Source organism: Mytilus edulis, chromosome 6 (assembly GCF_963676685.1).
Source record: "Mytilus edulis chromosome 6, xbMytEdul2.2, whole genome shotgun sequence".
Lineage (NCBI taxonomy): Eukaryota > Metazoa > Mollusca > Bivalvia > Mytilida > Mytilidae > Mytilus > Mytilus edulis.
This window is the reverse complement of record NC_092349.1, coordinates 5,383,156-5,449,842: the sequence shown is the minus strand read 5'-3', so window position 1 is coordinate 5,449,842 and position 66,687 is coordinate 5,383,156. Positions and strand designations below refer to the sequence as shown.

The 66,687-nt window shown below is 33.1% G+C and overlaps 5 protein-coding genes across 5 annotated transcripts; 2 read left to right on the top strand and 3 right to left on the bottom strand.

Annotated features, from left to right (window-relative positions):
• Positions 1 to 9,164: 9,164 nt before the first annotated feature.
• LOC139529021 (epidermal growth factor receptor substrate 15-like 1) lies at positions 9,165 to 9,905 on the bottom strand. The gene has a single exon (XM_071325256.1). The coding sequence runs from the start codon at positions 9,903 to 9,905 to the stop codon at positions 9,165 to 9,167; it is 741 nt and encodes a 246-aa protein (XP_071181357.1).
• A 3,618-nt stretch (positions 9,906 to 13,523) lies between these two features.
• LOC139529020 (protein ANKUB1-like) lies at positions 13,524 to 15,966 on the top strand. The gene is given in 7 exon segments (XM_071325255.1): positions 13,524 to 13,902; positions 13,905 to 14,129; positions 14,132 to 14,164; positions 14,167 to 14,520; positions 15,185 to 15,256; positions 15,259 to 15,467; positions 15,469 to 15,966. Coding segments are annotated over 7 exon segments (1,752 nt in total). The 5' UTR covers positions 13,524 to 13,541.
• A 4,302-nt stretch (positions 15,967 to 20,268) lies between these two features.
• On the bottom strand, positions 20,269 to 26,215 carry LOC139525960 (fucolectin-like). Its single transcript, XM_071321153.1, has 3 exons — positions 26,004 to 26,215; positions 22,018 to 22,239; positions 20,269 to 20,510 (listed from the first exon to the last, which is right to left on the bottom strand). Exons 1-3 carry the CDS (start codon positions 26,203 to 26,205, stop codon positions 20,296 to 20,298), a joined length of 639 nt encoding a protein of 212 aa, XP_071177254.1. The 5' UTR covers positions 26,206 to 26,215; the 3' UTR covers positions 20,269 to 20,295.
• Positions 26,216 to 34,022: 7,807 nt separating this feature from the next.
• LOC139526999 (heat shock 70 kDa protein 12B-like) lies at positions 34,023 to 44,960 on the bottom strand. Its single transcript, XM_071322204.1, has 8 exons — positions 44,816 to 44,960; positions 43,128 to 43,232; positions 41,664 to 41,747; positions 41,100 to 41,153; positions 37,195 to 37,463; positions 36,653 to 36,871; positions 35,995 to 36,124; positions 34,023 to 35,367 (listed from the first exon to the last, which is right to left on the bottom strand). Exons 2-8 carry the CDS (start codon positions 43,219 to 43,221, stop codon positions 34,310 to 34,312), a joined length of 1,908 nt encoding a protein of 635 aa, XP_071178305.1. The 5' UTR covers positions 43,222 to 43,232; positions 44,816 to 44,960; the 3' UTR covers positions 34,023 to 34,309.
• Positions 44,961 to 52,983: 8,023 nt separating this feature from the next.
• On the top strand, positions 52,984 to 53,373 carry LOC139529019 (uncharacterized). The gene has a single exon (XM_071325254.1). It carries the CDS (start codon positions 52,984 to 52,986, stop codon positions 53,371 to 53,373), a length of 390 nt encoding a protein of 129 aa, XP_071181355.1.
• Positions 53,374 to 66,687: the final 13,314 nt, after the last annotated feature.

The following is a 66,687-nucleotide window of genomic DNA, read 5'->3' as shown; positions in this document are numbered from 1 at the left end:
CATTCTTTACCCTTCGGGCCAGGTGAGCTTTTCTCATCACTTTGCGTCCGTCGTCCGTCGTCCGTCGTCCGTCGTCCGTCGTCCGTCGTCTGTCGTCGTCGTCTCCGTCGTTAGCTTTTACAAAAATCTTCTCCTCTGAAACTACTGCGTAAAATTTAACCCAACTTTGCTACAATCATCATTGGGGTATCTAGTTTAAAAAATGTATGGCATGACCCGGCCAACCAACCAAGATGGCCGCCATGGCTAAAAATAGAATATAGAGGTAAAATGTAGATTTTGGCTTATAACTCTGAAACCAAAGCATTTAGAGCAAATCTGATACGTGCCCTGAAATTTTCAGAGGAATCTGACAATCGGTTGTTGGATTGCTGCCCCTGAATTGTCAATTTTAAGGAAATTATACCGTTTTTGGCTATTATCTTGAATATTATTATAGATAGAGATCGACTTCAAACAGCAATAATGTTCAGCAAATGAGATCTACAAATAAGTTAATATGACTAAAATGGTCAGTTGACCCCTTAAGGAGTTATTGCACTTTATAGTCATTTTTTACCAATTTTTCCTAATTTTTTGCTCACCTGGCCCACAGGGCAAGTGAGCTTTTCTCATTACTTTTCGTCCGGCGTCCGTCGTCGTCGTCCGTCGTCGTAAGCTTTTACAAAATTCTTCTCCTCTGAAACTACCGAGCCAAATTAAACCAAACTTAGCCACGATCATCATTGGGGTATCTAGTTTAAAAAATGTGTGGTGTGACCCGGCCAACCTACCAAGATGGCCGCCATGGCTAAAGATAGAACATAGGGGTAAAATGTAGTTTTTGGCTTATAACTCTGAAACCAAAGCATTTAAAGCAAATCTGACACGAGGTAAAATTGTGTATCAGGTCAAGATCTATCTGCCCTGAAATTATCAGACGAATCGGGCAACCCGTTGTTGGGTTGCTCCCCTGGAATTGGCAATTTTAAGGAAATTATACCGTTTTTGGGCTATTATCTTGAATATTATTATAGATAGAGATAAACTGTAAACATCAATAATGTTCAGCAAAGTAAGATTTACAAATAAGTCAACATGACCGATATGGTCAGTTGACCCCTTTAGGAGTTATTGCCCGTTTTAGTCAATTTTTAACCATTTTTCATAAATCTTAGCAATCTATTACAAAAATCTTCTCCTCTGAAACTACTGGGACAAATTAATCTAAACTTGGCCACAATCATCTTAAGGGTATCTTGTTTAAAAAATGTGTGGCGTGACCCGGCCAACCCACCAACATGGCCACCATGGCTAAAAATATAACATAGGGGTGAAATTTAGATTTTGGCTTATATCTCTGATTGCTGCATCTGAATTGGAAATTTTTAAGGACATTTTGCTGTTTTTGGTTATTTTCTTGAATATGATTGTAGATAAAGATAAACTGCAAACAGCAATAATGTTCAGCAAAGTAAGATCCACAAATAAGTCAACATGACCAAAAAGGTCAGTTGACCCCTTAAGGAGTTATTGCCCTTTATAGTCAATTTTCAATAATTTTGTAAATTTTTGTAAAATTTAACAAAATATTTTCTTTTGTAACTAATGGGCCAAGTTCATTATAAATTGAGATAATTGTAAGAAGCAAGAATGTTCAGTAAATTCAGATCTACAAATACATCACCATTACCAAAACACAATTTTGTCATGAATCCATCTGTGTCCTTTGTTTAATATGCACATAAACCAAGGTGAGCGACACAGGCTCTTAAGAACCTCTAGTTTACTTTTTTTGATTCGAGCGTCACTAATAAGACATTTGTAGACGAAATTCGCGTTTGCGGTACATAAATGTAAGCTTTTTTTCTATGAATAGTTTATTTTAAAGGATTAACCTTCTCATGACTTAGCATAAAATTATGTCCACCGTTGCAGAAATCAAATATATGTATTTTTTTATATATATAGTCGTTATTGGGTATATTAATTTGATAAATATTTTCTGTTTTTCACTAGATACTTTTTGTTTTGTTTTAAGGTATCATGCACCATGCTTGCAACTTGTCCTGATGATGCATGACATATTTGTCACTGGACGTTAACCAATTCACACATGATTGTTAAATCTTATCAGACTATATTATATATACTATATAAATGATTCGTAATAATAACTGACCCGTCACTTTTATTTTTTTCAGATTATTAATAATCAATCCACTTCATACTTTGATTAATCCACTTCCTACTAATTCTATAATCCGTTAATCAGGTACTACTGAATGTAAATATAACAACGTAAACATAGGGAGCTCATAAACAAACGGGTTCAAGCATATTACATCTCGTGTGTTCATTTCATGTCATTCAAATTAATATTTCATAAGTGTAAACAGTTGGAAAGCAGGTCACGATTTGACCCCAAGTTTATCAGCAACAATAGAGTCACGTGACCGTGAAAATTCAGTAAAAAAACGAATGAGACAAACCTCATTTTTACTCACTAAATACTATTGTCGTAATAAAAACTGATTGACCTAACTAATCTTGAGTATCCATAGTTTATTCTCGTCAAAGCTCACACATCAAATCAAAGTCCTTTATTCTTTATTTTATCTGCAAACTTGGAGTTTGGGTGAAAATTGTCAAGTCTCCTGAACGAAAAATCTAAATATTTACGAGGAAACTAAAAATGATGGGCTGAATTTAAATTTAATAAATCATCTCATTAAGACAAACACTCGATATGAATATCTCGGCAAAATAATGTTGGATACGCAAACGTCAAATTGATTTCAAACCGAAGCGGTGGTTTTTATGCCGATTTGTGCAAGTGGTTATCTCCCCTTAATATCACCAGTCAAAAGTAAAAACCCAGCAAAATGCAAAAAAATTAAAAAAGGAGTTTACTTTACAAAAAATAGAAAGAAAATAAACGAAACTCGATTTATAACTATGTTATTATAATATAAAGAAGAGATACTTCCCCCTATTTTTCAGAGAAGGACTAAATGTGAATATTAAAAGACAAAATATTACTGCAGTAATGTGGATAATGACACCTACCTACATGTAAAATTAAAAACCTAGCTATATTGAAAGAAATTAGATCTGGTGGATGAAATATACTACATGTAATTTTTATATGTGGGATCATTCCTAGCAGAAATTTTTTAAACACTTCTGATTATATTTAATGCAATAAAACATAGTTTATACAATTTCAATAATCTTTCTGAAAATTGATATAATTATTAAATAAATAGTACTGATCATATATATATTTTATATTCTATAAAGTGTGACCAAGAGTCACAACAAATTTCTTCAAATTAAAAAAAAAGAGCCTTTTAACTCAAGCCTATGTTTCTTAGTTGAACAGTAAAATACAAAAAAGGGATTTATAAGTTTAATACCAAAAATATTGACAGAAATTCTGTAAAAATATATGCTTTAAATTATAAGTGAAAGTGACACAATTTTGAATTTCAGAATCATTATTATTGTAAAATTAAACTATTAGATTAGCTTGCACAGTAGCCTTTTGTCTTATTTCTCAGGATATTTTATAGATTATGAAAGTAAACTTTTTGAAAAAAAATGGGGCTTCTTCTCTTGAACAGGTTGCTGTATCAGCTTCTTTAAATAATTACATATTTATAAACAAAGTATTGTATATATACTTTATCTGAATACTAGTAATAGGAAATGAAATGAAACTGGTGGGACAAATTTTGTGCATTTTACTTCAATAATGATCAAAGATGCTTAAATTTGACAAGAATTTGCCATTTGAATAAATTCAATTTTGTAAGAACACATCTCTATGAATAAACTTCTTGTTTGGCTGACTTGGCTTGATAAGCTAGTTTTTGCTCTTATTACTATAAAATTGAGAATAGAAATATAGCTTACTAAGTAAAGAGATAATAATATAAGCAAGATTTTATTAACTGACCTTCATTTTCATTTTTCATATGTTTTTTTCCTACAGGATTTTCTATTGCTATTTTTGTGCTTTTGTCCATCCATACAGTAGGCTATCAATAATTTGTCAGATCTGTCAGAATTTTCCAAGACGTTTAAATAACTTTAAACGCAATAAAGAAGATCTTTGTTTGTTGTTTCACTTTTCCAATGTGTAAATTTTTACTATGCACATGACCCAGACACATATTTTGTTATAAACGTTACATGACGTATGTTGAAAAAAGAAAACAATGTCACCGTCAATTTGTGTAGGGGATCAAAAGGGGTTTTAGTTACTTTAAAATACAAGTATCGTATGGAATTGTGAAAATCCACAACTTTTAATCAAAATTTCATTCATGTCTTTAATAAAATCAGTATTTTAGAGCACTTTGAAACAGGTACAATGAAAAAAAGCTAAACTTTACTGTTTTGAAGTAGAAACGTAGCTAAAACCAGATAAAAATTGACATGGCTGGTGGTCACTAAAATTGATGTATAAAAGTAAAAAATGATGGCTTCAAAACAGTGTATAAATTTAAAATAGGTTTCCCGGTTTCATTTAAGATTATAACCGTTCTTTTTTGTATTTGGATACGCAAACGTCAAATTAGGAAAAATCGATTTTTTTTGGCGAACAAAAAAGATGGCTATTTTTTTTAGAACGGACAGGATAAAGGAATAGCAATAACAAGCTATTTTTTGTAATGTTTGTATTTCGTAAAGAAATTATATTGGTCACAAAACCTACAAATTTTAAACTTTAATTGTAATAAAAGCATGACAACTGCAAAAAATACTTTAAACGTCAATCTTTTAGCCGATTGATTTGGCGGACTTTTTGACGTTACGGACGACTGTAGCGCCACCTAATTAATTCCCCCTGCTATTGTTGCTGATAGAGCTTGACGACAACGGCCGTATCGAAGGACTTGCTTTCCAACTGTAAACATTGTTATTTAGAAAAGAGGAAAATGATTTGGACTTTTCTCGCCACTAATTATATATATCTTTATATATATCTTTCTTTCCTTCAATAATGAAGAGCATTAGCTAGATCGATAGTTAAAGTAAAGTTGGAAGATAGGATAGTATATTTACAAATATATCAAAAATTAAGCTTTACACAAATATATAAACGTAAAGAATGCGTAACAAGAGAATAAAATTAAATGTTTATCAACCTAAGAAAGTAGCAATGTTCACACCGTAGAAACTTTTACACGACTTATTGTCTAATATGTAGAAATTGTTCTATTAATCCAATTCAAGTCCCACACATCCAGTATATGTTTGTGATGCAGCCCTTTTGAAACATAGTCCGTTCATCTTCGTTTAGATCAAAGTCTGTATGACATGATAAGATGCATACTAAAGTCTTCGTCAGTTAAATTATGTAGATAGGTACTGAATTCGATTGGACCTATATCTATTAAATCACACCAAAACGTGTGCCTTTTTGATTGGAAAGTTTCACAAGAGAGTACGATGTGAATAGTTATATCACCGAAAAACCTTCCGAAATTTGTCACACAGAAAAAACGGTTCTTCATATGAACGGATTAAGGTACATAGATTGACAATAAAACGGCACTGTGTTATAAGTAATGGATGTTTTCGGCTAAAAGTCAAAGCAGGATGAAGACCTTTTTAAGAGTATGTATACGACTGAAGAATTTAAAATCTTTGTCTATTTGTGTCCTGAAACGCCACAACGATTCCTCGGTTTCTTGGACGGCAACTTTAACTTTCTTCTTCCATTGAATGTAAGTTGGGAAATGTACTCAGGTAAGTATCAAAGTCTGACAATCTATAATTGATCAAAATTCTATGTATAACTGGAATAAATCCAAGTTGGTGATTCAAACAGTTATATTTAAATTCCATAGCTCGGGTAAGAAATATCTGCTTTGGAAGCATTGACTCTTTCATTAATACGAACTTTCCAAGAAATAATAATTTCCGTTCATCTATGTATTACTCGGCGGACTTCCATCCAATCAACGCATTTACCATATTAGATCTAGTTTGCCTTGGTAGTCCCTATATTGATTTACACACATATCGCTGTGCACGTTTTTAGTAATGAAATCTCGGTGTTGGTAATTTCAGTCCACAATACACATCCGAAAAAAGCTTTCGTGAAACATACCTGACGAACTATACGGTTACAAGTGTCAATACTGATACCAGAAGGATGTAAACCTGATTTGATTAACCCTAATGCTGAAGATCTTAATGCTCTGCAGGCTTGAAGTGTTCTGTCCATAGAATTAAGGTTACAGTTCAATAGGACTTCTACGTGCCTAGCGTAAATTTCTAATTGTATGCTGCTGTTGTACAGTAGAATATCCGTATGTTGTTTTGATTTGGAAAAAATAAGTTGAATGCTTTTTAGTGGATTAAACTTAAATTTCCAATCAATGCTATAATTTTCGCATATTGTTACCATCGTCTGCATGGTACAACAGTTAGTAATGATCAAAGGATATTATCTGCTTGAACGGGTGATGAAATATGAATGTCCGTTACGAGTATGCCACGTCTACAGTCGGGGAGCTCTTCTAACAAGTCATTAATGTATAACAAATACAATTTAGATGATAAGCTGCTCCCTTGGCGAACACCACGATAAACTGGGAAGAAACGTGAGATTTTTCTGTTGTAAAGAACTGCACTTTTATCGTCCGAGTACATATTAGCTTTAAGCAACCATAATTTCCCAGTTACTCCTAATTCAAGCAGTTTGTACAACAATCCGTTGTGCCAAACCGTGTCAAATGCTTTTGTTGAATCAAGTAAAACAACTATAACTGTTCCAAGTCTTTCAATATGTTGATAAATGGATTCATGGATATTGAATGATGTATGTAAACACGATAAACACTGCTGATTTGCTTGTCTTTTTTCAATTCTGATGTTATATTTGTTATTATCATAGGATATTGTCTAATGCTTAGTCCGTTTCTGTGTGTGTTACATTCTAATGTTGTGTCGTTGTTCTCCTCTTATATTTAATGCGTTTCCCTCAGTTTTAGTTTGTTACCCCGATTTTGTTTTTTGTCAATGGATTTATGAGTTTTGAACAGCGGTATACTACTGTTGCCTTTATTCAAGTCAAGTTTTAAATCAATGATTGTATCAAACACTTTTCCAATACACGGTGCTAAACGATATGAGTTTGGATCACTTTTACATTTGTTTCCTCCTTTACATAAAGGAACAATCAAACTTGATTTCCAAGATTTTGAAGAATAAAAGTTGTAACAAACTAAGTTGAAAAGTTTTGTCATGTGATTTCTCAAATTGTTGCCGCCGTATTTCAGATGTTCATATTCGATGTTATCAAATCCAGACGCTTTATTATTTTTTAGGCACTTCAATACCTTTTCCACTTCGTTAACTGAAATATTTAGCTTAGTATTGTTATAAAATGTTACTCTGAAATCTTTGTGAGCAACCTCAACAGTCTTGGTTATCACCCGTTCCTTGTCACTAACCGGTTCTAAATGCGAGTGAATCATATGTTTCTTCCATATGCTTTTGATATGCATTTCGTAATTCCCGTCGGAAGTTTCTTTTGGTTGATTTGTAGTCTTGAAATATGACCTGTTCACCTCTTGGCCTATTACAAGAAATCCATTGTTGGCGTTTTGAAGCCATATTTTCATGCAGCGCATTTACATGATGAGTCCAGAATGGTTTAAGGTATTTTACGAAAGTTTTGTGTGTTAAAGGTTCTGTTTCAGCTTGTTGTATTGCATCGACGATGTTCGAATAATAACACTCTATATCACAATTAGAACATCCTAAACTCGGCATCTCCTACGCCCCAACGATGCTGTGAAGTTGCAAAAGAGAAGTCTTCAAAATTGTTCTTTTCTCGAGCCTTGTTCCATGATACCTTAGATTGTTTTGTTATTGTTTCCGTGTCTGCAATTACTGTATTGTCTAATATTCGCTTGGCTATAATTGGATGATGATCCGAAACATTAAACGAATGGTCGTCTAACACTCTTGCAGAATCAATCAGACTGATATTATCCTTTGATATCAAAATATGGTCTAAAGCAGTAGATGGACCACTTTCATACGACTGGAATGTAATTGTATTTCCTTCCCCAAAGGATTGTAAATGTAAGGAAACGAGACGCAATTCGTCCAAAAATTTCACAAATGTTACTGATCGTTTATCTCTAACGGAATTAAATGATCTCGGACCATTTACTTTGGCGTTTATATCTCCAAGAATGATGACCCTACCTAGCTGAGAGTATATCATGTATATGTCGTACAGTCGCTCAACGTAAATTCTAAAATGTTGGAATGGCTTTGACGATGCAGGTAAGTATACGCAGACACAATATATATTCTCGGAGTGAATGTGTGAATTTCTATTCCTGTTATACGCGTGTCCTATATATCAATACTTTCAACATATTTGACAATTGAAGATTTAACAATAAAAGTCATACCCCCTTCCATGCGAATTTTAAACGCTTCAGGGTAGCTATCATCAACACATTTTGGATTTACAGATGAATAAGTCGAATCAATACTTTCGAGTACATTTACACAGTGTCTACGCAACCAATGTTCCTGTAAAGCACATATATCAACATCGTGGTTTTTCAAGCACTCCAATAAATATGGGACACTTGACATAATCCCTCTACAATTTCATCACATAAGTGTTAGTTTGCTGGACATGTTCATTAAAGTGTCACATAAGATATACATGATTACTAGATATATTAATTTGTTAACTGCCATATTTTTCATTCTTATAACTGGTTCTTTCTTGGAGCTGACGACAGGATAACCAACGTTTGAAAAAAATGCCGTCTGGCCAAAAGTTAGAATCATACACTCTTTCTTTTTTGAGTGTCGAACATTTAGTTTAGCAGAGTTACTATATAATCCTTTGGTGAAAAATCGAATATAGGTGAACTTGACATTGTTTTCGAGTAGGAAGGCTCGCTACTTTCGGTGCAGTCTTTCCTAATTCCTCCGACTCGTTTATCCGATACTCCCCTAAAATTGTTTAACGAAACCATTTTTGATCACTCGATATAACAACTTCAATGTGTTCTGGTGAGAATTGATTTAGTGTTTGCTTTTTCCCATGATTTTGTAAAGTCTTGGACATTTCAAATGAACTGAATTCTGACATACTACTATCATCGATGACTGTATCTATATTTGTAGAATTATCAGTAATTATTTTTTCCTCTATACTGATGTTCAGTTGTCGACTCTGCTTGTTCTTTATCTGTTAGCTCTGCCATTTGAAATTTTGACAGACGTTTTGGACTCACGAAAGAAATGAGATCAATGTCGCTGTCTGTACTTATTTTCGGTGACTTTGGATAGTTCTTTGTTTTTGTTTTTGTCTTCTTCATGTCACCACTTTTGTGCAAGTCTGAGATACTTCTGTTATTCACTTTGATGTCTGATTTAATTGTGTCTATTTCGTCATTCAAATCATATATATCTTTTCTCACTAATTTTAAATTAGCACGTAAAGCATCTACTCCGCTAAATTTCGAGTCTTCCAGCCTTGTTATCCTAGAATCTACAGACTTTTCGGTGATTTTTAACGCATCAATATCTTCTTTTACTGACTGTATCTTGGTTGAGTTATTTCCTGTTTCGGTTGCAAGAGAACTTATTACTGTGTTGATTTCTGAAATATCCTGTTTGACCTCAATCAAGTTTTGACTATTTTGCTTAGTCTGATGGTTTTCATCTGTAAGAGTTTTGATTTCGCATCTTTTGTCGGCCATGAATTCAACTAAAACAGAGTCAGATTTGTCAATCGAATTTTGGAGTCGGTATATTTTATCTGCTTGTTTCTTCACGACATCTTTTAACGTTTCGTTTTCTTTAATCATATCTCGTATCCTTCTATCAATATTATCGATATCTGGTGCGTTTTCACCTTTTATCGTCATTATATCGTGATCCAACCGTGCTAAGCCTTCTTTGATGAATGAGTCGTAGGAACAGTCTGTTCCTACATCTTGTCCGTTATCAGATGATCTACAGTTTTGTGATTGCCTTGGTCCTTGCGATTTTGGAACATTATAAGTTTCTAGCAATTCGTCGTGACAGTTGTCATTCAATGCAACATACAAAATAAAGCAATCTTTGGCTATTGTTTGTAATAATGTGTCCCCATTTTTTGAACGTGCTTTATATCGCTTTTTCAATGTTGCTGTCTTGTATGGAAAAATTTTCCCGATCTCTAACTTCCGAAAAGAAAAGCATTCTTAATTCTTCAAGTTTATGTGTATCACTACTGGTTGTTTGGATAAGTTTGGGATGAAGGTTTCTTTTGGGCAGCCTCTGAAATTTTCATCGAAGTTATTGATTATTGCATCTTGAGATGATATATCAATATAGTTAAACACTAAATCGTCGGGTCCTTCGAACTCATTAAAATCATCCCTCGTTTTATTTTGTCAGATCCATTTCATTATTCGTTTCTATGTGACTATCATCTTGACCGTATTGTAAATACAACGAACCAACCGTTTGGAGCTCAGTAATCGTGTAAGAGTCGTTCATAATAACTGAGTGTAGTAATGCGTTTTCGGATAGTTTCGCAAGTCCTTGTCTGTATGAACACGTTTTGTCTGCTATTAACTGTATGATACAAGTATACCGTATTCCGCTGTAGGCAATTAATAGAGTCTAAAGTCCAACTTAATAATTACGGACGATCGTTGACCATACACACTATATACCCTTAGTGAGTTGTTTTCACTGTTGTGTTGTGCATATTGTTTTATATATGCTGTTTTATACGAATTATAGATCAATGTTTTAACTCACAAGAATATTATCAATCCTGGTAAAATAGAATAAGCATCAGTTAATAAATAAATTAAAAAAAAATTGATTTAAGGTTCATCATAACAAACGAATAAATATGGCTGTATTTACATGCCAAAAATTACTCTGAGTACAGACTTACCTATGAAGTTGGAAAAGTTTTAAAGCCTGGCATCCGCTAGATATAAAAAAAGTTAAATGCATTTTGTGTTTCAGAAAGATAAAATCTCTTTTTGATTTTTATTGGCGTTTTTTTCATTCATGCAAAAGGTGTGAAAATCAACCAAGTTGTGGTATAACTTTGAGATGCTCCCTCAGGTAAAAACCGGTTTGTATTGTTTTGATTGTCCTTAATTGACATGGACAAGATGTATCTTCATAACTTTAGGTGAGTTAAAGAGTTTATCTGAGTCAGTGAGTGGACAGTATCAAAGTAATTCAGGTGTTTGTTTATTTTTACACCTTCTGCAGAAAGGAAAAATAATGCCCATCAAAAACCAAGAAAGATTATATACACAAAAGGCATTTAACTTTCATATATCTAGGGGATGCTAGGCATTAAAACTTTCAAAACAGCACAGGTAAGTCTGTACTAAGAGTAGTTTTTGAGGTGAAAATACGGCCATATTTGTCCATTTGTTATGATGAACCTTAACACTCAAATTCCAAAAATTAATGCGAGAAAAATTTCGACACACCTAATCGTAAGGGACACAATTCTAATCAGGTACTACTGAATGTAAATATAACAATGTTAACACAAGGAGCTCATAAACAAACGGGTTCAAGCATATTACATCTCTTGTGTTCATTTCACGTCATTGAAATTAAAATTTCATAAGTGTAAACATTGTTATTTAGAAAAGAGGAAAAAGATTTGGACTTTTCTCGCCACTAATTATAAGGTAAGCGGCGAAAATTGTTTTAAATTTCTAAGGTTTTGACGACGATAAATCTGGTGAACTTGAATTCAATTTTCATGGGTATATAATTCGTTTTACACTATCACTGATATAAAAACAAATCCTTTTTTAATCCTGTACATTCCAGTACCCGTATTTCAGGACTGCGTATGTAAAGCATAAAATAGTCCAATCAAATATTGTACACCCAGATGAAATTTTGTCCATCAAACAAATAATTTTATGATTCTGTATCATGATATTCTGTTATATGTATACAAAATATCCCAGCGAATGACAGATATTCAATATAAAATGTGTCTTTATTGGAAAATATTTCATAGATTGATCGTATTTAATTATTCAAATCTTTATTTTGTGTATAATTAGACAATATTTCATGCATGTCATGAAATTTTATCTCATGAAAAAGGGGGGTATTGAAATTTATATTTTGGACAATGATATCAGTTTTAAATTTAGTGTTTTATTTTCATTGATATCTACAAACATATATTATAAGTGAATGTCAGTACTTTAATTATGCAATGTATTTAAACAGTGGTAATATTGTAATATTGAATCAAGAAATTTGACTTAAAAAATCATTTCTCAATACAATATAAGAATAAGCTTCTGATTAAATGTATATTTGTTTGATACATATATCTTTATTGCAAAATTACACCCATAAGGGTCAAGCAATACAAACAAACAATTATACATTTTACACAAAATACTTGCCTCACAAAATATTTTCAGTTATGAATTATATATTATACAGTCAAATGTTCATGCTTGCTTACGAGATGAAAAATATTTTTTGCAATCTATTGCGGTTGTATCTATAATTTTAAAAGATAAACTTAAAAGATTCCAGAAACATTTTTTTTAATGACATGCAGTAGAAAGGTTAACCTAAGGGAAGACATAGTTTTTTAGAAAAAAAAAAATAATGTACAGTTTTTCACTAAAATATTGTCATGTAAAGAAATTCACAGTCAAATATTGTCCCGAAGAAAATAACAAACTTTGATATAGAAGCATAATACTTCATAATGAAATCGTGTCTTCGGAAAATACTCTATGAAATTTTGTCAGGCGGACGTCACAATATTTCATGGGTGACAAAGTTTAAAGTTGCACGCACACTTGAAGTTCTTCCTCTAACTGGATATTCATTTTATGTGAAAACAATATACATTGCATATATTCCTTTCGAACGAGATGATAATTCAACAGTTACTCACTATCACACTATATGATATGATACATGGCATGCACTATGGTTGCATTAAACAATTATACATTGTGATTTTATAGAATGTTCAAAAAAAAAAAAAAAAGTTACTGCATGTTCTTATTATATAACTAGAAAAAATTGCACGTATTAATTTCACTTTTCTTACATTTTCTTATATTTATATTTTAGGAAGTGAGGGAAACAAAACAAAGAGAATGGTATATTCATTGTGACAAGGACCGAAAAGCAGGAAGGTGTATCAAAAGAAGAAGAAAAGAAAAAAGCAGAGAGCCGAAGTGTGACTAGCAGTTCAAAGCCAGTAGGTAAATTAAAAGCTGAACAAAAAAAGTCAGAAATTCGTGCAGAAAAAAAGAAAATTCAGACGGTTTTGAAAAAGCTGGCTGGCAATGCAATGGATTTTTTTTTATTCCAGCGAAGAATTGCAGTGTCAGCATTTTAAGTGTTGCGCACGGATTTCATTGTCTATTTTAAACTTATCGTCAAAACTTCATTTTGAATATTGCTGGTTCGCATTTCCGGGAGCAGCCATCTTTCCAACTTAAGAGTTATTGAAATTATATAAAATTTGTGCGTCAAGAATCAAGATTATGAAAAGGAAAGCAAAAATTCGAAAGACAACCATGTTAGTGTTCGGATTATACGAAGGAGAGCGATGCTCTCTAGATGAACCAATAGGGACGTAAGTTGGTAATGTGAAAAAGTTGTTTCAGGATAAATTTAACATTTACATTGATGAGTTGAATAAAAAGGATCGAAATATCCTGGTGCTTCATTATGGTGGAGCGGATTTGGAGGAATCTTGGTGTTTTACTGACCTCGGTATTCCCGCGGGATCTACTATCAGGGTAATCATAAAAGAAGAAGTGAAACCTGTGTTGTTCATCTACTGTACGTACAACGATGAAAATATCGAAATTATTGATAAAGATTTGTCTGCACCGTTACTAAAAATGAGGATCTACGCACGCTCTGTGCTAGGAAATCTGAACTTCCGGTATCGGTGTTCCGTCTTGTGTATAACAAGAAAGAACTGTATGATGACCACCAGCTCTTCGACTATGGTGTAGAGGCAGGCCATACGGTTCGATTAAAAAACTGGGATGGATGGAATGAATTTTTAAATCTTTGTATAATTGGATTTACCCCTCAAGTGATGGCACAAATATCATCGGAAGAATCATAGCTCGATTTCAAATGAAAGTGGCATTATTTATGCGGCACATTATGGGAACGTAGATCTAGCTAGGTCTCTTATAAAGCTAGGCATCCGTTCAGATGAACAAATTGGCGAACATCCCCTCCGACAATGGATGAGAATGGAACCACATATCGAAACAAAGAAAGCACCGGTGCACGAAACAACTGAAAATAATCAGCTTGGTGTTTTGCGATTAATGGTTAATCACGATATTACTTGCGTCATGGCTAAAAAAGGAAACGACCTTGCGCCACTTAATATCGCTTTACGTCAAAAAGTTTAACTGTGCGCCTCGTTTCTGTTAACAAGGCAATGGTCAAAGGTTTCTGTTGGTAAAGTTGGTGCATTATCTGTTCAGACTTTAGAGGGTATCACCAGCCCAGTAGCCAGTACTTCGGTACTGGCATGAAAATACGGATTTTGTTTTGTGTTATTAAAATTTGCTGTTACAAAATGATAGAAATTATTATAAATTAAGGAATGTATCTCCCTCATGCAAAGCTCTGATTCCTTTCACGGATTTGGCTATACTTTTTGGGCCTTTTGGATTATAGCTCTTCATCTTTTATATAAGCTTTGGATTTCAAATATTTTGGCCACGTGCATCACTGAAGAGACATGTAATGTCGAAATGCGCATCTGGTGCAAGAAAATTGATACCGTTAATTTTATTACTATCACTGGGTCGATGCCTCTGCTGGTGGACTATTAGTCCCCGAGGGTATCACCAGCCCAGTAGCCAGTAATTCGGTACTGGCATGAAAATACGGATTTTTTTGTGTTATTAAAATTAGCTGTTACAAAATGATAGAAATTATTATAAACTAAGAAATGTATCTCCCTCATGCAAAGCTCTGATTCCTTTCACGGATTTGGCTATACTTTTTGGGCCTTTTGGAATATAGCTCTTCATCTTTTATATAAGCTTTGGATTTCAAATATGTTGGCCACGAGCATCACTGAAGAGACATGTTATGTCGAAATGCGCATCTGGTGCAAGAAAATTGATACCGTTAATTTTATTAAGTAAAGTTAAAGAATGGGCTACCATTGCAAAAGAAAGATTTTTCGCAACGTATGGAACGACAAAATCATCTTTGAAGAAAAATCGTTTACTAGTGGACCACTGGTCAGCTTTGGTCTACCCGTCGTCAATGGTGTGACTGATAGTCCAATTACCGGAAAACCTCGATCTGAACTCGGAATTATTCGGAAGAAATTGCTGTCTGTATTTCAGGATGTATATGCAATCAACAAGGACGATCCCGAACAATACTTTAAACAAATGTCAGCAGTTACAAACTATAAAAATATGAAACTACAAAAAAAATACCAAGTGGGGCAATATTCTGGATAGAACTGATATGGAGACTCGATTTATCACCGGTATTAAATCTATTATTGAAGAATCAGAAGACAAGAGATCTACTCTACCGAAAAAGCCTGTTTCTACATTAGGCAAAATTATTGGTGCAAAACAAAGGACACTAGAGTCAATAAGTTCAATCAATGAACCTACTGGTCCCCCTGGCTCTGTTATAAGTCGTGCAAGACGAGGTACAGTTACAAGTATTTCGGAAGACGATTCTGAACCCACAAATCCGTCGAAAACAGGAATATTAGGCAAACTAAAGAGCGTTGTCGAGGCGCCAATTATAGACGAATCAAACGAAAGATCTCCAGCCAAGCCAGCATTCAGAAGCAAACAACTCTTATCCAAAGACCAGACTATAGAGCCAACTGAAAATACGTCAAAGAAACCAGATCAACCTGAAAAGTCGAAACTAGAAGATAAGGAAACTGAAAGCAAGTGAACTTTATTGAAGCTTCCCGCAATGATAAAACGCAAGGATCAACAGGCAACATCTGAAGACAATGTGTTTACAGATAATACAACATATGTCAAAGAAAACAACCCGCCTAGCCTCGGTATAAAAAACCAAAGAACTTCTTTCAAACTCCAAATAAAGGAATTAGTAACATTGTTTAATCTAAAACTCGATAAAACAAAAACATCAACGATGATCTCTGAAGTACCTAGATCCCCTACTTATACCGAAAAATCAAGTGCTACCACGCAAGAGCGGAAGTCACGTAAGCGAAAGCGACTGACGTCTGCTTTATTAATTTCCCAAGCAAAAGCCTCCGACGGTTCAGTTCTGCTACCCCTCATCAGTACAGAAAACATGAGTCGTCCATTATTTTACTGGAACGGCTTGCTCAAGTGCGCATGGTAACATCTTTAACATGACATTCGTTAAGACGATCAATGCTTAGTGATATTGAAGTTGACAATCAAACAATTTGAAAATAGATTTAAATGCATTTATGTCGAATAATTCATCGTACATGTATATCATATAGTGTTTGCATGAATCCTTATTAATAGTGCGTCAATGAAAGCACAGGCGCTTGGGTCAATGATACAGATTTTTTTTTTTTGGTGATTAAAATTTTAATTTTTTTTAATTTATAATACATATCTATCACTTCTGTGCATGTCTCACCTAGTTTCGAGTGATTTAAACGACCCAGAGAAAAATACCCAATTTTACTATCCATACTAAGAAAGATGCGATACTTTTAAAAATGCCAAGATATGTAGTTTTATGCAGTTTTAGGTCTTTTGCAGTGTAAATTTAGAAATACGTTAACTAATGCATGAATTAGGTTTCAAATAAACATTCATTCTGCACAAAGGATTTTTGACATCCATATTTTGTAATTTAAAAATGTAAAAGCTCCTTCCGCTGTAGATACATACCGATTTTATATAGAATCAATTTTATACCAAAATTCCTTCTTTTTTCGGGATATATTTTTGAAGTAATTACATAAGTGTAAACATGGTTTTATTAATTGGTGAAGGCGGTACGGCGACCAATTGTTGGTAAATTCTGTGTTTCTCGGTCTCTTGCAGAGAGTTGTCTCAGTGGCAACTATACCAAATTGTCTCATTTTTTTTACATGTAGATATTAGAAAAAATCTGGTTGCAACTGCGGAACTTAAATCAGATAAAAATATTTCATTTATATAGACTTTTGTTTAATATTCTACATGTAATAAGGAGGGGGGAGTCGGGGTAGGGGTGTTTTATGACCTTGACTTCACACGAAGGTCAAGGTATTTTGTTACATATGAATAAAGTTCTTAAACGTAGCAGTTTAAGTGTTATCATACTTGTTGCTGGATGATTTACTTGTAATTCTTTTAATATTATTTATCTATTACTAATGTTTTTATCAGATGTTTTTATTTTAGATATTTTAATTTTGCTACTAAATATGTGATATAAATATTTAATTTTTTAATTTTTTTTAAACATTTAATGTTGTTATTTGTACTAATTATGTGATATTAAGAATGATAAATTTTACACAAATTGTAATCTTGTCAACTACAAAATTGATTGATTGATTGATTACTGGTATTTTAGCGCCACTTTTAAGCGCCACTTGTGGACTATTTCGGGCGACCATTTTTCAATTGGTGGAGGAAGCCGAAGTGCCCGGAGAAAACAACAGACATTCGATAGCAAAACTAATCCTAGTCAATAAAGTAGAGTGCACAAGCACGAGCGGGGTTCGAACTCACAATATCAGTGTTTATTGGCTAGTGATTACAGTAGTACAACTACTTACACCACTTGGCCTCGACCTACAAACTTGTTTTTTTTTACTAAATACATTGGATGTTGGATGTGTAATGATTGATATTTTATTCTTATATACACTACCATGCCAAAGGTCACGATAATTTAACGACGTCATGTCGAATGCGGGTTGGGAGTGACAACTTCTAAAGCCGTTTTCTCTGTAAATAAGTTGGAGTTATCTCTCTTTTTGCACAATATGATATTTTTGAGGAAGATCAATTTGACCTGATACGTCACCGGAAGTTTGGAATCGTCTGCTTTGTTTAAATTTCGTATAGTTTTGAGAATGGCCCCAAAACACGAGGAACTGTCATTGTCTATGAAAAATGTCATTGCAGCATTACACAAGGCTGGTATGAAAGGACCTGACATCGCAAGACAAACAAGACATCCATTTCCAACAATTAATGGGGTTTAAAACCGTTTCAAAAATCGGGGGAGTTTGGAAAACAAGGAGAGAATGGGAAGGCCAAATCTGCTAACACCGCGGGATACTCGCAAATTTTGCACCACTGTCAAGTCAGATAGAAAACGTTCACTACATGAAATAACTGCTGTTTTTAATGAATCTAGGGAAGAACCAGTATCTTAGCGTACTGTTAAGCGAAAATTGTATGAAGAAGGGTTCAAAAAACGTGTTGTAAAAAAATCCATCATAATTCGTGCTGCAAATGTAAAAAAAAAGCTTGCTTGGTGTAAATTGGCCAGGCACAAAACTGTGGTTATTGGAGAAAGGTCATATATAGTGATGAATGTAAGGGGACGAGTTATTTATTTTCAATACATTGAAAGTCAGGTAATTTATTTTCAAACTACCACAGAACAAACCATTTATTTTTGTGATTATCAAGGCTGAGTTATTTATTTTCAAAATCCCCCTGACCCCCCCCCCCCCCCCCTCCCAAGAATATTAAATGGTCGTCCCCTATGTAGGAAATTGGAATGAACAATCGTGTTTTTATTCTGGACTCCTCCATGCTTAAATCCTGGCCGTGGCCGGGCCAAAATTGTTAAAGATTACATAGAACAAAATAACTTCATGGTATGGAATGGCCAGCACAAAGTCCAGACCTTAATATTATTGAAAATATGTGGCGTAAAATTAAAATTGAACAGCAAAAACAGGCACATAACATCGCTACAAAGGTTCAAATGGAGACAGCAATTCGGGACATATGGACAAATATATCCTTAGAATTCATAAGAAAACTTTATAATTCAATTCCAAGACGTTTGAGGCTAGTAATAAGGGCAAAGGGAAACATCACAAAGTATTAGGTGAGTTAAAATCATTTTATTATTATAATTACGAAGGTTGAACTGTGACAGATACTTGACAACTTTATGTGGCAGCCATCTTTGAATTATCTTCACTTTTTGCACAAGTCTGTACATGTTTTCTGTTGTTGTTATTTGCTTTTGACTTGCTATCAGTAACTACGAGTCGTTAAGATCTGTACGTTGTGTCATCTTCTGAATTTTAGTGTCTATAAATATTCTGCCACGTCCGGTATGTGTATTTTAAACTTGGTTTTCTGCTTTGTATCGACCTGATTAGTTCCACCCTTTTCAACTGATTTTTATAATGTGTTCTTATATTGTAATGTTTCATCACTATTCCAGATTAGGGGGCCGGAAACATGTTTATGCCCGCCACAATCTGTATGTGCCTGTCCCAAGTCAGAAGCGTCTTATTCAGTGGTAGTTGTCGATTGCTGTATATTATATTAGTTTTTCGTTCATCGATTTGTACATTAAGGGCATACGATACAGTTTTGATCCCGTATTTACAGTTTGATGAAAATTTCCAGATAGGCTATTTTTTGCCTGATTTATAAATCAAATATGTAATAAAAATATACCTTCATGTGCTACTTTTTGAGTTAAATGAGGTCGAAATTTTGTATATTTGCTCAAAATTCGGATTTGTGGCCGTATTAAACAAAATGTCGTTTTAAAAAATAGGGGTCCATGCACTCGTTTTCAAATTAAATCAGTTTGAATGATAAAAATCAGTCGAAAAATGCATCTTTTCCCGGTATGTCACAGTTTGTACGGCCTTCAACAATGGACAAACCTCATACCGGATAGTCGGCTATTCAACGTCACAAAAAGACAAACGCAATACAATTCGAACAGTTCATTGTCAAAGGCCGTACAGTGACCCATAGTTGTTTTAAAACTTCTATGTAATTTTGTTTCTGGTGGAGACTTGTCTCATTTTTTGGTAATCTAACCACATCTTCTTATTTTTATACTTATTAAAGACAATTGAAATGAAAAAATCCCACACATTCTGCACAAAATACTTTTGAGATTTTCTCATGCATATTTGTCATTGGAGAGTAAAATTTTAATTTTTCCTTTGACAGTCTTTGAATCAACATGTTTTGTGAGCTCAGTATGACTTCAAAAGTGTAGGCAGGATGCGAACAGATGGAAAATCAACTAAAAAGTGCATAACTATGACATTTTTAATAAGGTTTGTCAACACGCCTTAACATACGCAAACACTTTAACTTCTCTTAGGTGTAGCCATTCGGGGCCTCTTAAGGCAAGCTTAACGTATCTTCCTTTTATGGTTTTACTACAGGTCAGAATGAGATGCTCTCCATCACTAGCCGGGCCTTTGTAATAAGTGCATAGCTTCATTTCACTTAGAGTTGGACCAATCGTTATATCCAGATCATGGAGTCGACGACCTAAAATGAAAATGTTTAACGATGTGTAGGACGTAAAATTGCACTTTCATGTTGAACGTACGTGAACATTTGAGTATGTTAATGAATATTAATTATATGATCATTTTTATAAATTTCCTGTTTTACTAAAGTAGGATTTTTTCGAAATAAATAAAGTTTTTCTTATCCCAGGCCTAGATTATACCTGAGCTGTCTTTGGCACTTAACAAATACAAATTGAAAAACATAGTAAAATGTTAAAAATGTTTAAAATTATCCGGATAACTATATATTAATCGTGCTTTATTAATAATGTGATTCGGTCAACGCTTTAACACCACAATTAAATTACAAAAAGGAGCATTAAATCGTGTTAAATTAAAATAAATCAAAACCCATTTTGTGTTATCATTTTGTACTTAAAATATTTTCAAAACTGCTTTAAAAGGTTAACCATAGACAAGACATCGGACGTTAAAGCGAAGAAAAATAAAAAAAATATCAGAATTTATACTTCTTTTCAGATAATAAGAACAAGTCAGTCACAATTTATAAAAGTAACCATAATCGTTCAAAGTACGGTCTTCAACACGAAGCCTTGGCTCAATTCGAACAGCAAGCTTTAAAGGTGTCATACCACCAATTAAAAGTCCCTATCTGTTCAACCAAATCAGTTTGCAATTTTCACAGCTTTCTAAATATTTTACCTTAAGTTTAACTTCATAGAAACTAGGTATATCCTAAATTGCACATGTATCAGCTTTCTACATGCCAATTTTCACTATACCTTTAAAGCCTTCTAACAAAAAATTGACCTTCGAACAGAGGTACTCCAAAAATAACCCCTGGTTTTCTGGAAATATTAAATTAGTATTCTATGGAGCGCATTAATCCTCAATTTTTAATGCAAACTCATAGACAAGTAAATTTTGGCTCAAAATGGTCTAGATATATATCTCTTTCACCAAAAGTTTCATTTCTGCAAATTTGTTGGTTAGTTTAAGTACACAAGGACATCAAAAGCACTATTTTGTGTCAGAGTAGGGCTACTTTCACATACGTTCTAAATTGGAGGGAGTAATTGGTGGTGTGACACCTAAAGGGCTCCAAAATAACTAGTGTAAAACCATTCTTACGGGAAAAGAAACGATCTAATCTATATAAAAACGGGAAAGAGAAACACTTTAAGAACCACATCAACAAACGACAACTCTTGAACAACACTTATCAAAGCTGGCATATAGACGATATATGTGTTTACTTGTGGGATAAACTGTGATGAAAGTGTGTACAGCTTGGGCTGTTGTCTGCTCTATGGTCGGGTTGTTGTCGCTTTGACACATTCCCCCTTTCCTTTCTCAATTTTACATTTCCTTCCAAATTTTAAAGTGGTACACGTTAGCTAAACAATTATATACGGTCAGTGACCGTACACCACACAAACATTATTTATACAATATTGTACCAAAAAGTATTTTAAATCCTGATTTTGTGCATTTTTGCCAACGAAAAGAATTCTTATACTAACCGTAGCCATTTGCTCTATTCCAAATTTCAACATGCTGAACTGAAAAGGACCCTCCAAGGTCTACCCACCAATATGGCGTCTTGTCATGGTTTGTATGAAAGATTGTAGATAGATCGCCGTCAACAGCACTACCTGATGGTTTGTGTCCAGAGCGCGATGAACTCTGACCTGTCAGCTTCTTGTAAGACACATCCTCCACACGTATATTTGCTGGAATCGCATCTTTAAAACAGATTAGAAAGTCGTTGTTTGTACTGTTCAATTCGCAGAATTTATAAAGATAAAATTCGTCGTGAACTAATTACTAGTATACAAAGAAGAGTAAGTGTTCGTATTGCAAAGCAATTTATAAATGATTATTTTAATTCTTAATAGACGTGTTAGGAAAGTCGATACTACTGTTGGCGCTCGTGTTCGACGGAAGATGAATACAATATGATTTGGGGGTCATCTCCAAACGTATAAATACTCTATCGTTTTTTATTACCTGTATGACCACTAGAATACGGTATTTAAAGTATTCAAGTCATAATCAATCGAGCATTTTCAAAGACCCAAAATTTATAATCAATAGAGCATTTTCAAAGACCCAAAATTTATTTCTAAATGTGAATTTTAAATCAATAACGTGGAATATTGAAGATAATAATAACCCATACATGTAGTTTTATTCATTTGATTACGGAATGCAAAAGGTAAAAAAAAAATTAGGCAAATGTTTACCTTTTATGGAAAAAGGAGGGACATGTTTTTATTTTATATTCAGAATCAACAAATTCTTGCAAAAAATAAAGGAACAATAGTTTTGTCCCGCCTTATCTCCCAATGAAAACAAAGTATCGTTTGACTCTCATTCTGGAACGATTTTGAAAAAAAATAATTAAGATTTAAACAATTTATTTTGGAAATCACAAAACCCCTGTTACACAAGATAAATGCTTGATGATTTATTTTAAAGATGCAAATTTGATATTTTGTGTTCATTTGCCTAAATACATAATCATTATTTGATAGGGAAGCATTTGTTTATTACGAAAATGAGTCCAGCACACAATTCAACTATTTGATATAGTTCTTTCCAATGATTTCTCCATAAAGTTCTATTATGTCTATAAACGTTTTATTGCGTTTAAGATACACACGAGACTCCGATTTAAAAAAAAAAATAACATTTCTTTTTTCCTCCACGTTTTCTGTCTTAAATTATGTTTATTTTATTGTGTAACAATTGGTTGTCAATTTACCTTTGGCTTATGAACTTGAAAATTAATTTGGTTCTAGATATTTATACGGGTAAAGTATATGCCAAGTAAGGTCAATATATGTCGAACTATGACGAGTCTAGAGTGTTAACAAGAATATCAAATAAATTATATGTCCAACTGAGACTTGCCCTTGAAAATAAACAGGAAGCACGATGTTCATCAGAACTAAGTATTACTCAGTTTGGTCAAAATCCTAAAGCGATGTTGAGTCTAGAGTGTTATCACAAGGAAGCTATTTAATCAAGAGTTTCCAAATGGTGGAAATGAAATCATCCCTTCGTACGGATGCCATCACGAGTTGGTTGGCCGTTTTAGATGATAGCGGATATGTTTCCAATCCCGTTCCCTTTTCACGAATGTAACCTACCGAATTAGTCTTATTACCGGGTTTCGCTTACATGAGCAACACAGAGGGTGCCACATGTCGAGTAGGATCTGCTTACCCTTTCGGAGCATCTGAGATCATCCCCAGTTTTTGGTGGGGTTCGGGTTGCTTAGTCTTTAATTTTCTTTGTGGTGTTTGTGTACTATTTTTTGTCTGTTTGTCTTTATCTTTTTGAACTATGGCGTTGTTTTTTTTCGATTTTTGAGTTTGAATGCCTCTCTGGTATCTTTCATCCCCCCTTTTATCAAGGGTGTAGCGGTGGAAAGACGGATGGAAAGACGGTAATGTTACACGAATCCCCTTCCACTTTGTTGACGAGATGATAAAAAAAAACCATTTGAATCCGACATGCAGACAAGTGTTATTTTACACGATGGAAATGGGGGCACAAAGGGTGGATTTAATTACATTAATGAAAGCCTGTTATAGGGAATGAGATTGTAACTACGAGAAACAGTGTCAGCTGAGGCTAACTTTTTTCCATTATTTTAATGTCTAGCAAACCTTTTATTTCTCAAATCAAAATAATCTTATCAAAGACGCTGGATATATATAAAAAATAGATTTTTCACATGATTGATATACATTGATCTAAAAATGAATTTATTAAACTTTTTTGATACTTGAAAAAAAAAAATCAGCAGTATCAAACACGCCAATACAGGTAACAAAAATATTAAGTATTTGTACTTTTAGAGATGGTCCCCAAATCATATTGTATTCATCTTCCATCCAACACGAGCGCCAACAGTAGTATCGACTTTCCTAACACGTCTATTCAAACTCACACTATAATTGATTACATATTAATTCTATTTAATTGAAATGGGATAAGGAATATACGTCAGTAAGGAAAATAACAAAAACAAAAGATCACAGAAGACGGCAATATTATATACTATAATAGTCTAAAACATTTGTCAACAAGTTATCAAAACCAGAGACATATATGATATATCTTCTTCTTCTTAAGTTACAGAAAACCATCAACATTTTGAAGATTACATTCTGGCGCATGTCGGATTGAGGTTGCTTTTTAAAATTAATTTCAATTTTTCTTTATTTTTAAGCTTTACAATTTTTATTGAACTTTTAATTTTTACATTTTTTTTTTAAATTAAAATAAAAACAATAGGTACATTTAGTTTAAGTGAGAAAAGGTTTTAAGGAGTACTTCATGGATAAGTGCATCCTTAAAGTTGTCTGTAGAAGTTTTGTTTGAAATTTCAGGTGGTAATTTATTCCAGTCTTTGATTGTTTGGCTGAAGAATGAGAATTTAAAACTGTCTTTATTGCATTGGAGCTGTCTGAGTGTTAATTGATGGGTAGATCTTGTTTTTGGACTGGCTTTTTATGAGAATATCTTGAGATGGTATTGCAATTTCGTTATTTATTACTTTGTGGAACATTTGTAATCTGGTTTTAAGCCTTCGTTCTTGTAGGGTTTGACATTTCACATTTTGAAGCATATCAGATATACTGCTGGTGTTGTGAAATCTGTTGCAAGTATATCGTGCAGCTCTTCTTTGTACTTGTTCCTGTCTGTATATATATTCTGATATGTGTGGGTCCCAAACTGTACAACAGTATTCGAGTTTTGGTCTTACTATTGTTTGATATGCTCTTTCCTTCACTAATTTGGAACTAATTTTTAGATTGCGTCTGACGAATGATAAAGATTGTTTTGCTTTTGCTGCTGAATGTTGTATATGTTTGTTCCATTTGAGATCTGAAGAGATTGTAATGCCTAGATATTTAGCTGATTGTACTTATTCAAGGATATGACCGTGCATGTTGTAATAAAAGTGTAGTTGTTTTTTCTTTGTTGAGACTCTTAAGATGTTACATTTGTCAGGGTGAAATAACATGAGCCAGTTTTGTTCCCATTTTATAGCTGCTCCAATATATGATTTATATGTCTCTGCCAACACACACATTTTCTCGTTATAATGAAAATATTATATAATTTTAGACATATGTTAATTACTTTAATCAGTTTTCTATTTATAATCAAGATATAAAACTTGGAGCTATAAATAAAACCGGCATGTTACGTTTGCGCGGATTGGTCCTACATTTTCGCGCGAAAAGAATCCACGTTTGCGCGAAATTTACCTGTTGAAAAGTTACTTCCTTTGCGCGCATTTATACAAAAACATATGTTAGATAAATTACTTACTTTCTCCAAAAATTGTTAAATCAAGGAACACGTGAATGAAGCCCCCGGTAAATGATCAGGTACGAAAGCCTCATTGATGTTAGATCCCATACACATTTTGAAAATAACAAATAAGGAAAAATGTCATACGATTTATATTTCATTTCCTATTTCATACCTTTACATTTCCTTTTCAGGATTTGTTTTAGCATTTCTCCATGTCTTTGAAGTGTCGTCTTCATGGTGTACTCGATTTTCAGGATTTTCTGTTCTAGTCTTTGATCACTGCCGAGATCCCCTTTATAACCAGAAATAGAAATTTGACAAGCAGATGACAACATAGTACATCCGAATATTATAACAGCAGCACAGTATAACATTTTAGCAAGGTACATTCAACGATTGTAAACAGCCAACAGCAAGCATTTAAGCTATGAAAGGAGAAACACTATCGGATAGAATAATGTCACGCAAACTATCAATTAACAAGCTGTGTGTGTATTGCACGCACCTTATTAAACAATGCCAAGTATATAATGTTACTTCAATTTTCGTTTTAGGTGTTTTTTTCTTAGAAAAATCATTCGTTCATTTAACCAGTTGCATTCTTAAAAAAAGAAAAGCAACACGTGAACCCAAGACGGTTTACTGGTCACCAAAATCTTTTTCTAAATTTTTGTTTGCTTTTGAATTGAAAACATAAGATAATAACGTAAAAACGCTTTAATTAAAATATTTAATTGTTTGTAGATTAACGCATAAGTCCGTTTTTAAGCAATGTTTGAACATTCAAGAAAGTAGTACACATTTGAAACAAAATAGTTCCAATGCATAGCTGTTGTCAATGGGTGAAATAGTTGGGTAGTTTTGTTATCAAATAAAATGTAAAGGGACTTGGGTTCACTGTAAAACCCTTGTTGAAAGGTTCTTTGAAGAATGAAGAAATAATGAAATCTTTATAGGAGGTTTGCCCTTTTGTTCAAATTAGAAGTACTTGTTTTGTAATATCAAACTTATTGCCGTATATGCAATTATAGAAATGTTGATTATTTTTCAGCATAAGGTATAGTTTTGACATGAAATACCTGCCACTTTATTTGAACGTATTTTCCAAAGTAGGAATTTAACTTAGAAAGCAATGGGGGTATTATTTAGTGGGTTTAGACCTTGAATCTATCCACATATTCTACAGCAAAACTAGGTTTACTTTTTTTTCAAAAGTTTTATAAATACAATGTTCCTGAGCATACTCTCAAAAGAACCAATATATATGTAAACCTCAGATCTGTGTACGACCTCAAATATGTGTCCATTTCTCAAATCTATGCCCAACGTGACGTCAATTGCTAATATATGTCCGTAAAAAAATATTTGGCCTCAAATCTGTGGTCGATTTTCAATTCGCAAATCTGTGTCCGTTAAAAAGATAAGGTCTCGAATCTGTGTAATGTTTTATTATTTTTTCAATTTGTTTCGTCATGCGAAAATTTATGCCCGTCTGTTCTGCCTTATAGGTTTTTTTTTTATTTTATTAAGTAATCTCCCATAATTTAATATTAAGTTGGTATGTGTTCTCCATGTATGTGCATGCAAGAGCTGAAGTATAGTATACGTTTAAGGAAATCCGGCTAAATTATTTACATTGGCGGATCCGCTGGGAGGGGGGGTTCCGGGGGTTGGAACAACCCTCCTTTTTTTGGCCGATCAATGCATTTGATTGGGGACATATAGCTGGACCCCCCTTTTATCCTGGGTTGGGAACCCCTCTTTTTAAAATGGCTGGATCCGCCCCTGATTTAGCTGGTATTTATTATATAGTTTCAAGTACGGTCTTATGCTTTTTGTTTTTATTAAGTCATTTTTCCATGTGTGTGGTTGAAATCTTTACATGCGTGTGTTATTATTGTATGCCGTCTTTAAGAATGAAACTACACATATTTATTTTACTAAAAAAAAGACAGTAAAGAATGAATATTTGTTTGCAACTTCAACGTACTTCGTTTTGTCTTTGAATTTGTTCATATCGCTGTTTCTTTGACATTTATACCACTTTATCTATATATATATATAAGAACAGGACATACTTTTGATAATATCACCTTTCAAATAATTGAGGTAAATCAAAATTGGGACTCCGAAAGGAGAAAACAGAGAGAAAGGTTCTGGATGCATCAGCTACGTACTCTTGAACCTGATGGACTTAATGAGAGGGATGAAAAACAGTTCTACCCAAAACCAAAGGAATAAATCATGAATTTCATTCTATTTAACTAAAACAACTATTTGTTTAGATTTAAAAGTTGTTATGTACAATAAACGGCAAAAATATCTTTTATATACCCCATCAATCAATATGTTAAACTTTTACACAAAAACGTCAAGCTACAAAGATATTTTTTTTGTCATGCATCCGATTTCACCTAGATAGATGCACACGCCCGATGAAGCTAATTTGTTTAGCGAAATATTGCGTGAATAATATATAAAATATAACAACTAATTTTATAACACTCATTAGTGTGTTAAAGTTACATTCTTAGACACTTAGATATATATATGTTTTTCCTTGAATACTAATATCAAAAAATCATTCTAAATTGTTAAAAATATAACGTTTTTTATATTTTTAATTGAAATATTTGAGAATCACAATAGAACATTTATCAATTGTTTAGTCTTAGCTTATATCTATTTAGTTCAAATGTCAAAACTTGTATTAATTCCCCCAAAATAATCATTCTTTATGTTTTGGCATATTCCTTCTCTTCAGAAACCAGACGTAAACACTGCAGTTCCATTGTTCATGACTGGATTTGGTTTGAATTGTAAATACTCCCCAATAGTAGGAGTAAAGATATCCTGAATTGTCAGAAAACATTTCAAGAGGATAAATCTCTAGTTGTATTTTTTGAAAATATTCCATAAGTCCACTATTCATAACAGATTTTCCTCAAGTTTAAAAAAACAAAACATGAACATTTTAAACCATGGGTATTAATAGATAAAATCTTAACCTTGCGATAAAGCTGATAATAATATTATTATTGTTTGACGTAAATTTTAAATTTAGGTTCTGAAAAAAATACCAATTCACCAACATTCCAACTGACCCAATTTTCAGAAAACGACATCTGTAACAAACATAAACTTTTAGCTACCGCTTTACAAGCAGAACCAAATACAATGAAAGGCCCAACTATGTATCGTCTTCCGAAGCTACACAAAACACAAGTACAAATATAGATTTATTTTGTCTTCAAGCCATTGTTTCACTACTAAATTGTCTATTCTTCTTACCAGTACACTTGGTACAACAAATTCAATACTAGTAATACTTTTAGATATTTAGATGATATTTTGGCTCTCAATAATGACGACTTCAGTATGTACTATACTAAAGACATTTATCCTGTTGAACTTACTTTGAATAAAGCTAATACTTACAATGACCACTGCCCTTTCCTCGATCTTGATATCTATATCACTAACGGAAAGCTTAATACTAAAATATATAATAAAAGAGATGATTTTTCATTTCCTATTGTTAATTATCCATTTTTAGATGGTGACGTTCCCTTGTCACCATCTTACGGTGTTTATATATATCTCAACTTGTACGATTCGCTCGTGTATGATTCAATGTTTTAGATTTTAACGAGAGAAATTTATGTATTACTGAAAAATTATTACACCACGGTTTTCGATATCACAAACTTGTCAAAACATTTACTAAATTTTATCATCGGTATAATGACATCATTCGTAAATATAGCTCAACATGCAACATACGTTCAGGTATTTCACATCCAATTTTTTATAGAAGTATTCTTTATAAAGCACAAAAATGTCAGTATTCACCTCAGAAACTTACAAAACCTTTAAGTAGACTTATTAAGAAGGGATATAGTTACGATACTGTTGTCAGGTCATTAAAGATTGCATATTTTGGCGTTAATATTGATTCACTTATAGGATCTTTGCATCGGAACTAAACACATTTATTTAAAAACCAGTTGTTGGCATGACACGGGTTGTGTTCCTCTCATATATGTTATGATGGTATGATACTTAACCCCTAACGGAAAGGATTGTGCCTGATATTCATATGATGAAATCATAATCTTTCAATCAGTTTAATTGAAGTCTGGAGCTGGCATGTCAGTTAACTGCTAGTAGTCTGTTGTTGTGTTGGTGGTTTGTCCATAGGATTGTGCATGCGTCTAGTGTGGTAAGAACCATAGGTTCTATATCACCGCTGTCTAGCCTGCTTTTGCAGGTGAAGAGAAAGCCGAGTGCGTAAGTCTTTCTGCCAGTACATAGCATCTGCATTATTCAAGACTTCTACAATGCCTCCTCGTGACAGCACACGGTAACTAGGGTCTAGCATCCTATGCATTATTGTAGAGAATCTCGGAGCAGCAAAGGACCCAGAGATGCAGTGTGTAGGCCCACCGGCGTGTGGACATGCTCTAGCACTCATCAACCTTGCCCCAGCTAAGGGCGAATAGTTGGTCAGATGAAGATCATAGCTCTGTTAAAGCAGTTCATATAAGAGAAGGAAAACTCGATATAAAACCAAGGCAAGATGGGAGTCATAAGCTTTGGCTAGCGACTTATCTAGAGGAAGGAAACCTTGATGAATAAATCCCTGGCCCTCCTGGTAAGGGGTTGTGCGCTGAGCTAGCTACTCAGCCACGGAAAGAAACTTATGCTACAGAAACAGAAACAAGGCTGTTGATGCCTTATGTATTCAAGAACATGAAGAGTATTAAGTAAGCAAGTAAGCCTGTTGTTATTTATGTTTTATTGTCATTTTGTTTATTTTCTTTGGTTACATCTTCTGACATCAGACTCGGACTTCTCTTGAACTGAATTTTAAATGTGCGTATTGTTACATACTTTTCTACATTGGCTAGAGGTATAGGGGAGGGTTGAACTATCATAAACATGTTTAACCCCGTCGCATTTTTGCGCCTGTCCCAAGTCAGGAGCCTCTGGCCTTTGTTAGTCTTGTATAATTTTAATTTTAGTTTCTTGTGTACAATTTGGAAATTAGTATGGCGTTCATTTTCACTGAACTAGTATATATTTGTTTAGGGGCCAGCTGATGGATGCATCCGGGAGCGGGAATTTCTCGTTACATTGAAGACTTGTTGGTGACCTTTTGCTGTTGTTTTTTCTATGGTTGGGTTGTTGTCTCTTTGACACATTCCCCATTTCCATTCTCAATTTTATTTGTCATAAAAACCAGTGGTACAATGTTTGTTCGGTGTGAGTTTATGCTCCGTGTTGAAGGCCATACTTACACCTGTAATTGTTAACTTTTCATTGTTTACTTGATGACGGTTTGTTAAGTTTTACGTCGATGAAAGGACATAGATTTGGGCCAACAATGGCCACAGATTTGAGTAAATAAAGGACATAGATTTCAGACAATAAAGGACATAGATTTGGAACGTCTATGACGTAATATTGAAAAGGACATAGATTTGCGGAAAGGACATAGATTTGAGGCCGGACATAGATTTGAGGTTCACATATAAAAAATATATGTAGAGATCAAAAGATACCACAATTAGAAAAATGTACACCAGAGTTAAGTCCTCAAAGAATCATCCGTGACGCTCGAATAAGAAAAATTAAAAAGGTCAAATAAAGAACGAAGTTAAGTAATCTATTCCTTGGGTAGAAAATCCTTATCATTTACAAAATGTCAAAGATCATATTAGGACAGTGACCATTTTGGTCATATACCCTTTTTTGTAGATCTTACTTTGGTGAACAATTTTGCTGTTTTCAGTTTATGTCTATCTATTATAATATCAGGATAATTATAATAATAACTGAAAATTTCCTTAAAATTACCAATTCAGGGACAGCAACCCATTAACAGGTGGTCTGATTTATCTGAAAATGTCAGGGCAGATAGTTCTTGACCTGATGAACATTTATATTCCGTCAGATTTGCTGTAAATGATATGTATATCGTTTCTGACAGAGATATAAGCCAAAACTGCATGTTATCATTATGTTCAATTTTTAGCCATGACGGTCATATTGGTTGATGGGCGAGGTCATCGGAAACATTCTTTAGACTAGATACCATATTAAAGAATGATTTAGGCTTTGTTTAATTTGAACTAGTAGTTTCAGAGGGGAAGAGCTTAGTAAAAGTTAATTGACGACGACGGACGCCTAGTGACGAGAAAACTCAATTGGCCCTTTTGGACCAGGTGAGCTAAAAAGTCATAGATCTAGTAGAATATGAAATATCACCAATTACCGCATTTCATGTATAATTTCAATTCGAATTTATTCGTTCAGTGTATGTTCATTTGTTTGAATATGTCTTTTGATTGAGTAAATCCATTTAACTTTACATTGTAGAGTGTGTCTTTCTATGTTGTGATTTATCACTATTGTTTCAGAGTAAGATTGAAGGTTGGAACCTATTTAAACATTTAAACCCTCTGCATTTGGTTGCACCTGTCCTAAGTCAGGAACATGATGTTCAGTACTTGTTGTTTGTTGATATGGTTCATAAGTGTTTCTCGTTTCTCTTTTTTATATAGATGAGACCGTTGGTTTTCCTACTTGAATGGTTTTACACTAGTCATTTTTCGGGCCCGTTATAGCTTGCTGTTCGGTACCGTACTTTGACTTATAACGGCTTTCTTTTACAAATTTTGACTTGGATGGAGAGTTGTCTCATAACATATCTTCTTGTATCTATGTGCCGGACTATATGAATATTTGGACCATACGCGTATGGCCATGACCATATGCGTATACTCATATTGTCAAAGAAGAGGGACGAAAGATACCAAAGGGACAGTCAAACTCATAAATCTAAAATAAACTCACAACGCCAGATAAAAATGAAAAAGACGAACAATAGTACACATGACACAACATAGAAAACTAAAGAATAAACAACACGAACACCACCAAAAACTAGGGGTGATCTCAGGTGCTCCGGAAGGTTAGCAGATCCTGCTCCACATGTGGCACCCGTCGTGTTGCTTATGTGATAACAAATCCGGTAAATAGTCTTATTCGGTAGGTCACATTCATGAAAGGGAAGGGGATTGTAGTTACGACGTAAGGAACGTATGGTTGGACCATATACGAATATAATCGTTTGGTCATTAACGGGCCGGACCATGTGAGTTTTTGGACCATATAGGTATTATGCATTAGAAACGTTTCAATAATGCAAAAAGAAACAATGATGATTAAACATGAAAATGTATTAATTTGATAATTCAAAGGCTACCGTGACAAATATTAAATATTCATTGATGCCACAGTTAGTTTACATCGTTAATTATATTCTTGTATTTATGCTGAGGGTGACATTTACTTCCACACGGTACCCTATCTGGTCTGCATTTGTACTTCTTGGTTGTGCACGATCCTTTACAGGTACATCTTTTTTTCGAATGAAAAGCGTGAAGTGATACCGTGGTCTTGGGAAATTCCATAACAGTTCATTATTTTGTTTTTAAAAATATCTCCCCAAGTCGACATAATCAGTGGCGGATCCAGAACTTTTCCTAAGGGGGGCCCACCCCAGTCATGCTTCAATGTTTCCCTATATAATCAACCAAATTTTTCCCACGAAAGGGGGGGGGACGGATCCCCTAGGCCCCCTGGATCCACCTATGATAATGCCATGCACTCGTAATAACAAATCGGTAATGACCATAGCTATGAAATGCTTTAACTTTAGTTGTGACTAGTGAGTAAAATTAAATGCATGACGAACTGCTTATTTATATTTGGTTAATCTTTTTATCATTATAATATAATAAAATGACCTTTGACAACTTAAAAGAGTCATACCTGACGAAGATTTGTTTAAGTGTTGACTGTTAACTTGTTAATTATCCCGACCATACGCGTACCGTCGGACCATACGCGTATGGTCGGATCATACGAGTATATACCCATACGGTCCAAATACCCATACGGTCCAAATACTCATACGGTCCGGAACATCTTTATTATACACAGATATTAAGCACCTTTGCGATCCGCTGCCTTCTCTCTCTTCGCTTCCCCTTGCCATTTCTTTTTTTCTTATTTTTTTTCTTAGTCCCAAGTGGTGAACGACGAAAAGAAGCGAGAAAGAACCGCGGCTACCTACCCGGGGAGTGAACAAGGATGAAATTTGTCGAATTGCATAAGAGAACACTTTGCTGATTTTTGTTTATTCAGTTAACTATAAACTTGTAAGTCAATCCAAAATCAGGACTTGTTCCTCAGACGCAAATCGTTTAATTGTTAAAATTATCCAATACATATATCCTGTAAATATAAGTATATGAAAATATAAACAAATATTACGCTTTTTCGACTTCAGGGACGACAATTTGTTTTTCGGAGTGGATTAGATATATTTTTTATATTCACTAAACTTTTCTGTTCTTTCCAAACTCATCTACACATAAAATAGAATGGTCGTTCATTATCATTTCAATGTTAGAATAAATTGAATTCTGCTGTAACCGTTTGTCTTGACTTTTTATCAACTGCCTTCACTTCTAATTCTGTATTCCCTATAACAAATGATACTTTCACATCCCTCTCTTCTTGGCAGACGTCGGGAAAATGAATGATTACGGATCCCAAGGGCTTACAGTCCGTCTCATCTATGTAAACAGGTTTTTCATTGGATGAAAAATACAATTCGAATTCCATTGTTTTCTGATTGGGGTCTATAGTAAGATATTCGCTTTCAATAGATGTACCGGCATCAACAAGTTGATTTTTTCTGACAATGACATCAAAAATGTGCTTTGCTAACTTTGAACCATTTTTCTGGACAACGAGATGTGCTTCATCGTGAACAGCTGGATCGAATTCATCGCTGATGCCTACGCCGTATGTATATCGCATTACACGGGATTGTATATAGGACGGGTTGTGGCCAAACAAAACAGCCCCTTTTAAAACAGTTAAGCCTGCTGCTTCAGGTACGATAACTCTTTTACTAGGAAATTCAGATTTCACTTTGTCCTGCATCAAGGAACTTTCTGCAAATTCACCTACAAGAAGTATCTGAGATACATCAGATACTGCAGGTTCTTGAAGCCTCGTTTTGATAAGATCTAATATACTATTGATTGTCACATTAAAAAACGCTTTCATTAAACCTACATCAACATGCATTGTATCTTCGTGAAGTTCAATATCACTAGAAAACTTTGATGCACCAATAGCAGACCGAAAGTCTTTACCTAATACTTGTTTACATTTCAAATCCAAAACAGACAATGGAATACTGACGTTCACCTTTTGTGAATTTGTTGTAGAAATATTGCGCTTTACAAGTTCGAACCCTTGTAAAATGTCAATGTAAGCCATTGGATAGTTTTGTTTAATATCTGAAATAATGTCTTTCCCAACTATGGCGGTAAACAATTGTAAGAACCGATCGTCCACTGTGGTACCACCATAACTGTTTCCTGTCGCAAAGATCAATTCTCGTAATGTTGAACTTGATATTTTTTCATGAGCTGTAATATCTGTAGTCCCACCTAGAAAGTGAAAAACGAAATATATATTTACTTTTTTTTTTAAACATTTTGTAAATACAAGACTATGTCGTATATTTGCCAGTGAGATCACTCTCAAACAGAAAACACACGACTTAGATGTTAGCAATTATAGGACACAGTACAGCCTTCAACAAAAGCAAACCTATACGGAATACGTTTCTTTAAATAATGTTAGCTTCATTTGTTCTATAACACTATTGAAGATGTTTGTGAGCAATTCGATTTTTTTAACAAGGATTTTTCTCTCCACTTTAACAAAAAAGCGAACCATTTTTCAATAAGATATGCGAAGTTTTTTTTAAACTCATTATCTTATTTATTTTCCCCAAAATGTTTTAACGAAACCATCGATTTCCTCATTTCCTTTCTTAAAACAAACATTTTGTTTCAATAAATTTGAAATTGAACAAGTCATTAAAAGAACCATAACACAACAAAAGATGAATGTTCTATGAATTCTTTTCAACAACTCTGTCTGGAACTTACTCAGAAAAGGGAACTTAACAATCAAGAAATTAACAGTTATCTTACAAATTCCTGTTTCTGTTGTTTATTGAAAGAAACCATTCAGACCACCAGATGTGAACAATTTGTATTTCACATTACCTCCTAGAGCAACAACTAAGTATTTTGTTCCCGGAAGAGAAGCGCTGAAGTCAGATAATTGTTGTTGACAAAAGACGGATGCGGATTCCGGTTCCAAAGCTATCTGAAACTGGTCTTCTGGTATATCAATCTACAAAGGGGACAGTATGAAAATGTATAAGTAAGAAGTGGAAACCAGGCTTAGAAAGTTTAAAAAAAAGAGTTTAAAACAGCTGTCCATTTTTATTAAATGTAATCTAAGGTCATCTTTAATATTCAAGAAGTACGTCTCAATATTTTAATTATAATAAGAAGATGTATAATAAATCGCATTGATATATAAAATACGGAAGTCCAATATTTAGTTTTGAGTTCATTCAAAGCAATGATATTTTGTTCAATCATAAAAAGTTCATTGTCTTGGTTTTAAGGATTGCATTTTGCTATCAACAGACTATAAATAACCATGTTGTTGTTGCCTCAAATTAAATTTACTTCTATATAAGACTATAATCACTTGCAACGAAAACACCACCGACATTCATTTTACATAAAAGATTCCCTATACAATGAAGACCTGGTAATTATTTGTATCTAGCATGCTATATTTGTCCTATCAAAAATCTGCATAAGGCCAATTTATCTTTCAATGGTTTATAAATATAATTTCTCTACTTACAAAGTCGATACTTTTTCGTAAGAACTGTTTCGCAGCATCATTCCAGAAGGTCGGAACTGGCATTACCCATCTTATATCTTCCATCTTTACGTCTAAGACTTTACATTTTATAAAATATACCAAGGATTTCTTGAGCACCAGAATAGTTTCTCGAAAAACAATCATAGCTTCTATTGGTTTTCCTGACATATCTTGTATTGTCATTTCAGTTGAAATATGCTTAAAAAAAGAAATTCATTATTATTGATTTTTTACGGTTTAAATTAAAAAGTTAAATAATATCAAAATATATTATTCATTTGTATAAGCATGTCTTGTTTTATTTGTAATTGAGTATGCATTTATATCCGATGAAAAGCTCATTAGAGTTGAAGTTTTGATAGTTTATCAATATGCCAAATCAAAATAAAGTCACAAAAGCAATAGAGTGAATGAAATCGTTACTACATGGTCCTTTTATGTACATGTAGCGAGAACGGCCGAGTAGTTTAACGATTGGTTTACATATGGCAATAACGCCTTCAATTTATCTTAGAATTTACCTCATTCTCATAAAGATCCATCTTAAATTTCTGCAAAAAGTAATGACCAGTGTGTTGTCCAGTTTTGACCAATTCAGTATATATCCTGATTGCATCGTTTCCAAACCCTACGAACTCTTTTTTGGGACTAAGTAATAAACACGTTGGTACTTTCTCTACGTGCTGTATGTTCAAAGGATTCTGTCTTGTTGAGAATGCAAATCCAGAATATGTTGTTCCTAAATCCAATGCTGCAACGACTGTGTAATCATCTCTACATGAAGTTATATCTGTAAAAAGTCAACATAGATCAACACCTCTCAGTTTTCTTTTGTTCAATGCACCTATCTAAATAAAGGCAACAGTAGTATACCGCTGTTCAAAACTCATAAATCTATATGGACAAAAAACAAAATCGGGGTAACAAACTAAAACTGAGGGAAACGCATTAAATATTAGAGGAAAACAACGACACAACATTAAAATGTAACACAGCAACGGACTAAGCATTAGACAAAATCCGATGAGAATAACCAATATAACATCAAAACCAAATACATGAATTTGGGATAGAAAGTACCGTGACACGTCTTATAGTACAATCAAATATAGGAGAAAACAAACGACACAACGGAAACACAACGTAAAAATGTTACACACACAGAAACGAACTATGATATAACAATGGTCATTTTCCTGACTTGGTACAGGACATTTTTAAAGAACCAAAGACCCGAGAAGCGATTTATGACGTATGGCGTCAATTTTCACAGAACTATTACTTCGTATGCCATTTGACATCTTAATTTGAACTCAAAAGCTCAGAGTTGACTAGCTAGTGATTGATACAGTACTTTTAAAAAAGTCCAAATAACAAATGCATAATGCTTAAGCCTGACTAGTTCACTTTAGTATATCTTTTTTGATTCTCTGGACGTTTTTAATATCATGGCAAAACATTGACTCGGTCTTCCGTAATTCAATCTCATAGTTCCCATAAAGGATACGATATGTTACTAGAAAGTAAAATCACAAAAATACTGAACTTAGAGAAAAATCAATTCGGAAAGTCCATAATCACATGGCAAAATCAAATAACAAAAAGCATCAAAAACAAATGGACAAGAACTGTCATATTCCTGACTTGGTACAGGCATTTTCAAATGTAGAAAATGGTGGATTAAACCTGGTTTTATAGCGCTAACCCTCTCACTTTGATGACAGTCTCGTCAAATTCTGTTATATCTACAGTGATGAGTTAACTAAACAGACACAATAAATAAAATAGTCAAAATATAGGTACATCAGTCATCATCGTATAACAATTTTAAAAGGAACAATTTAACAGAACACAAAAACATCTATCTACAAACACATTCATTGATTTGTGTGCCTGACGTTAGAAAATTTTATACGTTACATAGATTTGTCGTTCAATGTGCATAAAAACAATTTTAAAATTTACATAGGCAATGTTAGCATATAAGGTTAAAAAATCAAAAGTATGTAAGAATAAATTTCAGAAATAGACCGAGATTAAAAATAGTCCAAAAGTTATATATAGAATTTATAAGAATCCACAAATAGTTAATTCCACTACGCGACTGAATTATTTTGTGGTTCAACGTATTTTGTAATTCATAATAGAAATATATCATAATGACATTAAATAGAACAATATCATACTGACGGGATCTTTTAAAGTACAGTCACGTTATAAGAACCAAAGAAATACAGAAAGTCGCATATACAAAACACGCCACCAATAAATGAAAGACAATACAAACACATTGACGAGATGTATAAGTACCGAGCCACGACAAACGGATATCACATAAAATCATTCAACAGTAAAAGTTATATTAATAATAGAACAAAGACAAATGAAAGAACTATAAAACATGTTGTTAAGATGATAAACAACATCAGTACGCAAAATCTATACATCAAGACCATCGTCTATTATTTGTGAAGTTGATACGGAATATTTATCAACAAGGTCTTGGTACCTTCCGATGAACTTTTTTAGAAAAAGGACGAGACGTTCTTTGACATACCCCTGGTTCATCAACTTTCTACTCAGACACTGATGACGTTTTGTAAAGTCTGAGTAGGAGCTGCAAGCTCTTGAATATCGAAAAAGTTGGGAAATATATATCCCATATGCAGGTGAAGTTGGTATATTGCTACTAAGGTGGGGGAATTTTATAATTTCAAAATTAAAATCGTTTCATTTGTCATAGATTCTGGTACTGAGATGACTGTGTAAGTCAAATTCGAGATATAAGTCTAAAACTGAGGCGGAGGAAGCCGTGTCTGTTGTTTTGTAATCACATAAGCAACACGACGGGTGCCACATGTGGAGCAGGATCTGCTTACCCTTCCGGAGCACCTGAGATCACCCCTGGTTTTTGGTGGGGTTCGTGTTGTTTTTTCTTTAGTTTTCTATGTTGTGTCATGTGTACTATTGTTTTTCTGTTTGTCTTTTTCATTTTTAGCCATGGAGTTGTCAGTTTGTTTTAGATTTATGAGTTTGACTGTCCCTTTGGTATCTTTCGTCCCTCTTTTGTTTCTTTAATCTCTAGTTCTAAGAGATATATTAAAGGAACCCAATCAGAAAAGTTCGGATTGTTTATCAATATATCTGAAAGTGAAATTAAATAATCTGGCTTCTTTGATCCTCTTGTTTTTGACAAGTGTCTGGAGGAACTCCGATCCATAAGAAAATAAGAAGAGGTCGGCAAGAAGAAGTGCACAGTTTGTTCCCATAGGAATGCCGACAATTTGTTGGAAAAGTCTACCTCCAAACTCAACAAATATGTTGTCGATAAGAAACTCCAGCATACTGACCACTTGTTCTTCTGTGTAGCATGTTTTACCTTTTTTTGTCACTATTAACGAAATATGCCTTATGAAATTCCAAAGTAATAAATTTATTTTTATGTTGAAAAGCATTGTGGATTACTTCTTTAAGGCGATTTTTCAATTTAAAAATGGGAATGGTGGTATACAGGGTTGAAAAATCAAAAGTTTTGATAGAACTAATTTCAGAAAAAGACCGAAATTTAAAATTGTCTGAAGTATTTCTGAACACCCTCTTTCACTGCGGACAGAATTTTAGTCAATCTAATGGACAATTCGTTAGTGGAAAATGAAGATGAGCCAGCAATATACCGTTGTTTGTACGGAATTTGGTGAAGCTTTGGTATCCGATACAAACAAGGTAAATCCTTCGATTTGGTGTTCAATGCAATGTTTATTGAAGCCATGAAGGACTTATGATTTGCTAAAATCTCATCCTTGTCAAATTATATGTCTTTGTATGTGGGATTACCTGATTGCTCCGTTATACCCAATTCTTTTACAAGACATTCATAGTGATACGATTTACATACAAAGACAATATTATTTGAAGCTTTGTCCGCAGGAACAACAACATACTCATCGTGAAGAGATGATAGACATTTAATGGCCTCATTGTCTCTGAAAACAGACTTTGGTCGATCGTTCACACAGTTTTTCAACTTGTGAATGCGACGTTTTATCAGAGACCTGATAGTTTTAACCCATTCTGACAAAGTGTCCAGTTCAACTTCTTCTCGCTTAGCCTATACTCTGGCGAAGTCCTCAATGAAATCCATAATTATTTTGAAGTTATGGTTCCAATTGATGTGTTGGGGTTCTCTAAACTTAAGACTAGATTATTGCCGAATCATACAAAGTTCAAAGTCAATATGTTTGCCATTCATATGGAATATCATTGTTCCACGTGTTTCAGTTTTATTTCGGATCTACTCACTCATTAAACACAAAACAAACCTCAATATAACAGGAGGGGGGAAAGTGTTATGCGCACAAATCTAAATAATGCATATATTAGAATCTCTTTGTCTAACCACTCAATGCTTCCAAGATATTTTACTTACGTTTGGCCGTGTCAGTTGATGTATTCTCTGTGTCTGATGTTGTGCCGTGTTTTGCTGCAAAAGATTTAGAAAATTAAATGAAGTACCTTTGCTTAAACAAATTTTGCGACCATTGTTGTAATAGCTCGAAGTCATGAGTGAAAGGACGCAACGTTTTAATCCTTTTGTGTGTCGTATATTACTTTAAAACAACTTTAAGACTTCAATCAACGATAATCTAATGAGGGTCACGAAGGAGTTAACACACAGAAAAGAGAATACTGTGCAAAAATTTATACAATAAAGAAATGAAGACTTCTCCCCCTATTTCACACCACCACCGACACCCTCTTTGAAAGTATGCGATGCGGCGATTTTGGTGACGCTATTTTACAGCTTCTATAAAACGTCACGGCACTAACGTTTTGGTGTTCACTATGACAAATATTACCCAGAATTCATGATTTTGAATCGGCCAGTGCATGAATCCTATTCATGTAAACCTTGCATTGAAGTAGTTATTGCTAACTTTATATAGCTGCTTTAATTAATGCTATAGGAATTTCCATATGGTAAATTATTTACATAATTTCCATCCGAATGAACCAGGATGTGTGTACATCGTCTTCTTATCTTTTAGTACATCTGCACGTCTATGTTCCCGCCGTACTGAAAAGAAATTAGACAATGGTTTATGTACTTTTCATTATTTATTTTTTTTTTAAATTGTGTAATTGAGCTGTTTTATATTTTAAGAATTGAATGCTTCTTTTTGTAACTTCATTGGGGTGTAAAAGCGTTGACCGAAGTACATTTTGTTTGAAGCGCAGAAGCGCTTCATTCAAAAATATGCGCACGGTCAACGCTTTTACAACCCTATGAAGTTACAAAAAGTAGCATTCAATACTTATAATTACATTTTTAAGCTATGATCATGAAAATACGTATTTTATAATTTTTTTATTTAATCATCTGTGCACTTGGGTAATGCAATTGCTTAAGGAATAACACGTGATGTACAGTTAGCCAATCAGAATAAAGTATTCTAATGAAACATACATCTAATGTAATTATATGTATATAACAGTGTCTCATAAGTCTTTTTAGGCTGGGTGTTGATCTTTTTATGTGCTTGTACTTGTGTAAATATTTTACTATTGTGTCAAATAAATTTATCTTATCCATTATGTTCGTAATTTAAGAACCATTAAATATAGCCCTTTTTGAAAATCAAGATGACGCTGTGTATATTTGTGCGCCCAAAGCGCAAAGTTATCACCAAAATGAACATACTAAAAGTTGTCAAATCCATATAATGGTATCCTACAATCTTGTACTTCATATCTATGTAGTATCAGTTTGATCGAATTAAGCCATTGAACCCCGCTGCATTTGCTTTGTGCCTGTCCTAATTCAGGAGCCTGTTATTCAGTGGTTGTCGTTTGTTGGTGTGGTTCGGCATGAGTGTTTCTCGCTGCTTTCGTTTCTCGTGTTTTTTTTATGCCCCACCTACGATAGTAGAGGGGCATTATTTTTTCTGGTCTGTGGGTCCGTTCGTTCGTCCGTCTGTTCGTTCGTTCGTTCGTCCCGCTTCAGGTTAAATGTTTTGGTCAAGGTAGTTTTGGATTAAGTTGACGTCCAATCAAATTGAAACTTAGTACATATGTTCCCTATGATATGATCTTTCTAATTTAATGCCAAATTAGAGTTTTCACCACAATTTCACGGTCCATTGAACATAGAAAATGATAGTGCGAGTGGGGCATCTGTTTACTTGGGACACATTCTTGTTTATATATAGATAAGACCGTTGGTTTTCTTGTTTGAATTGTTTTACACTAGTCATTTTGGGGCCCTATATAGTTTGCTGTTCGTTGTGAGCCAAGGCTTTGTTTTGAAGACCGTACTTTAACCTACTAGTATAATGGTTTACTTGTTACACATTGAGACTTGGATGGAGAGTTGTCTCATTGGCACTCATACCAAATGCGCTTATTTCTAGTTACCTTTTGAATCAATATCTCTTCAAGCATGCACAGTAACTCTTACCTTTCGGATCTGTGTCTTGCTTAATGGTATGGCATTTACTACACGATTCATTGTTGGCACTATTTTCTATAAAACATTCAGGGCAGATCCACATTTTGATAATTTCTAAAAAATAAATAGATAAATCGTCAAAACATCATATAACGTACATTTTTTTTTCGTGTTAAACAGTGAATTTCACATTTACCGTGTACAAATTTGTTTGTTAATTATTACATTTTTGTTTGTTCATTATTGCATTTTTGTTTGTTAATTATTGCGTTTTTGCTTGTTAATTATTTTTTGAGTGGCATTAACCCTTCAGTGCAGGATATAGCTGGTATGCATATCTTAAATATTTTCTACGAATTAGATATTTGATTGTTCATGTAGATCTTTGTTTATTTCTTAATTAAATGATTCTCATTTTTTTGTAAAATTAGACAAATTGTATATAAAGAAAACTTGTCTGTCTTCATCTACTTTTTTCAGACCGCCTGTTATTTGATCTTTTCAATTATAATGTGGACAGAATATAATCTCTAAAAAAATATATTTGGATTCTCTGAAACATCAATTAAAAGTTCTATTATAAAATATTGAAAATAACACGTTTAATAATTTCTTGCGTCCGAAGCGCTTTTCTAGATTTATCTACATCAGGAACGCTCAAAGCCAAACATTTGAAATCCGAAGATAGATAAGTACCGAAAATCGTTGAAAGAGCTATATGTCAAAAATACCTAAAATAAATACCCAAATTCATCTAAAGCAAACTTTGCCTGAGGGAGTTGAAACCTTAGTTTCATAATAATTTCAAAATTAATTTACCGACAATTTTAGTAAAGTTTGTTAAATCATGTCAGTACCGAAGCACTGCCGGACTACTGAGCTGATGATACCCTCGGGGACTGATAGTCTTATGATAACCGATCCATAATATAATACGCAAAGCAGTGATGGATCCAGAAATTTCAATAAAACGGGGGTGGGGTAGGGGCACTGACTGCCCAAGAGGTGTCCAGCTCCAGTCATGCCTCATACTTATATATAATCAACCTATTTTTTCTACAAAAGGGGACCAGGCCCCCTGCCCCCTCAATTTACTGCAGCATGGATTTGCAAATGATGTGGATTCACCATGTTCACATGTATGTACATTGGTAACATTTCTGTGCATTGAGGCATTTAACATGTTTAGTTGTATACTAAATTTAGAACATATGTGTTACGTTCATTTTTTTGTACATAGATAAGGCCGTTAGTTTTCTCGTTTAAATTGTTTTACATTGTCGTTTCGGGGCCTTGTATAGCTGACTATGCGGTATGGGCTTTGCTCATTGTTGAAGGCCGTACGGTGACCTATAGTTGTTAATTTCTGTGTCATTTTGGTATCTTGTGGAGAGTTGTCTCATTGGCAATCATACCACATCTTCTTTTTTTTATTTAAAAAAAAAAAATTAAACGATATTTACTTGAAATATATATTGCTATTGATCGAATTTGACATATTAGATTATACATGTTATATGAGAGACTAACTTAAAGGTTGGAAATAAAATACAAAAGCAAACTCACTAGTAATCATAATACACGGTTGATAACGACAAATACTACATGTTTACATTTTCTACAAATAATAACAATGATTTTAAAATGATTGTTTTTAACTATATATCATAGTTCTTAAAACAAAAAATAATACTTACATTACAATAAGGATGTCATTGATTTTCCACACAAATTCTATAGGATATGTAATATACAAGATACTAAATTTACACTTAAAAGCGGAAATAAATATACGACAAATACATGTATTTATTTATAAACATACACACATATATAATATATGACATAGGTAGTTATAAATATCAAATGTCATGGTCCACTTCGTCAGGGGATCAGATAAGATAAAACTATCAAACATTGTCAAATCAATAATGGTTGCATTTAATCCGACCTTGATAGAGTAGAACATTTCAGTAATAGTTATCGTCGAGAGATAGGTGTGTCTGGATAAGGAACCCCGTCGACCGTAGGGATTTCTTATCCAGACACGCTGTATTCCGAGGTGTATAACTAACTTACACCCCATTCTAAACCCTATATTTGTTAACATTGATTATTAAATGAAAAAAAAAACTAATGGTTTACTTTTTTAAAATTGTTATTTGGATGGAGAGTTGTCTCATTGGCACTCACACCACATCTTCCTATATATATAGAATTTTTATTGAAAATATAAAACCATGATTTATACGAATATTTTGTAATTAAATGAAACCCCACTAGTTTAGGGGGTCCACTTCCTTTATACAAGGTGATAGGACGTGCCGCTGGAATAGGTCTCCTTTTCAAGCTGGAAAATATGTAAATAGGTCGGAAAAACTATCAGAAATATATGATAACATGGATAAGGTCAAGAAGGTTCCAACAACTTCATCTGTCATCTTTCTTGGTGTTACCGGTTGTGTTTATCAACCAATTTTCTTTCTTTTGACACTTTTGTATTCCACTATTGCATTGCACACCGAATGGGACCCACACAATATGTGAAAAGGTAACATTTTCCCCTACGCAATATATGAAAAGGTATACATTTTTGAAATCTACATTATATGAAAAGGGTAGGGTAACAGAAACCCAGCGTTACCCCTATCGATTAAGTATAGAAGTGCCCTACCCCCCAACCGAGCCCACTTCTAACATTTCTTTGGTTATTTTGACAAGGTAGTTTATTTTACAAATGCAAAAAGTTGTTTATATCCATGTGCCAATATGGATCAGCAGGTCAAGGTTGACTGTTTCGTGTATTCTTATTACAAACAAAAAATACATCATGCTCCTTGTTACAACAGTTGTCAATATGGACGGGTATAAGACGGGCGACATTGTGTATCAAGCGTTAGATTTGGTAGAAGAGACTATATACATGGCATATTTATTAAGAAACTACCCCTTTACAACGGCGGCACTTGCAGGCAGCGTACCCACAAATGCGTCTAAGAGCATATACAATGAATAATGTACAATGAAATCGTATCTGCGATGTAATGCCTGACCACTAAGTATAACCGACGATTGGGCTCAAGTAGAAGACTATCAGGTGCTGATACTTTAATCAAGAGTCAATCTTACAAATGGTAAAAAGCTGAAAATAGAAATAAATACAATTTTACAATGTGTTCAATTAATGTTATCAAAACGAAACCTCAAAAATAATTGATAGCACAGTCCGTTGAATGTGAGAAAATATACTTTCAAGAACGGTTAAATTTTACTGTGCATTTACATTCAGATATCACAGATCAAATTTATTCGTTCATAGTGTATACATTTACGTTTTTTGATTGAGTTAAGCCTGCCAATTGATATTTTATCGTATGTTTTTCTATGTTATGATGTTATGCTATTGTTTCAGAAAAAGGGAGAAGGTTTGGTACCATTAAAACGTTTAATTCCGCTGCAAATGTTTGCACCTGTCCTAAGTCGGGAATCTGATGTACAGTAGTTGTCGTTTGTTTATGTAATTTATACGTGTTTCTCGTTTCTCGTTGTTTTATATAGATTAGACCGTTGGTTTTCCCGTTTGAGTGGTTTTACACTAGTAATTTTGGGGCCCTTTATAGCTTGTTGTTCGGTGTGAGCCAAGGCTCCGTGTTGAAGGCCATACATTGACCTATAATGGTTTACTTTTTTAAATTGTTATTTGGATGGAGGGTTGTCTCATTGGCACTCATACAACATCTTCCTATATCTATTTCACGGAGAAAAGATTCAAATATGTAGAGAGCAATTTGAAGGGTTCAAATACAATGTTGTAGAGTTAACTCACTCTGTGGTTAGCCACGAATTGTGTCCATGATGACGTTTGTCCTTAGAATTTTAATGATTTAGTTATGAAAGTGATATCAGATAGTCATCAGACGGGGAGTATTCTGTTACGCCGTTCCTCAATTTATATTGTTCGTTTGATTATATTCTTAATCTATTTATGTGTTCCAGTCTAGGAGGATTATTCATCTTTAACCTTATAAGAACGTTAAAACATCGTATCATCGCTACCTTTCCCACTCTCACACGTATCCGTTACAGGAAAACTGCAAGGTCATTACGATCACGAGGAACATTTCGTCGAGACGTCATCTTGGACACAATTCGTGGCTAACCACAGAGTGAGTTGATTAAATAACATATTGTATTTACAGCCTTCAAATTGCCTTTCGTATAATTGAACCTTTTCTCCGTGAAATACTGGAAATGTAACCGTTCTTGAAAGTACAACATTTTCTCGGATTCAACGGACTGTGCTAATTACTATTTTGGACATTTTATACACTAGAAACATTAATTCAACACATTGTAAAATTGTATTTTATTTGTTTTTCAGCTTTTTACCATTTGATAGATTGGTTTACGAATAAAGTGTCAGCACCTGATATTCTTATTGCTTGATTCCAATCGTGGTTATACTTAATGGTCAGGCCATTACACACATAGGACAATATCAAAGTTAAAAATTAATTCTTTTTTAAGACAAGTCAACATTCATGTAAAACATAACAGCATAATATATTAATATAAAATCTCAACATTTAGAGATCACATCAATTAAGTTGCACACGTAAATCAGAGTTAGCTTGAATTTCTAAAATTGAAGATCTGTAAGTGTAAATTTCACTCAACATCTTTTTACTAAAAGTGTCAACATGTTTACAAACAGTTGGATCAACCTTATAAAAGTATTCACCTAGCAGTATGTTTATTTTTTCGTAGGACGGTAACTCTGTGAAGCAAAAGTCGGGGAAGTTAGTACTTAGGTACTCATTTATATCGGCAAATTACTTATTTCGTATAGGAGAATATTCAGAAAAAGAGGGACGAAAAATACCAAAGGAACGAAATGTTCCACGGACTCCTCAGATTTGCATGTACACATTTGACAAATGGGAGTCTCGCCCATATTCATTCTATACAAAACTTGATTCATGGGTAGACAATTTGTTCTACTAAAGATAAAGGCAATAATATAAACCAAAGTTCTTACCGGTATCAGTTTGATACAGGTAATCATAACTGTATTTTATATCTTACGATTTTATCCCCGCAGAAACCCCGCCCGTCACACTTTGTTTTCAAAATCCATTGTTATACGTAACAATAGATCTATTCAATTTACAATTGTTTCAGAAATAGAAACTAGGAAGTATTATAATAGAACCGGGGTGTAAATTTATAGTAAGACCTTCGATCAAGTGGAATGTACAGCAACGGCCTGTCAAACAGAATAAGCATACAGTCATGTACATTGTCGGACAAAAAAAAATGTACAAGCTTGATGTTTATAAACGTGACGAAAAGAATTCGCTGAGCTTTTCTCCTGTTTTGTAGCGAGTACAAATAAATTGTATCCTATTATTTACACCAGACACTTTTTCTGTATGTAGTTGCCGTTGCATAGAGTGCATGTTTTGTGGAACTTGCAGTGAAAGGCTATTCTAGTCTATTACAGACAATAATTCATAACAAGAAATTAAACTGTTATCATAAGAATTAAAAAGAAAGTAGACATACTTTATAAACGCGGACCACGAAGAGAACCTGGCCATAAAATATTCATTTATGGTTGCTCAACATGGAATGTGGAACCGGAATTAGAACAGACTTTATTTGTACAAGTACAAATAGACCAAAAATGTATTTGTGTACCTGTTATTTGTTCAACAGATGGCTAATTGTAAGATAAAAAGACGTTAAACTAAAATGTACATGTAATATATTTATACATCAATGGCTATTTATCTTACGCCGTTATAATCGTGGATTTGTGTATTTTGAAAAGTATCATTTAAAATTATAGCACCGGCAAAATAAAAATATAAGCTTTTTTGCTAGCTCTGTTTAAGATACTTTAATTCAATCCGACAAAAAGGCATAAGCTATAGCGATGTCAGTTTCCTCGGCGCTGGCAATACCTATTTTGTGTGCAGGTTAGTCGATTAGAGTTAAAAAAACAGATGTAAGTAAAACAGAAAAAGATTATCTTCATAATTAAGCTGCTATCATCTTACACATGTTACAATGGGTACCGGAAAACTACAAAACATGTTATTTTGCCGGCTCTGAGTAAGAAACCTTAATAGAAGACACCAAAATAGCATATTTATATATCAATGGCTTTTTATCTTGCACCGTCATCATCGTGGATTTGTGTATTTTGAAAAGGAAATTTTTATATTTGGCAGTATCATTAAAATAGTTATCAAAAGTACCAGGATTATAATTTAGTACGCCAAACGCGCGTTTCGTCTACATAAGACTCATCAGTGACGCTACAAATTAAAAATTTTGTCAATCGATTTATGAATTTTGAACTGCAGTATACTACTGTTGCTTTTATATAGGATGGGGAAAATAAAAATATAAGCTTTTTTGCTAGCTCTGATATAGATACTTTAAATTAGACCAGACAAAAGGCATAATCCAAGATAGCGATGTCCATTTTCTCGGCGCTGGCAATATCGTGATTTTGATATTGTCGCTTTCTTAAGTCGACTTCAATTTGATTAACCCGGGTTACTTTTTTCGTATCTGCACAAGCGCACTAGACAGTTAACAATGAACATTAACTTTCGAGTAAACTCTTCAAACCCTCCAAAATAGAGCATTACATGGACAAAATATATTAAACCACAATAACATAGCTAGTATATTGAACATAATTGAAATGAATTAAAGATTTTTTTATAACGATAATATAAATCTCAAATATTGTTAGTATTTAACTGTAAGAGTTATCATATGATTTGTGTGTGTTGATAATGTACCTTTCATAATACTTTTAAAAGGTAAATATTAGAATTTTCCTTCACAAGAAAATAACAAATTCACGACAATGCCGGTAAGCAAAATAGTCATTGCTTTATATATATTCTAGTTTGACGGCTTTCACAAGCTTTGTTTATGAGACCCGGCAAATTATCATACTAGTCCAGTATTTTTTTCTTTGCCGGCACAGGCAAAAATAATCACCACTTTATCAAATCTACAAAATAGATGAAAACATGATCATTTTGTATTAAGATGCATCATAACGATTGGCCAATATAACGAACGAAAAAAATGCACATTAAAATAAAAAATAGCTTATATCTTTCTGAAAAGCAAGATGCCTTTTAATTTGATATATCTACTGGATACCAGGCATTAAAACATTTCCAACTGGACTGGCGAGTCCTTACTCAGAGTATTGTGTTAACTGTAAATACAGCCATTTTTGTCCATTTATTATGTTGAACTTTCAATCAATAATTGATCTGCTTTTATTTTATACCTTGGTTTTATAAATTTGTTATTTTTGACATTTGAATAGCAGTGTAAAATAGGGACGAGAGATACCAGAGACCAATATGATCAAGAGTTTTGTGAGACTTGGCATGATCAACTGATTGAGGTGTGTGAAGTTTCCTCCTTTCTCTGGACATGAATTGACGAACATAAATATTTCAAATCTTTCTTTTTTTTTTATAAATGTTCTTTGTCAGTTTTGAAGATCTCTGAATTAATTATTGTAGAAGGTCGCTAAGATATATAACATATCAGTTGCATTTTCGTTTGCATGCTATTCTCAAAATCTGTCTTTGTATTTTCTGACTATAAGTTTCATGTAAATAATCTAAAAGCCTAGAACAACTCGATCTAACAGTGCATCCCCAACTCTCTACAAATGCCTGACAAATTGTGTGTTCTTCAACAACGATGACATGTTTTCCTCTGTCAGACTTTACTTTCTCGAACGATATATTATCAGATGTATGTACATTTGAAAAAATATTCTATTACTGAACAATTAATTTATTGGTTTCTTTTCTTAATTTTGATGAGACAGTATGCAGTTCAAACTAAAGTGGATACATGTATGATATAGGTAAACTATAAACAGGTAAATGTGGCGCAATTTGATTCCACTAATTGGCATAATTAATACCACTAGAAAAATAGAGAGTTGCGCAATTGATACCTTTTTCAAAACTGTAATTGGCGCAAAATGATTCTACCCTTATCATTAACAATTAACAAATGTCTGGACATAATGTAAAAATGTTGATAAATAAATTGTTTACTAGTTCCTAAAAGCCGTATGACATAATCCATTTTTAATCTGACTCCAGGCAATGTAATCCATTGAATTCTTACTTTGAAGTACCAAATATATGGTCAGTGTTGTCAGTCCATATTAAATTGTTGATTTATATGAAATCGGTAAATATTTCGATTTTTTACTACAGCAAAGTACTAATTCTTTGATTATGATTAGGACTTTAATTTCAGTTATGTACTCATATTGACGTCATTGGCGTGATACAATAAATTATTAGATGCCACGTGTTGTTTGTACGTATGTGTGTGTGTCAGTGATCAAGAAAAGTATATTATTGGTTTTTAAATATGAGTTCAATATAAAGTAGAACTCCAGCTAGTTGTTTTCTTCCTGTGAATTTCATCAAAATTTGACCCACTGAAATGTATTTGTGTATGAGTGATAATCATGATAATAGCAATCTGCAAAATCTATATCTGAAAATTATTTATAAAAAGAGTATAACATATTTTATCACTATTGTCTGTATTGATCATTTGCGTTAGGTTAACCACCAAAACAAATTAACAACCGTGTATTAGAAACTACAAAATGTTGGTGTTGCTTTTTCTTTTGTTGGCTTCAGTAAACAGCTTTCTCCTTGACACTCCTCAAGGAAATGGAGGGACAGCGACTCCCAATCAGAATATTACTTTATTAAAGCTATATGAAGGAATGAAACTTCACGAGCAAAAAACAACGTTATTGGATAACTCTCTTACCCTACTTACGTCACAACTGCAACACAAATTCGATCTACTTGATAAGAAGTTAGCAGAAATTGAAAAACAAAACAAAACTAAACTACGGATACTGTCAATTTGAACAAAAATATCTACAATCACAGCAAAAATACTTGAATCTTGAACTGAATTATAACGCCTTAAAGATGGAAAATAATGTGTTGCGGAACGATAGAGATTTGATGGAAAATGAAATCTCATCATTACGGAATGAAACGAACAAAGAATTAACAAAATCACTCTTGGTTGACAAGGACATTGAAAATCTAAAGCATCAAACCACTACAAGAACTTCAAGCTTTACAACAAGAAATACAATCTATTTCTGCCCAAACAAATTCTTTTAATATGAAGTATCAGACTCGAATTCAGGATTTTATTGCGTTATATCGTAAGATACAGGAAGACGAAGCAAACAGTAATAGGTCAATAAGGGAGTTGAGCACCCAGATAAAAGACTTTAAAGACGAATCACAATACTTCATTTAAGGATATAAGTGCACAAATTAAAATTCTACAAACGAACCACACTACGTCAATTACGGATTTAGGTACTGAGCTGAAAACCAAAGTACAGTTTTCACCGAGTTTGAGTAAAAAATTCATGATACATCTATACGTGACAACCAAAAATTCATCCAATTACAGCGACAGAAAGACACCAACACGGAGCTAGGTATTTATGTGTTATGCTTGTATGAATTAATTTTTTTCCATAATTTCAAATCAAACAGTATGGTTATTTTATATCCAACTGAGGATCACGTAGAACTAATTCAGATACTATGTCTTCAACACGAACTGCTTTTTATTGTTGAACTTAAAACAATCATATTTCTTGTTGTCCATCAAATTAATCACAAAATCAAAGTTGTGGCGTTAAAAATTTAGAAAAAGAACCCAATCGAAACCGGTATATGATATAACCGTTAATATAGTTATCAAATTAAGTTTTTTTTATAAAACTGTCAAATTTTTTTTCTCAGTGGCTATGACTGCTCAACCTACATCTAGCAGGACCATGTCTGGTATAATAAAGTTTGACATCGTTAAGTTTAGTGTTGGCATCAATAACATGTCTGCATATAAAAGTACCGGGAAGTTTATTTGTGAAAAGGCAGGATTGTATTTAATTTCTGTGTCAATTCGCTCCAAAACCAATGATGCTCAATACTACGTCTACCACAATGACATGAATGCTGCAGCGATATCAGACACAGAGATTGGTTATAACAGCCATGGTGGATCAATGGCACTTACCGGTATTATTGTCCATGCACTACAATTACATCCTAATGATAGCGTGTGGGTATACTGTCCTGGTACCTATTGTATAGAAGGTCAACCATGGTCCACATTAACGATTATCAAATTGAAATAAAAGAGACAATTAAGCAACTTTACAGTCTCTGAACTATTATAATAACACATGCATACGAATAAACAAAGAAATACATACGGAATTCATACATAGAATATAAACAATCATTTTTATCTTAGGTCAATATGTACATATGATGTTCACAATGTTCATAAAAAAGAAGATGTGGTATGATTGCCAATGAGACAACTGTCCACTAGATACCAAAATGAGAAGTACGTGTTTTTAAAAATATTTATGATAATACCAAAGCATAGAACAAATTAAACATTGAACCCATTCATCGGTATCTTATCAAGTACATGTATCATTGCAAATACTTCAGATTAGATTAAAAGTCGAGTCTAACTGTGATCTACGTATTGAAAAATGATAGTTTTTATCTAAACGTGATATGAGATATATGTTTGTGGCACAGCAACCAATAAGGCAATACTATAAGGCAACCATTAATCAACATTCAACCAAAAACAATTGAGAAGTGGCTGCATTGTAAAATAATCTGAAGTTCTTTATCGCTTCATTTTATCTCCTTAAAGGGACACTAGCCACGAGATATCTGAAAAACCTAATATATTATTTTTTTGGGCTCAATCAGTAATGAAATACAAATAGTGAAGTAATAATTCCTTTTTAGTAGTCAATAAGGTTCAATTTTGTCAAAATAAGCAAAACAAACATTGATTATGAATTATTCACTTGCAAGTGAATATTTCGACCTCATTGAATCCGTATTCATGTGAACTTTAATTCGACCCCGTAGCTTGAGATGGATAACACGTTAATTGAATGTGTAAATTTATTTAAAGGAAGGGAATGTCAACATTGAAAGTGAAACAAAGGTAAATCATTTGATTGACTGATTTGATTCACAAATAAACATTCTTATACAGATAAAAACGATGATAAACATTTATTTTTTTATCTGTAATATGAAATTAGATAGACTAAGAATAATTCAACAGCACGTGTTTGTTTAGTCTATTTATATCTATATTTATGTTAACATTGCTTATATGGTCATCGGCTGACTATAGTGGTCAACTCAATAAATAATTAGATAGCGTCTAGACTCAAATACACACGCAACTAAGCTACGTATGTTCATGCCTGTGCCTTGTTTATTGTTTTATTTAGACTTTTGATAGTTTTGATAAATGTTTTACATTGTAATAAATCAAATATGAGAATCTGATTATAATCGGTGAACATGAATTTGACAGCTAGTGCCCCTTTAAACTAAAATTGCATTACACATGACTATAGTATATTACTAAATACATATGATACACTTCCATAATTTATTTTGTGTGAACTCACACATTCATTAAAACCAATATTTACCACTTGACACCATATTATATCTTATGTTATATTGAAATGAACGACAACATATATTTTGTTTATATACAAGACTAGAGTTAAACATTAAATATTTACACTATCTAACAAATAAGACAAACAAGCAAAGTATATAACTCATCTATAAGAGTTGTTATCAATGTCTCAGAGTACATTCCGTACGCGTAAAATGAGAATCAAAGCAGCAAGGCATATATAATACGTACATGTAAACTGTGACTCCATGTAAAATGGCCTTAGAATACATTATGTACATGTATAATGTGACTCCAGGCATTCAGCCTTAAAAGACATTCAATACATGTATATACAGCAATAGAATACATTAAATGATTTTTTTGGTAAATGATTGTTTTGAGATAGTAACCCAGTTATGATTGCTGTACCCATATTTTTACCATTTCATTTATTATGTTTGATTTGCTCGCGCATTGTTGTAAATATAACGGAATTTGATACGACTGTCATACAAGTGAGAGGTTTAACGCTATAAAACCAGGTTCAACCCACGATTTGAAAATGCTTGCACCAAGTCAGGAGTGTCGTATGATGTGATTTGTAATTTGTTAAGGAACTTTCCGATTGAATTTTCCTCGGAGTTCAGTATTGTTGCGATTTTACTTTTTATTTACATGATTTTTTTTGTATAAAGTGACACCATGCAATACAGAATTAGAATACATTCGAATTCTGTACATGTATAGTGTGACTCCAGGTGCTGCCTCAGAATACATTCTGTATGTTTATTATGTAACCCTAGACATACATCCTGAAAATAAATTCTGTTCATGTATAATGTGACTGCTGACAATAAGCCTTATATAACATTATACACACGTATAATGAGGCTCCAAGTGGAGCCTCAGAATACATCCAGTACATGTATAGTGTGACTCCAGGCATGCAGCCTCAGAATACATTATATGTTTGTATTATTTTACGCCATGCAATACGGCATTATAATACATGCTGTACATATATAATGTGACTCCATGCATATAGCCTTAGAGAATAATCTGCTCGAGTATTATGTGACTCAAGGGATGCAGCCTCAGAATATTTTCTGTTCATGAATTAAATGGCTCCTTGTGGTGCTTCAGAATACATTCTGTTCATGTTTTATATGACTGCGGGCAATAAAGCCTCAACATATATGCTGTATATGGATAATGTGAAACCAGGCAATGCAGACTCTGAATACATTCTGTATATGTTTAATGTGAAACTAGGCATGCGCAATGCAGCCTTAGAATACATTCTGCATATGTATAATGTGACTCCAGGCATACAACCTTAGATAACATTTTGTACATCTTTCATATGACTTCAGGTTCAGCCTCCAAATATATTCTGTACATGTGAAGTGTGGTTCCAGGCATGCAGCCTCAGAATATATTCTTTATAGGTAATGTTTGACATTGGGTATGCAACCTCAGAAAACATTCTGTTAATGTTTTATGAAACTCCATGCGATAAAGCATTATGATACATTCTGTACATGTATAAGGTGACTCTAGGCATTTAGCCCTGCACGTGTATTTATGTGACTCCTGGGATGCAGCCGCAAAATATTTTCTGTTGAAGAATTATATGTGGTTTATTATATAAGAGATCTAGATGATTTATTTATTTCCTGACATGGATAGATGACGACTTATGACATTTCAGACCTTAATCAATGCTTTCAATTTCTGTGCAAATTATTTCATAGATATTTTTTTTTATTTAAGCGAATTTAGAATTTAGAATTATAATTCTAAAAATCTGTTCACTATAAATAATAAGATTTAATACTACGTCAAATACCATGATACAACACGTTGACAAACGAAAGAATAACAGTATTTGACACAGTTCTATACTTCTAAAATATCTATTAAAAAAGAACTCAAACAGAAATGTTTTGTCTCAAATACCATGATACAGATATTGTCTCTATAATTTTAATTCAGGTATCGATGATGAGTTTATTTACGGACATAAGTTGCTTTGAAAGTATTCAAATAGGGCTATCTGCCGTTACTGATGTTGCCCTTTGACTACAACATGATGAAGTATGACGTGTACAAATGGGTTATAAGTTGTGGGTTTGATTACTCATGATAAAAATTTTCACTTATGTATGGATATGAGCTTAAACAGTGAACAAACTTAAAGAGATACCGAGAAAAAGTTCGGTAATTCGTAGCTTCTCTGGATTTTGAAACCTTTATCAGGATTGCTCGAAATGAATTTTATGTTGTACTGTTACACCAATGTCCCAGGTTTAGGAAGGGTTGAGATCCCAGTAACATGTTTAACCCGCCACATTCTGTATATATGCGCCTGTTCCAAGTCAGGAACCTGTAATTCAGTGGTTGTCGTTTGTTTATGTGTTTTATATATGTTTTTCGTTCATTTTTTGTACATGAATTAGGCCGTTTATTTTCTTGTTTCAATTGTTTTACATTTGTCCTTTCGGTGCCTTTTATAGCCAACTATGCTGTATGGGCTTTGCTCATTCTTTGGTGATGAATCGTTGTTGTTGAGTCTTTTTGGTCTCCTATGGAGAGTTGTCTCATTGGCAATCATACCACTTTTTTTTATATTTTTTTTAATATTTTTTCAAATGTTAAGAGCTTGGTGACACATTATAAAAGACAAATGGGCAATGATAAATATATATATATATACCAACGGATCTTCATAATTTACAAGTCCAACAGAATTTGTATATGCCAGGGAATAAAAACCCGAACGATTATGAAAAAAAAACCAGGTCCTTAAATATTTTATCGATATTTTACAAAATTGTTCTTTCATCTTACAGACTAATAATCTCCTTTCTAAGCACAGTAGAGTGATATAAAAAATTATCGCTCGAAACTGACGTACCCTTTGTCAATGAAATTAACAATGTTGTCATTTGTAAAGTTGTGATACGCAGATTATTATTGGTCATCTCATCTCCGTACCGGAAAAAGTACGAAAATCTCAATCTTGTTGAGATGATCAACGATATTCTATTTTAATGCAACAACGTTTGTAACGTTCATTTTGATTGGATAACGTTACTTATTTACATGGCATCAATTGGCAATTGATGCTATGGGACGTACGCGCAAGCGCAGACGGCATGGTCGCAAATACCTGTTCACTGTCTCTGCTAAGGCGTCGCCAGTATAAACTTAATTGCGACCTTCAAATCCCCAATTGATGCCTCGGAGCTTAGAATACAATACAGTAATCTCCTAATAAGTATAGAAATGTAAAGATTGGGGAAATCGAATCCTACTTAAAATTTGGCTGATCTAATAAGAAGTGCTTGAAAAAAATAGAGAATGATGATCCACCAGGAAGGCGTTTCTGAAGTATATATAGTCAATCGTAAAACAAGACAAAATAATTTTATCAAAGATTTTATTCGTCAAATCAGCAAAATCTTTTGCATACATGCATTACAATATTTCGAAATAAATAGTAGACGTCAAATATCTAACTCGGTTATCAGTATGTTATCAAACATGTATTAAGTTCACATACATTGTAACAGATATAACTGAAGATCAGGTCTGCCCGTCATCTACTTATTAGACAAGGGTCGTTTTATATAAGTATTATGAGATGTTTGGTTTACATTAGTGATACTGAAACTCAAAATGTTAACAAAACATTTTAAAAGTGTCTGTAAAAATGGAAAGATCTTTTTCGCCCAGCGTTTTAAATAATGTGCATAAATTAAACAAACAATATCAAAGTATCAAAATTTATTTATTTTGTTATCTTCTTCTGAATAAAACAGGGGATAGATCTTTCAGCATATATTCTGTTTCCATTTAGTCATTGTTCAAAGCCAAACTCAAGTAAGTGCAAAGAAAACAGATTGTTTCCAAATATTAGCCCCCTCCGCCCCCCCCCCCCCCCCAAAAAAAAATGGAACTCCAACTGGTTGTTTTATTTCTGCAAATTGGTTGTCAATGCTTTATTGGACTTTTTTTTTATTCGTGCCTCACTGATGAGTCTTGTGTAGGCTTTAACGCACGTATGGCGCAAATACAAAATCCTTGTATCTATGATGAGTTTGTTTGCATCAATATTTGACCAATTTAAATGTATTTGCGTACGTTATCATATTAGTAATCTGCAAATTTATGTCGGAATGTAATTTGATAAAAAGAGTATGACCTGTTACATCAGTATTTATTTAAAAGTTTGCGTAAGGTTCATATATAATACAAACCGACAACGACGTTTGATTTATCCTCAAACTGTTAGTGTTGCTTTTTATTTTGTTGGCGTCAGTTAATAGCTTTCTACTAGATAACCCTGTATGAAATGGAGGGACAGCAAACACAAATCAGTATCTTACATTGTCTAAGTTCTATGAAGAAATGAAGCTCCAGCAGCAAGAAACAACAAAACTGCGCCATGACACGGATAACTCACTTGCTTTTCTTACCACTCAACTTAAACAGAAATTTGACCAGCTAGATAAGAAGTTAGCAGATATTGAAACACAAAACGAAACCAATCCGAATGCTGTCAATTTGGACCAAAAGTATAAACAACTAGAACAAAAGTATGTAAATCTGGAACAGAATTTTAACACGTTAAAGGTCGAAAATAATTTGTTGCAAAACAAGAAAGATGAAATGGAACATATACTGTTTATCTTACAGAATTAGACTGATTATCAGGGACATAAATTGACCGTGTTGAAAACTAAATCGCTCTTGGTGGACCAGAACATTGTAAATCTTAAGCATTTGGGGAGTATACAACCACTGCAGGAACTCCAAACTTTACAAAAAGAAGTAAAATCAATTTCTACACAAACGAGTTCATTAAATATGAAGGAACAGGCGTGTACCCAGGACTTTATTGCTTTATACAGTAAGGTACAGGAACACGAAGTTACCAATAACAGGTCAATTACAGATTTAGGTACTAGGATGAAGACTTTACAGATGAATCATAATACCTCAATCTTGGATTTAGGCACACAAATTGAGATTTTACAGACGAATCACAATATGTCAAGCAAAGCTTTTGATACCGCGTTAACAACATTACAGAAAAATCAAAGCTTCGCCGAACTCGAGTCGAAAATTCATGATTCATCTAAACGAGATAACCAGACAATTATCCAATTACAGCGAGAGATCAACAACAGCATGGAACCAGGTAATTATTTTACAATTCATCATTGATAAAACAATTTTTTAAATATATTTGCATATCGAAGATGTAATTCTTGTATATGGTCCGAGAACACAATTAATTCGTAGTGCATTTCTTTTAGAACATAAATGAAAATAAAAAAAAATCCCACCTGCGCTTTCTCAAAGAAACTTTTACAGTGTGTTGTACTACTTTTGGGACAAATTATATCAAAATTATAGAAAACTTCATCGGCTCTAACTCAAAATATGGACAATTTTATGTTTAGGGCGTCTTGAAATCTTTTGACAGCTTCCGAAGTGCTCATTTTCAACCTTTTTTAGCTGGACCAAATTACTACTTTCCTTTAAAATTCTGGACCCAAATTTTTTTACAGTGTAATTTCATCCCCCTACTTGCAATTTGAGGCATTAAACATGGAGAAATAAATTTGGAAGGGGTATAAAAATTAATGGCAAGTAACCCACTGTCAACACTAGGGACTATATTTGTGAACAACGAAAATCAAATATGATAATGGTGGTCTCGGACCTAATAGGGTAGAAAGAGTTGACAAATCTTAAAAAAACTTGGTATGACCAAAGCTTAATGCATTATAACACTGCTTACAAAGTTTCATGACAATAGGACGTATATTATAGACATTAAGTTAAGTTCTATACTCATCTTTGCGTGTAAAATTTTGACGTTAAAATTGAAAAATTTCAACTATCAACATTTGGGGCTTTAAAAATTAAAATATTGCAAAAAAATACTTTTTAAATGCCTTAATATATAACTTATCATGTACTAAAAGCAATAGAGTACTCATTTGATTTATCAGACTTGGCTTATTATTCAAAAGTCAAATTTATATCAGCTTGTGCCTAAAAATTGAGGTTTTTCAATGAAGGGGGGCCTTACATGAGATGTAATATTTTCCAGCAATTTTGAATTTGTGAAGCTTTTTGGTTATAAATAATCCTTACATATGTATTGAAAGTACTTTAAATGGAAAGAAAAGTTACAAACAACATATAATATTAGTTTAAAAGGGTCTTAGGCCAAGTAAGACTGGAAAAAATTTAGGGTCAATTTAGGCCGTGCCACATATTTACATTAAAAATGCATATTGAGGCTATAAGAAATAAAAATTTGTGTCTTTTTTATCATTTCTATACTCATGTGACATGATACAACAAATCTGAGCACAAAAAGACTCTTGCAATTAACTTTTCTTACAAGCAGTATGGGCTGATACAAAGATTTTTGCCTTTTTAGGGAAAAACTTGCATGCAATTTATTCTCAACAGGCTTATATTTAAACCACTTGCTATCCTACAGAAGAAAAGAAAGATATTAAGTGAAATGGAACAGGTACAATAGACATTGTAAAGTGCATTTGATACACATTTAGTGAGGTCTTTAATATAGACATCAAATTTTATGTACCAAGCTCCCCACCATTGACTTCATCCAAACAAGGCGTTAGACAAGGGTCATTTATACAACACATTTTGCACATTTTGTCTGAGATAAACTTCTTTTCTGTAGATTCAGAGTTCATAAATAAGTAAAAGAAGAGGATAAAGGCACAGAAACACAAATATTGACACATGAAAACCTGTCAGATAGAAAGTCAGGATGCCATTTATGCATCAATATTGAAAAAGTTATAAAATGCCTATTTTGACAAAAAATGCCAAAATTGGTCATTTTTGCAGAAATTCTATAAAACAAAAGTTTAAATCCTTTAGTTTCATGCTATTTGACAAGTTGACACCATCAAATCATTTAGGGAAGCTGCCAGAGTACAAATTCTATATTTACAGATTTCACCTCTTAGGTCCGAGAACACAATTAATTCGTAGTGCATTTCTTTTAGAACATAAATGAAAATAAAAAAAATCCCACCAGGGCTTTCTCAAAGAAACTTTTACAGTGTGTTGTACTACTTTTGGGACAAATTATATCAAAATTATAGAAAACTTCATCGGCTCTAACTCAAAATATGGACAATTTTATGTTTAGGGCGTCTTGAAATCTTTTGACAGCTTCCGAAGTGCTCATTTTCAACCTTTTTCAGCTGGACCAAATCACTACTTTCCTTTAAAATTCTGGACCCAAATTTTTTTACAGTGTAATTTCATCCCCCTACTTGCAATTTGAGGCATTAAACATGGAGAAATAAATTTGGAAGGGGTATAAAAATTAATGGCAAGTAACCCACTGTCACACTAGGGACTATATTTGTGAACAACGAAAATCAAGGGACGATAATGGTGGTCTCGGACCTAATAGGGTAGAAAGAGTTGACAAATCTTAAAAAAACTTGGTATGACCAAAGCTTAATGAATTATAACACTGCTTACAAAGTTTCATGACAATAGGACGTATATTATAGACATTAAGTTAAGTTCTATACTCATCTTTGCGTGTAAAATTTTGACGTTAAAATTGAAAAATTTCAACTATCAACATTTGGGGCTTTAAAAATTAAAATATTGCAAAAAAATACTTTTTAAATGCCTTAATATATAACTTATCATGTACTAAAAGCAATAGAGTACTCATTTGATTTATCAGACTTGGCTTATTATTCAAAAGTCAAATTTATATCAGCCTGTGCCTAAAAATTGAGGTTTTTCAATGAAGGGAGGCCTTACATGAAGATGTAATATTTTCCAGCAATTTTGAATTTGTGAAGCTTTTTGGTTATAAATAATCCTTACATATGTATTGAAAGTACTTTAAATGGAAAGAAAAGTTACAAACAACATATAATATTAGTTTAAAAGGGTCTTAGGCCAAGTAAGACTGGAAAAAATTTAGGGTCAATTTAGGCCGTGCCACATATTTACATTAAAAAATGCATATTGAGGCTATAAGAAATAAAAATTTGTGTCTTTTTTATCATTTCTATACTCATGTGACATGATACAACAAATCTGAGCACAAAAAGACTCTTGCAATTAACTTTTCTTACAAGCAGTATGGGCTGATACAAAGATTTTTGCCTTTTTAGGGAAAAACTTGCATGCAATTTATTCTCAACAGGCTTATATTTAAACCACTTGCTATCCTACAGAAGAAAAGAAAGATATTATGTGAAATGGAACAGGTACAATAGACATTGTAAAGTGCATTTAATACACATTTAGTGAGGTCTTTAATATGGACATCAAATTTTATGTACCAAGCTCCCCTCTATTGATTTCATCCAAACAAGGCGTTAGACAAGGGTCATTTATACAACACATTTTGCACATTTTGTCTGAGATAAACTTCTTTTCTGTAGATTCAGAGTTCATAAATAAGTAAAAGAAGAGGATAAAGGCATAGAAACACAAATATTGACACATGAAAACCTGTCAGATAGAAAGTCAGGATGCCATTTATGCATCAATATTGAAAAAGTTATAAAATGCCTATTTTGACATAAAATGCCAAAATTGGTCATTTTTGCAGAAATTCTATAAAATAAAAGTTTAAATCCTTTAGTTTCATGCTATTTGACAAGTTGACACCATCAAATCATTTAGGGAAGCTGCCAGAGTACAAATTCTATATTTACAGATTTCACCTCTTAGGTCCGAGAACACAATTAATTCGTAGTGCATTTCTTTTAGAACATAAATGAAAATAAAAAAAATCCCACCAGCGCTTTCTCAAAGAAACTTTTACAGTGTGTTGTACTACTTTTGGGACAAATTATATCAAAATTATAGAAAACTTCATCGGCTCTAACTCAAAATATGGACAATTTTATGTTTAGGGCGTCTTGAAATCTTTTGACAGCTTCCGAAGTGCTCATTTTCAACCTTTTTCAGCTGGACCAAATCACTACTTTCCTTTAAAATTCTGGACCCAAATTTTTTTACAGTGTAATTTCATCCCCCTACTTGCAATTTGAGGCATTAAACATTGAGAAATAAATTTGGAAGGGGTATAAAAATTAATGACAAGTAACCCATTGTCATCACTAGGGACTATATTTGTGAACAACGAAAATCAAGGGACGATAATGGTGGTCTCGGACCATATGTTGTGTACAAGTTGCGATTTTGTACTGGTTAGGGACTGTTCAATATTTATCAGATGGATGGGCCCGTGCAAAATAGGGCGGGGCTTGCATTCTTTTTGGAAATTTTTGGATGGGCGAGAACTTTATAAAAATATTTATTGGATGGACCAGAACATATTTTATAGGAAAAATTTTTGCTATCAATTTTATCGGTGTGTAGGAAATTTCTTTTGCGGGCACTCAAAACAAACTGGTACATGTAGCTTGGTTCATTTTTGTCAATTTTAAGGATTTAATTAAGGAATAAAAAATCTAGAATTTTAAGTTCGGACTATCTTTTATTTTTATTTTTACCTTATAGAAGGCCAAGTTGTTTAATATTTTGGTGTATTGCTGTTAAATTTATGGATTTAATTAATAGGTAAGAAAAAAAGCTCAAATTTTCAGTTTAGGCTAAATTCAGATAGTCAACTTGAAATTTTTTTATAACTTTTTCAAATCAACTTGGATTTTCATAAAATTCTATAGCTATCTCATTTATATATTGATCTTATAAAAAGCCAGTTTGTTTGGTAGTTATGTGTATTGCTATTTAATTTATGGATTTAATGAATAGGAAAGAAAATAAAGCTGTTTTTCCTTTTAGGCTAAATTTAGATAGTCACCTTTAAATTCTTTTATAACTGTTTCAAATCAACTTGGATTTTCGTAAAACTCTACAGCTATCTCAATGATATATTGATCTTACAGAAAGCCAGTTTATTTGGTACTTTGGTGTATTGCTGTCATTTTTATGGATTTTATAAATAGGTAAAAAAAAAGCTAAAATTTTAATTTAAGTTAAGACTGAATCTAGATAGTCATCTTTAATTTTTTCTATAACTTTTTTAAATCAAAATGGATTTTCATCAAACTACAGCTATTTCATTTATATATTGCTCTTACAGAAAGCCAGTCTGTTTGGTACTTTGGTGTATTGCTGTCATTTTTATGGATTTTATAAAAAGGTAGAAAAAGCTAAAATTTTAAGTTTAGACTGAATCTAGATAGTCATCTTTAAATTTTTTTATAACTTTTGTAAATCAACATGGATTTTCATCAAACTACAGCTATTTCATTTGTATATTGCTCTTACAGAATGCCAGGTGGATTGGTAGTTTGGTGTATTGCTGTCATTCCTACAGATTTCATAAAAGTCATTCTTTTAGATTAAAAAAAAAAGGTTTAAAAAAAAGCTAAATTTTTCAGTTTAGGCTTATTCAAGATAGTCATCTTTAGATTTTTTCTTAACCTTTTCAAATCAACTTGCATTTTCATAAAACTCTACTTCTATATCATTTTTATATTGATCTTACTGTATGCCAGGCTGTTTAGTACTTTGTTTTTTGCTGTCCTATCTATGGATTTAGTTAATTGTTTTAAAAAAAGCTACAATTTTATGTTTAGATTAAATTCAGATGGTCACCTTTAAATTTTTTATAACTTTTTCAAATCAACTTAGATTTTCATATAACTCTACATCTTTAACATTTATATGTTGATCTTACAGAATGCCAGGTTTGATAGTTTGGTGTTTAGCTGTCAAATTTAGGGAATTAATTTATAGGCGAAAAAGGCTGCATCAAAGTGAAAAAAATGTATGTTTATATTTGCTTAAAAATACCATAATTTCTTTTTTGAAAAGTAGAATAAAAAAAAAAGGACATTTATATTTGAACTATAAACAACCTTTGTTATTAGGACAATATATAGTAATTCTGCATATGATAATAGTTTACTAGTCCAAGAGTTTTGTCCCTTAATTCAAATTATTTCCTATTATTTTAAATCAATCTTGTATATGAGGCTGCACATATAAAATCAAATCTGTACAGTTATACGTATTTCGTGTTTCTCGTTTTTTTTTATATAGATTAGACCGTTGGTTTTCCCGTTTGAATGGTTTTACACTAGTAATTTTGGGGCCCTTTATAGCTTGTTGTTCGGTGTGAGCCAAGGCTCCGTGTTGAATGCCGTACATTGACCTATAATGGTTTACTTTTTTAAATAGTTATTTGGATGGATAGTTGTCTCATTGGCACTCACACCACATCTTCCTATATCTATGTATATTCATACTGGTTTTAAAGAACAATAAAAATTATGGTTCTGATACACACATACATATATATTCATATATATGGAATTAACTAGCACCTTTTAAATTTTGTATTAACACCAAAGTTTATTCTTTGATTTCAAGACATAAAAATTTCAAGACTTTAAAACAGAAAAAGAACCTAAATTATTTTTGATTGTCTTATAGTTTTAGAGGGGCAAGTACTTTTTTTTTATAGATTTTCTTAGATTGGCAAGGACTTTTTCAGAATTTAAAAGGATGGGCATTAACTTTTTAATGAAACAATTTTAAGAATGCACCGGCCCATCCATATGGTAAATATTGAACGGTCCCTTATAACCTGTACAAAATTTATGTACATGTTATAATTTGTATAATGCAAAACTACAAGTTATAACATGTACAAAATTACCTCTTACATGTTTTAACATGTACAAAATTTTGCTTAAAGATGGTTTTTACTTGTTCACAATTTGAAATTAAAATTACGTTTCTATTATCAAAATAGTTATCAAAGGTACCAGGATAATAATTGAATACGCTAGACGCACGTTTCGTCTTCATAAGTTTCTTTTGTGTGATAATCCTGCAGTGATAAATTTCAGAATATATATATATGTATATATTGAACTCAAGATTACTTAGATTCTATTAGTAGACTAATGTAGTT

Coding starts and splice junctions, on each gene's coding strand:
- LOC139529021 (XM_071325256.1), bottom strand. CDS start 9,905: ATGACGATAAAAGGTGAAAACGCACCAGATATCGATAATATTGATAGA.
- LOC139525960 (XM_071321153.1), bottom strand. CDS start 26,205: ATGTTATACTGTGCTGCTGTTATAATATTCGGATGTACTATGTTGTCA. Junction 22,240..26,003: donor CCTGAAAAGGAAATGTAAAG/GTATGAAATAGG, acceptor TCTGTTTTAAAG/ATGCGATTCCAGCAAATATA. Junction 20,511..22,017: donor GAATAGAGCAAATGGCTACG/GTTAGTATAAGA, acceptor TTTTCATTTTAG/GTCGTCGACTCCATGATCTG.
- LOC139526999 (XM_071322204.1), bottom strand. CDS start 43,221: ATGTGGATCTGCCCTGAATGTTTTATAGAAAATAGTGCCAACAATGAA. Junction 41,154..41,663: donor TTCATTCGGATGGAAATTAT/GTAAATAATTTA, acceptor AATCTTTTGCAG/CAAAACACGGCACAACATCA. Junction 36,872..37,194: donor TGGATCTTTATGAGAATGAG/GTAAATTCTAAG, acceptor TCTTTTTTTAAG/CATATTTCAACTGAAATGAC.
- LOC139529019 (XM_071325254.1), top strand. CDS start 52,984: ATGACTGCTCAACCTACATCTAGCAGGACCATGTCTGGTATAATAAAG.